The sequence below is a fragment of the Lissotriton vulgaris genome, chromosome 1_1, assembly GCF_964263255.1.
Source record: "Lissotriton vulgaris chromosome 1_1, aLisVul1.2, whole genome shotgun sequence".
In the NCBI taxonomy this organism is placed as follows: domain Eukaryota; kingdom Metazoa; phylum Chordata; class Amphibia; order Caudata; family Salamandridae; genus Lissotriton; species Lissotriton vulgaris.
In genome coordinates, this window is record NC_141685.1 from 1131734790 (window position 1) to 1131806878 (window position 72089).

General features: G+C 47.6%; 1 protein-coding gene across 1 annotated transcript; it reads right to left on the reverse strand.

Annotated features, from left to right (window-relative positions):
* Nucleotides 1-2101: 2101 nt before the first annotated feature.
* On the reverse strand, nucleotides 2102-52460 carry TAMALIN (trafficking regulator and scaffold protein tamalin). The gene is made up of 8 exons (XM_086963784.1): nucleotides 52189-52460; nucleotides 30275-30324; nucleotides 25104-25158; nucleotides 19930-20032; nucleotides 8860-8953; nucleotides 7609-7675; nucleotides 7339-7405; nucleotides 2102-6304 (listed from the first exon to the last, which is right to left on the reverse strand). Exons 1-8 carry the CDS (start codon nucleotides 52333-52335, stop codon nucleotides 5847-5849), a joined length of 1041 nt encoding a protein of 346 aa, XP_086819910.1. The 5' UTR covers nucleotides 52336-52460; the 3' UTR covers nucleotides 2102-5846.
* Between the last annotated feature and the right edge of the window lie 19629 nt (nucleotides 52461-72089).

Consider the following 72089-nt stretch of genomic DNA (forward strand, 5'->3'; position numbering starts at 1 on the left):
ATGCCATGACGACCACAACAGACAGCATACAATTAAAAGTATACATTTAGAACAACGAACAAATTGCAAGCAGACCGCGTTGCTCAATGCAGTTTTTATTTAAATAAACAAGAGTTTTCATTTGAAAAAAGGCAATTTTAACGTCGAAAGAAAGACGAAAACAAACTTGTGTAGTGCGGAGAGAACATAAAAGGGTGGGTGTAGATAAGTGCAGCTCAGAAATCTCCAATCCGGGGCCGGACCCAAGAAGCCGACAAAATGTACAGGACACACAACTTTTCCCACAGGAGGCTCGTGGGCCCAGATTCCGAGCTTACCAGGGTTGGAGGGGGCTGAGGAAGGAGGGTCGAGGGCTACCTCGAGCTGTAAACTTCCCTCCACACGGTACAGAGTCCTCGGACAAGCAGGAGGCTGGCCACATCTCAGATGAAAGAGGTGTATGGGGCTGGGGTCTGCTGCTTTCTCAAGCCACGTACCGCACATGACCCCAGAGAAGCCAAATAATTCGGGGGGGGGGGGGGGGGGGGGGGGGGGGGGGGGGGGGGGGGGGGGGTTCTTCCATGTCCACCCGCACTCCCCGAACTAGGTGCTATCACATAACCGTGTGAGTCTCCTTTGGTGCTTTCCATCTCCCTCAATGCCCCCTGTAACTCCGAGCTTTCCCATGACCCACTCAGCCCCCCACCACTGACTGCATGCTCTCCCGCTCCACTCCCTGCACTCAGCGCCCCCAGGCCCTCAATGTCCCCCCTGAACTCTCCAAAGCCCCCACCCACCTCGCAGTCCGCCTACATGGACTTCCACAGTTCTCCTAATTCAATGTTCTCCCATGGTTCATAGAGTCCCCTCACTCTGCCCCCCCCAACACGGTGGAGTGCCCCACCTTAGGGAGGACACCCCAAACTGTGCTGTCCCATAAAAGTCTGAGCTGCTCACTCAGGGCAAAGGAACCCTAGAACTGCGGACTCTCCCGCGAAAAGGGCCCCGGAGTCCCTAGAGTTTGGTGCTGGCCATCTCCCTCAATGTCTCCCACTACTCTGCCACCAGCCATAGTGAGCACACCTTGTATATAGCCCCCCTCGAGACCATAGGGGTTCCCCCCAACCCAGTCTTCAAAGGCCATCCTCTAACTCCCATGAACTTTCGAGATCCTCCTAATTCAGGCGCTACACCGACCGTCTGGGACCTCCAGTAACTCCCCTACTCACTGCTCTCCAACAATCACCATAACTGTTCTCTCCCACAAATTCTGGGAGCACCATAACGCAGGGTGCCCCTACGACCCTCAAGCAGTCTTCAGTACTCTGTTTACCCATAATCCCCTGGACCCTCCATAACCATGGTGCCTCTTAAGCTGCTCTCATAACAACAAATCTCTCCCACCTTCCCCAACCACCAGGGCACCCAAGAACTTATTGGGGCACCCTCTTAACCCCCATTGCTTTCCTCAGGGCATCCCCGAGCATTTGTGACCCTCATGGTCTCCTGAGATCCCCCTGCCCCAATAACCCTGTGAACTCCATGTGGCATGGGGACGCCCCCTGACCCCCAATGTCTGCTGTTGATGCTCACCCTCACCTACAGTGATGGTTTCCTTACGATCCCTACCACTTCCTTGGGTTCCACGTAACTTTGATTACTGCTTCCTTAAGGATCCCCATGGCCACTTCGTACACCCACTGTACTAACTGTGTTCCTATTACAGCCATGGTTGTACCTTGAACCACCTCCAGAAAGTACCAACCATGATTGTACCTCAAAGTACCTCCCCTGCCAAAATGTCCGACACAGGCGCAGTAGACTGGTCCCTCTCAGAGTGCGTTGGGCAGCATGCCAGCACTGCCAATCGAAGCATCCATCAAATAATCTTTTAAAGGAGAATATTGCTTGCTAAACTGGCCTTGGGCCCACCCATACATTGCTGTATTACAACCCTAATGCTTTCCCTCCTCCGGTTCAACCTGGAAGCAGTAGGGCACATCACTGGCCAGGGCCACTCCGGGTTCCCCAAGCCCCCCCCCCCCCCCCCCCCCCCCCCCGGAGGCACAGGACTTTGGAGACTGGAGGAAAGTGAATCTGGATCACAAAGGGGTGGGGGGGGGGGGGGGTGGAGATCAAGGGAAGAGTTGAAGACATATTAGAATTAACCTGGGAGGTTTACAGAGCAAATAAAATCAACAAGACCAGAGGAACACGCAGAGCACAGAAAGAACATAGAAGAACAGAGCCAAGAGAGTAACCCACGAAAGGAGAGGTTTGAAAAATGAAAACTACAGTCAAATGTGACCAGTGGATATATTGATAAACAAATGCATAGTTATTTTTATCATAAATAAAAAGATCTCTCAATCCTATGCAGACATCTTCATTTAAAATTGTGAAAAAGAACCTGTTCATTACATTGAACTGTGGAAATGGTGCTACTTCTATACTGCATCTTTAGATTCTTTTTGTGTACAGCTACTAGAAAAAGAGCATCAACACGTTTTGGCCTACATGGGCAAATATGAGACTAAACACCTTCACTAGGACAAATTAGAAGAAATCGAAATGCACAGCAATGAGGGTGGCGGACATTCATCTATAAGAGGGGTACAGTAATCAGCCAACATTCACTGCAGCAGGGTACAGACAAATTAAATAGCTTGACTTTGAGAAATTGATGCAAAACAATCTAATAAGGACATTTTAGAATAACTTGCCCTAGAATGGTTCCAACTCGCATTTTGTTTAGAAGCATAGAATTGTTTTTTTTGGTTTTTTTTAAACTATCGTTTTACTCTCTGCTTCAGACCTCTTTAATTTAGTGCAAGCTGAAAGCGAAAAGGAATCCCATTTAAAGGAGCGTCCAATTTTTAGCAATCTATCCCTTGCAATGTAGGATAATAAAGAATAGGACAAACAAATTACGGGCTTCGCCATCAAGTGATAACGACAGCAGAGCCGAAGATGTATGTGTAGGACTGAGACAGCTTTCAAACATTTACGTACAAATATATACTTTCATTTGTTAATCCATCAACTGGTTTGTTTTGTTTATTATTTTAAGAAAAGTTTTATCTTGTCCTTCTGTGGGTGAAGTTCATGAGTTTTTGTTTCCCCCTCTTTCTTTGCTGTTAAAACCTTTGGCACATGTGTTGCAATAGAAGTAACCTGCAAACTCTCATCCTGGCACAGTGGCCAGCTCCCTATATTGAAGTTCTTCCTAGGCTTACATGGATGTGCCCTGTTCCAACTCATGCCCCAGCTCAAGTGCTCTAGTCCAACCTCACTTACTTAAGTGCTGTATCAAACAGACCCTTGCACAGGAGCCAGAGTGCAGCTCCAAGCCCATGAGCAGTCTTGTCAACGTTCCCTTCCAAACTCACTTCCAGACACCAGTGCTGGTGCGAGTGACAAAACCATATTCCAAGCTTGCATGCTGGTACACAAATCCCATTCAAAACCAAAACACGGCCACGGATACCCAAGTTGCATCACAAACCCATAACTTTACTCAGGTGTCCCAGATTCACCCCAAACTCAATTGTGTGTGTGGGTGCCCAAGACCCATTCCAAACACATTCCCTGCCACAATGCCCCAAACTCAGCCGGAATAAATAAGGCCCACAAAGGCAGATGATGGGAAATGCCAAGCTGTAGGGGACTCGAACATGGAGGCACTGCAGAGACCTCTAGGTGGGAGGCTGACCTTTCCAGGTGGTGAATATAGTCCACACGTCTGCTGGAACACAAGCTCTGCAGGCAGGAGTGCCTGGCCCGCTTCTGAAACAGTCCCACGGAATCTACGGAGTCTAGCTTGATCAAACGAGGGGGAAAGTGTCTAGAACGGACCTTCCCAATCCAGCCTGAAAGCCCAAGGCATAGGCCATTTCACCCTGCTTCTCCCTCGGGGTCGGGGGTGCCTGCACGTGACTCAGGCCTCTACCAGACAAACCAGACCACTGTGAACGGGTGTCAGCATTCTAGGATTTGCCTGCACGCTGCCCAGCACTGCTCTCGGTGGCCGGAAAGGGGCGAGCCCAGCTTGGAACCAGTCACACATTCCTACAAGAGAAGAGGAAACGTTGAACTTCGAGCCTGAGCTTGGGGACGGTGGCTCTTTCCGGGCCCGAAGACAAGCAGACATGCCATGCAACGGGACTTTCAGCTGTGCTGGTGGCAGTGGCCGCGGGGTATGCGCACTCGCTGGGCGTGGGGGCACCTGTTGGCCAAGACGCGTGCTGCAGGGGGCATCTGTCATTCTTGGAACGTGCTGGTATTTAGGGGCCCGTGTTGCTGTTGTGCAAAGGATGAGGCGCGCAGTGGAACAGCCCACCCCACGCCCTGATATCCCCCAAGTGCCGTGGTATTCTAGAACTGCCCAGCTGCTCAGGGCTCCCACACCAGGCCCGGTCGGGCACACGTGCCAAGCGACGGCTGCCATGCAGCGTAACCTATTGACTAGGGGGCTCAACTTCTCACCGAGCACCCCGTCATAGCTGCCTCCCGCCAACTGGCTATGCCGTGCCACACCTTCAAGCAGTCCTGGGTTTTAACAACCACTTGGCATGTTGGAAATTGTCGTTTGCCATTTTCCAGGACAGCAGTGGATGTTTAATTTACATTTTATTTTTTAAAAACAGCATTAACTGAAGCCGACACCGGAAGCTCTTCACGTGTCGAGGCCACCACCCTCTGTTGCTCCGGACATCTGCCGGCCCGGTGTACCCCCGCCACCCCCGGGGCTGCCTAACCACAATGAGTTCTTGGCTCCATCTGCAGCACAGACGCCGCTGGAAGGAGTGAAAGGTTTGGGATTCTCGTCAGCTCGCCTGGAAAGCCCTCAACGCCCCCTCAGACCCTCGCCGGCCTTCAAAGGGAGATGTGCTTCCAATTAAATAATGAAAAGCAGGCTCAGAGCGTGACACTGCACGAAGGGAATGAACGGCGGGGGCGTCGGGCGAGCACACTTGCACAACCGAGCACACTTCCTTCCGCTTTCCGCCCTCTGTGACAGCGAGAACTGACCACCACCCACCCGGAGAGGCATACATGACAAAACAGAAGAACACAAGCAAATATCGCGAGAAACACTCTTACGTACAAAAATAATAAATAAAAATAACTTAATCTGGCCAGGCCCGTATACACGGCTGATCTATTACAGAAAAGTTTCTTGTCGCAGGGAGATGGGCCTCCACCAATCCCCTGCCAGAGCCACAAGTCTTCCAGGGTTCGCCGCCAGCCGTGTCCTTCCTCTCTGTTCATGGTGCTCTGCGCCTCAGGGATCCAGCTGAGCTTATGGCACAAGTGGAGCAAACCATACGAAAAGCGTGTGTAGACCCTACCAGTGCTCGTCTGCTTCGGGCTCAGCCCTGTAGGACCTTGAGAACTTTACCAGTCAAGCCTTCCAAGGGTCCTCTTGGACCGCACAAACCCTACAGTGCGAAATCTGAACAAAGGACCCGAAGCCACCCTTCCTCCCCTCCTTGGGTTGGAACTTTTAGCCCAGAAAGGAAGAGAAGGATGGAAACGTTCCACCCCCCCTTTGGTCTCAGTACATAAAGCTCTGTGGGTTGGTCCATTGTTAGGTCAACAAACAAGGATGTATATCTCCTAGTCTGTACCCCTTACATAGGCGCTCCTCGGTTGACTATGTGCTCAATCCAAAAACCAGGAGTCCATAAACAAGACACGTTCCCAAGGCCCATAGGAGGATCTCCAATGTTAGGGATTTGGCTCATTCCAAAGAATATGACAGAAATATGAGCTTCTCCAATCCGTAGGCTTTGTGTGAGCGGCGTATCTCACTTCAGGTTCGGATACAACCCCCAACGAAGGTTCGCAGTGTTCAAAACACCACCCTACAAGTGGCTTTCCTCCTCTTCCAGAGATCTGTTGAGTCCAGGGATAAATTTCAGGAGCCTTTTGCGAAAACTTTTGTGCTTGGATTTTCTGGGTGGAGCCACATAGCTGCTCTGCTCTCGCGGCTTATCCCAGCTGCGTGTGGGCCCCCCATTGGTAGCACACTTCATGCTGGAGCTGCGGATTAGCGTGGGCCGGTTCAGGTGGTTGTTACTGCTGTTAGCCTTGCAGTGGAGAGCAGGGACCTCCTCCAGGGAGTCGACTGAGTCGAAGTAGCAAGTCTGGTACAAGGGGTCCTCCTCGCAGGCACTGCTGAGGCAGCTAGCGCTGCTGCACGTGCTCCCGGCAGAGAGGAAGTGCTTCAAGGACTCAGGGCCACCATAGATGCTCGTCCCATAGATGCAGGCGCGCACAGACTCCAGGGTCTCGTAGACACTCGGATCCTTGGCGACAATCCCTAGGAGAGAACACAAATGTTTATTTAGTATTTTAGTTTGACATACCAAAAGCAACGATCGAGAGGCCAGAGTGGCCATTGAGTACAACAGGCAGTCTACCAGAAAGGTACCTGAGATTTAGTAACAAGTTGTCAGAGAGAAAAGAGTTGAACTTCCACATGCTTGAAAAGGCTTCTCCTATAGCCCCACCATACCAATTCTCGAAATCTTTATACTAAGACCAATTTCATCTTCTCCACTGGTAGCACCAGCTACCCCAGCCTCTGCACAGAATGCCCTGTTCACCCCTTCATCTGCACATAACTCTTCCCTCTTCCCTCTTCTTAACTGAAGGCCCTCACTTCCAGTGCCAACAGTGGTAGCTACAACCTTCACTCCAACCGCTGCACAGCTCCAGTGTTACTATTTCACCGAATACAATAATAGAAAAAAACAAACAATAAATGGATAACTGCCACAAGGACACCTTATTCCAGGTCCAAGCATTCAGTTAGCAGATCAACACCTTCTGGGACGAGGAGTTTGTTTAGTTCACTCAAATTCACTGGGATATCCCATTTAAAATCATTGATTTTTGAGAGTAATGCCAATGTCTGAAAACAAGGTATTCTCGCGACATCTCTGGGACCCTTAACCACTTTAGCAGCTGCTGAGGAAGCCTTCAACTCCACCATCTGCTCAATGAGCGCCACTTTCCAGGAACAGCCCCGGCACATGAATCCCCAATTCCATCCCAGGCACATGAATGCCATTCTCTGCTGTACATGAACGTAAACCATCTCAAGCTCCTGCCCACAGCCGATTATTCCCGATAGATTAAGCCCGCCTACCCAATCACAAATTAGCAAATTTGCCCTCAACCACCCCTTGCCACAGGAAGCCTGCTACCAACAACCCTCGAATAGGAAGTATGGTAGCTGCCCTCAAGATGTAACCGTAGGCAAGAACCCAAGAACTCCCCCATCCATAGTGAAGTCTCGTCCTACTACACATAACTATAGTTCGGTCTCCTGCACAGGAGCCCCCTCCTTACCATGGACTAAGCGCTGCTCCTGGACCATCAAAGATTGGTATTCTCCCCATTTTTCGTAAAGAGTTTGCTAGAAAATAATAAGAATACATCATTAAACACAATACACCAAAATCAGGACAAGTTCTTCAATGGCATGCCTTCCCTTTCACTAGAGCAGCCTCCCCCATAATCCCAGTACAATATGGAACAGAGAGACACTTCGACACAAGACGCTCTGGCCCCGCAAACCAAACGCTAGATGCTACGTGCCCAGATTGGTCTGTCTCCTACCTTCAGATACTGCAGCCGAGCTTCCAGCTCCGTCCGTCGTATTTCTGTGCCGTACAAGGTCTCCAACCTGCAAGATGAATAACACGGCAAGCATTTTAATTCTGTGGGGAATATTCTCACCACACAGCAAGCATCTTTACACATAAGCGTCAAAGATTTGTGTGCATTGGGTCTCTAGTTGCAGAGTTCCAGCATGCACACAAGGTCAATGACAAATGTACACCCCTACCAAGAAATCAACTACAAGAGGCGCTGCAATGGACTTTCAATGCACAACAGATCGATATCTCAGAACATGAAGTCTAAATGACTGCCCTCATTTGCAGTTTTGAACCAGCAGACCAAAGAGGGCAGGTTGTCAAAAAGTTGTCTAGATACAATCAAAAAGATTTAATCTTGTGAAAATGGCCAACTATTGCAGCTTCATGCAGGACTAACACAAGAACAAGTTTAGCCCATAGACATCTCAGTTCACATACCAAGGCATAGGGATCGGCCTTCCCTGGTGAGCACTTAATAAAATACTCCAAACACTGCCAGAGCTTGGGGATGGTGCCAGAGGCAACAAGACATAGCAGAGAGAAGGTAGAGGGCTGCTGGGTGACCGCTTAATAGAATGCAGCTCTAAAGCAGATGGGACAGCTGAGTGAAAATGCAACGGGTCAAGTAAAGGAACACAGATCCTTTTTGAGGGCTGGCCTCTTCAGATTCATCTGGACCGGGTTACAATAGGAAGAAAAGAGCTGGCATCAATCCACCACCCTAAATATACCCTAGTTTACTTTAGCACTGAATGGTCAAGGAATTAATTGAGATCATTGTAAACTAGCAAGAACTGCAGGCCTTGCTGTTCAAGACGTACAAAATATTGCCCACCCCTTTCCCAAACGATATGCCTTGGATAGTGACAGAACCCAACAGCCAGCAATTACTAGTTTACCGGCCATCCTTAGCCAAGGGCGCCTCTTGAGGTCAAGCATGTCCTGTAACCCTGTGACGTACTCCAGGGCCCCCATTCAATAACTGATCAGGCTGAGGAGACATGACTGGAGAGTGACTGTTCACTGAGTAGCTTAAGCCTGTGAGCCTTTACTCTGCTTGCTCCGAGACAGCCATTAAGGAAGTGCATCTGGCCCACTAGCCGTGGCCTGAGGACTACAGTCATTAAACAAGGAGAAAAGACCTGCAAGCCGTAACCTGAAAACTCCAGGACGGTTTTAACATGAAACTCAAGGGCGGTTTTAGCTTTACCTGATGACGTTTCCAGATGCCTTTATGATATCCACAATGTCTCGATGTCGCACGCCTTCCACATTGATACCATTCACACCAGTGATGGTGTCTCCTGAAAAGAGGAATAGTCTGATCAACACAAATGTACTAACACAGGGGTCCAACTACATCAATGTCCCTTCAGCAGAGTAAGGTAACAGGAGGTGCAGTCCATGACTGACAGGATATCCACAGGTGAAAAATAGGTGTAGCAAATCCAAAAAGATGGCCAGACTGGCCAGGATTATCCACCGATGGCAGAGAAGGGCTGGAAAGAAAGGAAAACATGGGCGCCAGTCCTCAGGAGGGTTGGGTGAGAGCTCCCCTTACCGCGTGTGAGGATTGAAGAGCACCTACCACAGAAGGATGGGACAACAATAGAACAAGTGGTTCTGAGAACACAGTGTTAGGCCCCAAGTGAACAGAGACGGTCAGGCAGTATAAGTTGGTAACACATTTAAAGGGGGGGGGGGGAGGTCGGATTTACCCAATACAATAGTGGATAGCCGAGCTGTGGGCATGGGGAGGAGAGGGTACTAGGGAGGACTGGGGAGAGAAGTCAGAGGGCCCAAAGTATAAAGAACACAAGCCTGAGCGGACACTGGACAGGGTTGAGAACTTGAAGGCGGGGGATGGGTGTTGTGGGAGTGGAAGGTTTAAGAGGACAGAAGGGCGCTGGGAAGACTGGGTCACTCCCTCAAGGAGGAGCCAAATGGCTAGTTGAGGTCTATAAGAAAGTAGGTAGGCCCCACGAAGACAGGGAATGAGGACAGGATACCTGTCCCACACTGACCCAAGTCTTGCCCGGCAAAGGACTGTGTGCTTGATAATGTGGACTGAAGGTGAAAAAAGGAAACCAATTTAAAGCAAAAGTGAAAAAAGAAAATTCAATGATAAATCTATTTCTTTAAAAGAAAAAAATAATGCAGATAGAATTTGTTTTAGGTTTAAATGGTCTAATTAAATTAAGTAAGCTAACAAGCCAACATTTTAGGCAAGCTGGTAGATTTAAATAAGCAAGAGAATTATTCTGAGCGTACAGACGACAGTGGTTTGTGGTATGACGCACAAGTTTGCATTTGATGAGCGTGAACAACAAATGGATGCAGATGGGGAGAGGTTTATGGCCATGAGATGGAACAGAGGCAGCCAAGCCTGTTTGGGGTTACAAAATATCTCCACTTTCTACATGAACTTGAGTGAAAACTCGTTAGAGGCCTGTGGGACAGTGAGAAATGCTTATTTACATTGTTTTTTCTTGCAAACAACTGTGGGGCATTTTTCTACTTTTGGGATAAGACTCAATGTAAAATGGTCTTGCTTCACTTGTAACTACAGGCTTTTTAACCTCCACGAAGGAATGAAGGCAGTCGCCGACTGGATGAAGACCAGCCGTCTGAAGCTGAATTCGGACAAGACGGAGGTCCTCATCCTCGGTGGCAGACGGCATTGGGGGCAGCCCCGACACCCACCGACCACGCACGCAAACTGGGAATCATCCTCAACTCCACGCTCTTAATGACCGAGCAAGTCAACGCAGTCTCCTCCTGCTTCAACACCCTCCGAAAGCTCCGCAAGATCTACAGATGGATCCCGACAAATACTAGAAAGACAGTCACCCAGGCCCTCGTCAGCAGCAGACTCTACTACGAAAACACCCTCTACGCGGGAGCCCCGACCAAGCTCAAACGACTACAACGCATCCAAAACGCCTCGGCACGACTGATCCTCGACGTACCACGCCACGGCCACATCACCCCCCACCTGAGAAACCTGCACTGGCTCCTAGTCAACAAGAGGATATCCTTCAAGCTCCTCACCCACGCACACAAGGCACTCCACAAGACCAGCAAAGCCTACCTCAACAGACGGCTCTCCTTCTACATCCCCAACCGCCAGCTACGCTCCGCCGACCTCTCACTCGCCACCGTCCCGCGCATCCCAAGAACAACCACAGGAGGGAGATCCTTCTCCCACCTCGCCGCCAAGACATGAACACCCTCCCACTGAGCCTACGTCAGACCAAAGACCTACTGACCTTCAGGAGGATACTCAAGACCTGGCTGTTCGATCAGTAGCACCCCCCCCTCCCCCCCTCCCCCCCAGCGCCTTGAGACCCTCACGGGTATGTAGTGCACTTTACAAATGATTGATTGATTTCCTGCATCAAGTCTGTCATAATTTAGAATTGCCCTTTTCTCTACGCGTTGGTAAAACTGTGAAATAAAATTAAAAAAAATACTCCCATCTCTACAGGTCACGTTGGTTCAGTGGTTTTAACCATGCCCCCTCCCACATTTCCCTCTTTTACATGCATAAAACAATAAAATACACCAATATTTTTCGAACCTACAGTATTGCATCTCACTTTTTCATTTCCAAAAATGGCATTTTTGAATATATTCTTATTCCTAATATAATTTTTCTGTTCGCACTTTGGCTGTCAACTTTTTTATGTAGACCACAAAATATTAAGGATTAAGAATAAGAGCACATCAACTGAAGGGGCATCAGTCCTTTACTGGTACCTACGAACCCATATTCGGGTAGTGGTACACCTGAACGGTAATGATGTATTTCCCAATAATCTACCTGCATCTTAAACTTCAATGTGTATGTCACAACAGGCACAGTCACCAGCCCCTTCTGCTTTGACAAATAGGGTTAAAAATTCTACGATTTGTTTTTAAGCTGGTGAGAATGGGTATCATGTTGGAAGTCTGGTACTAGTTCGACCTGTTTCTAGATCAGCTCATTGCTTTCTAGGGTTTTGATTGCTGCTTAACACGCAGGCACTCGAACTGGAGGCTCCTTTTCAGTAATGATTGTGGTAAACACTCATTTTTCGATCTCATCTACCGATAGTTTTAGCAGTCTGTGGACAAAAGTCCTTTTAAGTACAGTACAATACTTGGTACAGTTGGCCTTGAGTTAGCACATTGCTTATCATTGGTTAGCTTTCTAGTCAATCTCATTTCCTTGCTTCTTATTCAATGGCTTTCCTTCATTTTCTTGGATTTGCCCCTTCTCAAATGCTGTTTTACACTGTTCCTGATGGATGAGTTGTATCCTTCCATTGCTTACAATTTGGAAACAACTTTTTTTTCTTAGCAGTTAGAGTGTATTTTTTTCTCTTTTCTTGTTGGCTTCTTTTATTTTACATCTCTCCCTCCCCCTTGTACATGTTGCTCTCCTCCACTACTTTCTCTACCCTGCTACCCCTTCCCACTCTTTAGTTTCTTTTCATTACCCACACCAGTTCTTCCATTGCTCTACCATCCCTTCCTGCTTGTCTGCTGCTGATTAACCCACAACTCGTTCCTTTGTTACTCAGTCACACCTCTCTGCTCATCCTTTGTTTTTCTTCGCCTCCTCGTGCTTCACACCATTGCCACCTACATTTTAAATGTCTTCCTATTGAAAAAATATATATTTTCTGCAAGGTTTCAGCAGCTGCACATTGCTACCAGGCTCTGTGGCTATCTTGGAACAGTAAATTAAACTTAACAAAAACAAAAAAGCCAAAAGTTGCTACTGGTGCGATTTGAAGTGTATAAGGGGGGGTTTGGGGGGGCAGCCGAGCACCGCGAGGTCTGCCCCCGGGCAGATTGGAAGGGGGGTGGGGCGCCAGACGGGTGCAGCCATTTTGTGGCTTTGTGCTACTTTGGGACTAGCCTAAATGTGGCCCACTTTTTCAACATCATGAAAGAACTCTCCAACCCCAGCTCCAACGCCAACGACATTCCACCATCACAAGACCTGTGCAACTCACTGGCCACCTTCTTTCACCACAAGATCACAGACATCCACAACAGCTTCAACACCGCCACCCCCACACCCTCCGCCGAGACCATCACCCCTGCAACCACCGCCCGCACCAGCCGCCTGACCACCGGGTCCAACGTCATTAACAAAGACACCATCAAGACCATGAACTCCATCCACTCCGGTTCCCCATCTGACCCATGCCCTCACCACGTTTTCAACAAAGCCAGCACAACCATCGCACCCCATCTCTGGAAAACAATCAACCTCTCCTTCGAGACAGCAACCTTCCCAGAAAGCTGTAAGCACGCCGAGATCAACACCCTACTGAAGAAACCCAAGGCGGACCCAAACGACCTCAAGAACTTCCGGCCCATCTCCCTGCTCCCTGCTCCCTTTCCCGGCGAAAGTCACGGAGAAGATAGTCAACAGACAGCTAATCCGGTACCTCGAAGAAAACAACATCCTGGACCCATACCAGTCCGGCTTCCGCAGCAACCACAGCACCGAGACCACACTCATCGCCGCCACCAATGACATCAGGATCCTGATGGACAAAAGAGAAACAGCCGCCCTCATCCTTCTGGACCTATCAGCAGCCCTCGATACGGTCTGCCACCACACCCTAACAGCACGCCTCCACGACGCCGGAATCGAAGAGAAGGCCCTGGCCGGACTGCATCCTTCCTCTCCGGCAGAACCCAGAGCGTCCGCCTCCCACCCTTCCGCTCCAAGACCACCGAGATCATCTGCGGCGTTCTACAGGGATCATCCCTCAGCCCAACACTGTTCAATATCTACATGGCACCACTCGCCCATGTCGCACGACAACACAGCCTCAACATCATCTCCTACGCCGACAACACCCAGCTGATCATATCCCTCACCGAAGACCCCCACACCGCCAAAGCCAACCTCCACAGATGAATGAAGGCCGTCGCCGAATGGATGAAAGACAGCAGGCTGAAGCTGAATTCAGACAAGACGGAGGTCCTCATCCTCGGCCTCAGCCTGGGACGACTCCTGGTGGCTGGGATCAGCCCCAGAACCCACCGACCACTCATGCAACCTAGGGGTCATCCTCGACTCCGCCCTCTCCATGACCAAGCAGGTCAACGCCGTCTCCGCTTCCACACCCTCCGAATGCTCCGTAGGATTTTCAAATGGATCCCCTCCGACACGAGGAAGACCGCCACTCAGGCCCTCGTCACCAGCAGATTGGACTACAGGAACGCCCTCTACGCAGGAACAACAACCAAGCTCCTGAGACGGCTGTAACGCATCCAGAACGCCTCGGCACGACTGATCCTAGACGTCCCCCGACACAGCCACATCACACCCCAGCCGAGAGGCCTGCACTGGCTCCCCGTCAACAACAGGATCACCTTCAAACTCCTCACCACGCACACAAAGTCCTACACAACGCCGGACGAGCATACCTCAATGACCGACTCTGCTTCTACACCCCCCACCCGCAGCCCCCGCTCTGCCAACCTTGCCCTCGCCACAGTTCCACGCATCCGGAAAACCACCGGCGGCGGCGGCAGATCCTTCTCCTACCTCGCCGCCAAGACATGGAACACTCTCCCTACCAGCCTACGACAGACCCAGGACCTTCTGTCCTTCAGAAGACTTCTCAAGACCAGGCTTTTCGATCAGTAGCAGCCCCCCCTCCTCCCCTCCAGCGCCTTGAGAGCCTCACGGGTAGGTAGTGCGCTTTACAAATGTAATGATTGATTAATTGATTGATGAGGGCCATGAGGAAGGATTGGAGGAGATTAAGAGGCAGTGGTCAGGGTGCACGGTGGTCTGGACAGAGTTTGTCCTGCGTCGGGTGTATAGGGGCGCAGTGAACCCTGGCACAGTGGATAAGGCCAGGAGGAAGGTGAATGTTGAGATGGTAAGATTTTGTCGCCATTTATTTTCTAGAATCAGGCATAAGGACATTCATTATGATGCGCCGGAATTGTTCAGGGGCGACAGGGTGCATCTTTCACGAATTGGTATGGATCTCTACTTGCTGGAGCTGCGGGAAGTGTTGGCCAGGCTGCTGGGAGTGCGCAGGGACTGAGCAGGACATACTGGGGACCTGGTGGGGGTTAGGTTAGATAGGAGGCCTGGAGGGGGGGGGGCTAGGAGTTAGGGCTAGAGGGCAGGGGAGCAGAAAAGGGGAGGCGGTGGCGTATCCGCCTACCCTCCCACCTTTTCCTGGGTGGCGGGTGGTTTTTGAGTTGGCCAAGTTTGGCTGGAGTTTGTTAGTTTATGGTTAAGTTTGGGGACTTTGTGAACAGGAGCAGGGAAAGGTGAATCCGGTTGGGAGTTTACATTAGAGGTTCATTAGTTACAGTTGCAGGAAGGCAGGTAGGATTGTAGGTCATGGGAGGGTAGGAGTTTTAAATGCTATGTTATAAGATTGTGTAATATTTATTGTTATTGAAATTTATGCATTGCATGTTGGGGGTTTTATGATGTGGGGATCGTAGGGGTGGGAGGAGGAAAGACAAGGGGTCAGGTAAATTTATGTTTAGAGAGGTTTTAGTTTTGTAAGGCAAAGTACCAGTGTTAATAAAATTGTGATAAGCACCTGTTTCAATAAAGCGGCCTTTTACACACACAAATGGTTGTCAGTGTGGCTTGCCCCCTCTTCCCTCCCAAATGCGTTTTGCGTCGCGTGTGCATGTAATGGTGGCCATCTTGGAACACTTTTTCAAAAAACCTATTTCAAAATGGCCACTCGTGTGCATGAATCGTGATGCACTTGCACACAGATAAAAACCTTCCAAGAGGTGATGCATTCACATACAATGTGCCATTAGCCATATATTTTTTTGGGGTTGGGGGTTCTATTTTTTGCTATGCTTTACAAGCAAACATTTACAAGACAATAACCGAGTCCTCGCATTTTAAAGCGAGGCCTATTGAATTTATCAGTGCTTGCTCACAATTGACGTAGTTCTTGGTCTGTATGCTAGGCTCGAACTCGATAGGGATTCGTTTTGGCAAAGGTGAGGTGTCAGCTATTCAAACTGACAATTTACACTGGCGCTGCCTTCAACACACTAAACTATCTCACGGGTGTTGGAATATACTTTTTTCCGTCCGAGTCTTTTCGCTGTGTTTGGAACCCTTGATTTGGAAGTTTCTTACAGGTCTCTGCAGCAAGCAGCCACTTCATTTAAGCAGGTGGTTCCCGGTGCTCGGCACCAGCACTTAATTGCCAACACCGGAGCTTGTGACAGTCTGCCACAAGGTGGTGATGTCTGGCTAAGTTGGAGATGACCACAACCGGTAATTCATAATTAAACGAGTATTACCTGCCACCAACGCCATTCTTATAGCTCTGGGGGCCTGAAATAGAAAGAACTGTCACACTTGCAGTACTGTGTTCTACTGTCATTGGCAGCACTGGCAGGGACAAGTTGTGGTGCAAGCTTTCCTGGCCAGAGTCCAGCACTTTTTTTTTTTTTTTTTTACAAATTAAGCACCTTTTGTCACTGTGCTTGAAGTGCAGTACCACAGTAGTATGCAACCTTCGCCGAGCATCCGAAGCCGAGATCTTTGCAGCTGGCAGTTACTCATTGAACTGCGTCTGAACCCCGAAAACTGCTGTTTGTTTACTCTACCTGTGCATCATGCACATGATACACCCAGGGAGTTGCTTGGGCGGATGAACGCCAGCGTGGTCCTCTACAGCAGGCTCTGTGCCCTAAGGGAGCAGAGTGGCCCCATGAGGGTTTATGCACAGGACACACGTGGCTGCCCCCCTTTTACAGCCTCTGTTCTGTCGAGAAGCACATGTTTTCTTTCCCCGCTGAGAGGAGTCCGGGCCACTTCCCAGCAAGTACAATAAACGCGCAGTGTCATTTCCTGACTGGAAGACAGCGGCTCCAAAGAGGGGGCGAGTACACGAGGGGCAGCCACGCCCAAAAGAAGAAGCCATTACACCACCCCCTCCCCTGTGCGTGTTCCCCCTCACATCCGCGCTGGCTCTGGGCCCCTGTATGAGGGGAACTTCGAGTTTGGTGTCACGGTCTGCACTTCTCGCGGGCACCGAAGCAATGCCAGCACTTCTCAGCAGACGAATTGTGTTATAAAGGAGAGAGTGCTGGCACTCGTCAGCAGTGCGGCCTGGGACTTCACAGGGAGGTGCAATACTAGCACTTACAGGCAGGCCCCCTGGAATGATGTGATATTACCGCATTTGCCACACAACCCATTCATTATCTGCTGCATAATCTGCGCACCTTAACCACATAAAAAAAGTGTTTCCATCTTGAAAGGACCAAAAGTTAACTAAAAGCAGGTCCTGCCAATGCAGTGGCAAGCCCTTGGCAACGGTTGGCTGGGCACCATGGTGTTGTTTGTTGCTGTATTTTGGTGTTAAACTGGTACTAATGGACGGTGATGGATTAAACCCAGATCTTTTGACTGGGTGTGAGTGTTTGATTGATTCAGATGCTCCGTCCATCACCACCCCCTTTTGTACCACTAATGGGGTAAACCTTTGCCCAGGAGGTGTTAACATGTGAGGAGAAAATAATGAAGTAATACCATCATAAAATGTGCCGCATTAAGCCGAATAATTGGCATTTTGTTGCCACATAATTTAGTTAACCCTGCTGCATAATTTGGTCCTCCCCTGCTGCATAGTTCCAGTGGCCCTGGTTGTAGGCAAAGCCACTGCAGAGGGCTGTATCACCACTTCTCCACAGAGCAGGCATATTAGGAAAGTCCTGGACTGCTCAGCCAGACAAGCACACATTTAGTCAAATGCAAAGTGCAAACACTTCTCAGAAAGGATGCTGAACGTCCAATGTGGCAGCAGCAGAACGCCAGCTATACATTGAATCAAATCGTACCAGCACCTTTCAGCATGTCAGCTATGACTTATCAAACCGTACCAATAACCCAGAGGGCTGCTATGCATTTAGTGGACTTTGGACTGGGTTGTGTCAGTGCTTATTATGGGTTTAAAGAAAGTGACTGCAGCGGTACAATGTATTCCTTGATTCTATCTTATCCCTCTTTCTTCCACCACCTACACTGCCCGTCTCTATCTCGCAGGTTCTGTTTCACTGGCATTTTTTTGCCCTTTTACTGTCTTTCTCCCTCTTGCCAAGGGTCAAAGTCTAATAACGGAAAAGAAGTCCCAGCTCCCAAAAATGAGTGCTAGCCAGCAGCACAAGTTAATCCCTAGCTAATATACTAGAGCAGTACCAGCACTTCTCCACAGGGCAACTATGTATGTAATGTGATAAGACCAGCACTTCTCAGAAGGGTAGGTATACGTAATGGGTCAGTACCAGCATGTAAGCAATGATAACTACGAAAGAGTCAACATTTCTTAGCATGCAAGCTGAACACACACAGGACAGCAGCAGCACTTCTCAGCAGGGACGGTATGCTGGGGCAGTGCAAGCACTCAAGAAGAACCGAGGCCGCCCAAGTTCTGATGACCAGAGTGACGAAGACACTCCACGAGAGCAGTCGCTGTTCGAGGAAGCTCCTACCCACAGCACGGAAAGGTGGAGTCTGTCCAGCAGAGTCACTGTTCAAGACTAGAGGTGGGCGGAATTTGCGTAGTTGCGCTACGCAAAGTTTTGCGAAACAGTAAAAAATCTCTGCAAACACGCAGAATTGCTTGTTCACAATGCTTTTTTTCCTGTTCGCGATCGCGGTTTGCGTGCTCGGGGAGAAACATCTTGCGAACATGCATTTTGAAAACGCGAACAAGCAAAACATTCTGCGAAGACGCGGAATGCAGAATTTTGGGCAATTTCGCGTTCTCCACGGAACGCGAAATTACCCAAATTCCGCGAGCAGAACGGAATTTACTCCCCAGGCTTAATCTAGACCCAGTATATGCACCGCCTACGGCGGGCAGTGCTGATCAAGCGCACAGCCTCGGAGGTAACGGGGGAATGCTGTGGAAAAACTGATAGATGCAGACGATGCGCCTTAACCATTAGCATAGTAGAGCTTTCGTAATCTGGTACTCCTGTACACGCTTCAGGGATCCATTGACCGGTCCTGTATGGTCGTATAGTTGTGCCTGCACAGTGTATATATTTGTAAAATGTGCAGTTTAGTAATGGTTTTTGCTGGTTAACATGCAAGTAAAAGGAGTTACATCCTGCTAGAGTGAGCTAGACAGATCTGTGGTGCATCAGGTGCTTGGATGTCTACGCTCTTAGCTGTTTTTGTTCAGCTAGGTTGCTCGTACTAAATAGCCCAACCTATGCAGATGGTTTCTAGACAGCATTGCTAGCGAGGTAAATTGCCATGAAGGTGGCCAGATGGTGTGGTATGTTTAGGCAAAGTTTATCTGACTGGTTTTAAGATGTCTGATGATGTGGCGTGAGTGGCGTGACGTGACGTGGCGTGACGGCAGTGCTTTGCCAAATATAGGCCTCACATGTTGTGTTGTGCCCATCAGTCTGTCAGAAGAGAGGGGACAAGGGTTCTCTACAGGGAAAGATTCAACCCCTACGGTACTTGTAGCATACAATAATGGATCAGCCTTTCTTGGGACTTGTAACCAATATGGCTTGCACAACATACTCAAGCTCACTGTTTATAAGTACCACCCCTCTCACAAGACACTGGTGCTGCTCTTTGAGACAGCCCTCAACTTAAAACAAGGTAGCACATTTCCCGGAACCATTCAAAAGCAATTTATTTATACATTCCTCATAAGGGTAGACCTACATCAAAACAAATGAGATATCACGACACAGACCTTATATACTCATACAACGGGGTGTCATCACAAAAATGAAGTGGTAATAGAACACCCTCATGCAGTTCAACAGCAACAAACCCAAGTGCACGTCTTATGCAGCAGCTTGCATTTCCCCTGGGGGGGGGAATTAATCTGCATCATATTTGACGTAACTCATACTAGAAGCCCTATAGAATAAGAAGATCCTTCAAGGACTGTGTAATGACATCTAAATGTGTTCTGATATTCATGTTTTGATCCGTATGTTCCTATAATGCGGATCAGTTATTGCAGATTACAAGTAGCGGAAGGTTCAATCTTTCCCTGTAGTACTGTGTTTGGATGCTCAGAGCCTTTTTCTTTAGGGTTATTTGGGCTCCACCTATTAATAGTGTACATCTACGCATGAGGGTGTCAGAGGCGTTGTCTTGAGTGCGCTGTGTGAAGCACAAAAATACCTCTAAATTACAGAAGGGGACGAAGTGTGGGTCAAAGATGAAAAGCTAGACTTTAACAACTTCCATTGTCTGTAAGCTTATAAGCATGCAAGGGCGCAAACTCACCCATTTTGAGTCCTGCGAGCTGAGCTGGGCTGGGCTCATGAACACGGCACACAAAGGTGAACATTTCCACAGTATTCTTGTCCTGATGGTGCAGGCCATACGTCTGAAACATAAGCCAAGAGACATCATACACTGTGAGGTCCATAGCCACTTCATACCACACACCACACGAACCAATGAGGGGAACAGTTACACACATGTGGAAACTGAGAGACTAATACATACCCACATTTGAAATATATGAATGATTGAATATTAGCCTTATAAAGCGCAAACTTTGCCCGAAGGCGTCAAGGCACTGAGGACAGGGACATCAAACGGAAGTATATGTAGAGCTCATACTGAGGGACTGGTAAAGAGCAAGGTCTTAAAACCGTGCAGAAAAGAGTGAGACACTTAACCAGAAATTGAGGAGGGAAGGGACACAAGTTAGGCCAGGGGTTGGAGGACACACTCTGAAACAGCCCAGAGCATGGAATACAATCCCCGAGTCCCCTCCATGTGCAGCTTTAGATTTATTCCGGTTACAAGTTAACACCATCAGTGCTGCAGCAATTCCCCCTCTGTGCTACTTCTGATTTATTCCCATTGTTCATGACTAGCCCAGCTCGTCATGAGCACACGACCAGTGAACAGCATGACGGGCTGAGCACGTCATGAGCATCGAAGGGGTTAAGACCTTTACAGCAAAGCAGCTTTTGGTAAAATATAGACTCTAAAATAGAGACTACCAAAATCTTGACTCCACAAAAATATCTCCAAACCAAAATGCTGTTCTGCACCTGCCACGCAATATACTAGTACTGAAGTTAGACTTGAAAATTGGTCCAGCACTTAAATCCGAGGGAAGGTAGTTTGGATGGATTTGGGATGTAAACAGGTTTTTTTTTTGTTTAAGGGGAACTATTTATGAGCGGTCTAAGCTATGGTAGTCTGTATTTTGAACTCTCGTTTTCTATTGTTGTATGGGAATAATGTATGCATTTTTCTCTGGAAATATTTTATCAGGCCTTTAGCAGCTTTTATGTAATGTAAATGTAATGTAAATAAATTTATTAAGCGCGGTTGCTGCCCGCGGGCGTCCAAGCGCTGAGTTAAGCAGAGATGAGACGGAGCAGAAGAGTTAGCACTCGGAGGATTTGGCAAACAGTAGCGTTTTCAGCTTTTTTCGGAACAAGAGCAGATCTGGGTTGGACCGAAGTGGAAGGGGGAGAGCATTCCAAAGCTTAGCAGTGTTCAAGGAGAATAGCCTACCCCCGGTCCTGGCTCTCTTTACTCTAGGAACAACTGCCAGGAAAGCCTCCGTGGACCGGAGGTTCCTGTTTGGGTGGTAGGGGATGACAAGATTGTCAAAGATTGCTGGGCCTGTCTTCCAAAAGGCCCGATGCGCAATGCATAGCGCCTTAAATGCCACTCTCTGCCTCACTGGCAGCCAGTGCAGACTTTTTAGTCCAGGTCTGGCTGACTGGGTTCGCGGAATCTGTAGCAGGGTACGTGTTGCGCAGTTTTGTACCACCTGCAGCTTCCGGAGGGTCATCTCGGGGGCCCCTACGTATAGAGCATTGTTTGAGTCCAGGCGGGACTGGATGAGGCCTTGTACTGCCACCTTTTTAGCTTCCAGAGGTAAAAGCGGGAGGACCTTCCTCAAGATTCTAAGCAGGCCGAAGCATGTGGCGGACAACTTGGTAGCCTGGGTGGAGAAAGAGAGCTTTTTGTCGAGCCACACTCCTAGGCTCTTTACATTTTCCTTAGGGGTGGGAGGAGCGCCCAGACCGCGGGGCCACAAGGAAGTAAAAGGTACTGGCGAAGCTGGACCTAGAAGCATGAGCTCTGTTTTTTCTCCGTTCAATTTGAGGGAGGAGTTGGTCATCCACTCCTTGACGTCCTCTAAGCATTTCAGCAGACCTCCCGGGGGTTGCCTGTTCTCATGGGCCAATGAAACCACTAGCTGAGTGTCGTCGGCGTACGACACAATTTTAATGCCGTACGGTTCGACGACCCCAGCCAGCGGTCTCATATATATATTAAATAGCGCAGGGCTCAAAGAGGAGCCCTGCGGTACTCCGCAGCTGAGTGGTTTGCTGGATGACACTGTGTCACCGTCGAAGATCTGAAAAGATCTTTGACAGGAAAGAATCAAACCACCTTAGTGCGTCACCTGATACTCCGATGTCATAGAGACGGTTCAGCAAGGTAGCATAGCTGACCGTATCGAAGGCAGCACTTAGATCAAGGAGGATCACTGCCACTGATCCTCCCTGATCCAGTACCCTTCGAGATTCTTCGGTGACCGCTAGTAAGGCGGTTTCAGTGCCATGCTTCGGTCTGAAGCCTGCCTGGGACGTGTGTAATAGAGAGTAATTCTCTAGGAACTGGACCAGCTGGGCATTTATATATTTCTCCAGCACCTTGCTTGCCCATGGGAGGAGTGAGATGGGGTGGTAACTGGAGTGATCGTCAGGGTCCAGATTGGGTTTTTTCAACAGCGCCCGCACCATGGCTTGCTTCCAAGCTATGGGGACTGTGCATGCGGATATGGACGCGTTTAGAAGCTCCAAGATTACAGGCATGGTGGATTGACATGCCTGCATCAGGACTTCCGGTGGAGCTGGGTCACGTGGTGAGCTCGACTTAACTTGGCGTGCCACTTTGCCAAGGGTGTCAAGGTCCAGACGAGGGAAGTGCTCAAGAGTTGGCTGGTCTGGGGAAAGAGGGGGTCGGGGGGGGAGGGGGGGAGGTCAGTCGCATCGGGGGTTGTGGCTACTGTTGGGAAAGTGGAGTAGATTTTCAAGACTTTATTGTAAAAGAATTCTGCAAGCTCATTGCATTGATCCTGAGTTTTGTTCGGGGGGGAGCAGTGTTGACACTAGTGCATTGCTTTATTATGTGGAAAATCTCCTTAGGCTTGGATTTGGCTTCCAAGATTTTATCAGAGTAAAAGGCTGCCTGGGCTGCCTTGACCCCTTCTCTGTAGGCTTTAATCGCCTCTTTGTAGGATACCTTTTTTTCCGGGAGAAAGTCTAATCGCCAGGCTCTCTCTCGTTGCCTGCAAAGGCGTTTTAGCTCTCTCAGAGCGTCGGAGAACCAGGGAGCTGATTTCTGCATTCTCTTTGAAGAGGATCTGCAAAGAGGGAGGATCGTATCTAACGAGTTCGTGATCCAGCTTACATAGTTTTCGTTTGACACATTGGGGTCTGGGCCGGGAGGTGGACGAGTGAAGTCCAGGTTGTGCGTCCATGATTCCAAGGGGAGTTTTGTCCAGTTCCTCCTGGTTGTGACTTGGGGGGATGGCTGGGGAGTTTTGTGAGTAATCCAGGTGAATGGAACCAAAAAATGGTCTGACCATGGGAGGGGGGTGGGTTGGTCAACAGTCAGGTCGGTGCAGTTGCTAAAAATTGGGTCGAGTAAATTACCCTTTTCATGGGTCGGGGCTGTGACCAGCTGGGACAGTTGAAGAGCTCCTAGGTCATCTAATAATTCCTTAGCGATGTGGTCTAAGGGGGAGTTAAAATGGAAATTGAGGTCCCCTAAGACCGTATGGTTGGCGGAAGACAAAATTCTTTTTGCTATAATCTCTGGGAGAGATCTATGGAAGAGTTTAGCTGGCTCAGGGGGGCGATAAATCAAAGTGCCGGAGAATGAACTGTTAGCATTAAACTCTATGCAAAATTCTACACTCTCGCACTCAGGGATAGTTTCCGCTGTAGTACGGCAACGATACTGGTCCTTTAGTATAATTGCCAGACCTCCGCCTCTCCCTTCCGGCCTGTCCAATCTAAAGATATTGTAACCAGCGGGTAAGGCTGAGACTATATCTGGCTCAGATTGAGCAGTGAGCCAGGTCTCCGTCAGGAAAATCGCATCTGGCTTGTGCTCCTCGAGCAGCATAGCAATTTGTGTGCTATGCTTCGGCAGTGATCGGCAGTTTAACGCATACATACAGTATTTCTGTGACAAGGCCTTATTTGAAGTTTATTTTCTATTTCTGCTGGGGAATACTTTATACATGGATCAAGTTCTTCTGGCAGTCTGCATTTTGGAGTCCATTTTAAAATATGGAGTGGGAACTCACAAACCACCCCTGACAACTAAAGTACACCTCATGGCCCACAATCTCTTGTATCCACGTCAGAGACGCCCACCACCCCAAACCATAGGCACCAGTTTAAAGGGGCTTGTGGGGATCAGGCCTTACCAACAATTTATAATAAGAGCCCAAGAACTGGGCCAGGACCATTCATCTTATCTACTGGCCAGAAATGATGTGGCCCATGTATTGCCGGGCACCTGTTTTCTTTTGAGACACGGTATGTAAGAGTTATCAGCATTTCCACTAGCACAGAGGTGGGATGCCAGAGGCAAGGCTGCAGCTCCAAGCAGTCTCATTTTCTCAGACTGTCTGCACCCAAACATTATAAGATTCAAGGCAGAACAAAACTGCCCATATTTAAATGCACCAGCAAACATAACCCCTGGTTTTAAAACGTAATTTCGACTCAGTCAACTCCGCAATAAGTGGAAAATATGCATGTAACTTACAATAGGTAAAATAATACAACCGTTCTCAAAGATTTCCATTTGGGAGAGTATCTACTTATTTTTTTCTATAGCGCTCAAAAAATCAGGTGGCCCGTTCAAGGCACCAACAGAAACGAAACATGATCATAAACCTCGGATATCCCTGCATGTGATCTGCACATAAAAATATGCCCTATACATCGTATATTTACTTGCATTTATAATACAATATTCTACATTTGTACCTCATCTCGGACTGTAAAGGGAGTGCTCAATGAGGTTGTGACAGTTCTTCCAATGATGAAATGACCTTGATGCACATTTCAAACACGAATTTTTTCACACATGTTTTTTTTCTGAAACTTGGTCCCGGCCTTCAGGGCTCAAAAGATTGGGTGTCCAGCACCGGTTGGCGCTACACACAATTGTTAAATACATCGCGTATTGATTGTACAGGACTCGGGGCGAGTTCTTTCACTCCCTGACTTTTCCACTGAGCGTCGTGCATTGGAGTCAGGCAGGTTGTGTGGCACGCTCGACATTTACTAGAGCGCTAATGAAATGAACCGGGCCCCACCTATAATATGGTGAACCCGCTTCCAGCCCGGCCCAGTTCCTGAACCTCCCTAAGAGGAACGGGCAAGGACAACACTCACCTGAATCTCAAACCCAAAGGTCTCGTCGTCCTTCCGCTCCAGGGTGATAACTCTCCTGAAAAGCAAACAAAGGCTTGTTAGCAAACCAGACAAGGGCCCCCGGCCGCGACGTAAATGGATTAATCCTGGTTCAGCGATAACATGATCGCTCGAGCGCAAACACATCCAAATCCTCCTCGAAACTGGGGTGGCGAGGGGGGGGGGGGGGGGGGGGGTCTCACCTGCAGGGGTATGATCCGCCGGGCGTTAACCAACAGGCGTTATTACCCGGGCTTCAGCCGGTCGAGGTTTTGGCCAACAAACGCTTGCAGGCCGAGCTACTAGTGCCGGCGCTTGTTTCTGAAGCCAGGACCGGGCGGGGTAGGGGGTAAGTTACAGATATGGGTTCTCGAAGTTTATTTCTGGTAACATACTCTAATTTTTGTAGTGTATATTTTTCAACATTTGTTTTACTTTTTGTTTTCTTTTTTTAAACTTGTAATCTACTTTTTTTGTAGACCAGCTCGCCCACATTTTCAACCGATAGATACAGTTATTGACGATACAAGGAACAAAGACTGGAGCAGACAAGCCCTGGCAAGAGTTGTGGCCCACTTGCAAGCAAGAGTGAGAGTTAAAGGTTTCTCTTGTTCGTGTGTCACGAAGGGCGTTATTTCTCCTGTTCCCGGGTCACAAGGGGCAGTTACTGGACTCTCGCTCCCAAGAGGGTTGTCATGTCTCCTCCTTGTGCGTAAAGATGGACATTTGTTCTCCTGTGCCTATGTGCACAAGTGAAGCCCACGACCCGTGTGGCCTTGCTTCTAGAAGTGTGGACTAGAGCGTTCCAGTTATGCATTTGTCCGGGCTCTTTGCCGTAATGGCCTATATGTCCCATTCGGAAGCATCCTTCCCGACACTGTATTGTGGGGTATTACCTTGCGCAGGGTCTCGAAAAAGCACAATTTTGCCTTCATTACCAAATGGAGTAGTTGTCCCAGTACATTAATAGTGAACTACAACATTCCTGCTGGCTCATTTGTTAGTCAAGGTTACCATGGCAAAATATGTGGGCCTGGCGTGATTTGTTAGTTCTCCTCCTCATGTAGTTTATTAGATAAACACAGTTTCCAATGTAGTAATGTTTTATATGCGCAATATATATCCGTAGATGCGCCAATGCCAAGACTGGGTAGAAATGGTTGCCCTTTAGACCGAGATTCAGTAGGAGTGGGTGAGTAGGTGCCCCGGATACCAAGGCAGGAGGCAAGTGCATTGGGACACATGCTAAGAATACGTGCCCTACGGACGGAGGGCGGGTGCACAGGCACCTAGCCGCTCACTCACAGCCATGGTCAAGGCAGCTTTAGAGAAGTGTGGCTCAATGGTTAGAGCGGCAGACCCTGATGCAGAGGTCTGGCCCGGGACCAGGGTTCAATTCCCTGCATCGGCGGGTCTTGGGCTCAAAATTCCACGGACCTGATAATTCTCGCCTCGGTGCCTATTCCAATCATGGAGTCCCACTCTGCAACTCTGGGCAATAGCTTGCTTAATCTCCACAACGGCCCCCACAACGCTAAGGATGCCTGGCCTCCACCTTGGGGGTGCCCAGGATTGGACGCCTCACAGGGAAAGCCAGGATGGGTTCCACAGCGGTATTCGTACAAGCGCCTTGAGACCCTTGTGGGCGAGTAGTGCGCTATACAAGTATCAATTTATAAGGTGGTCCTGGGGCCCGAGGAAGACTAAGCAAACATGCCTTTGTGGCAGAGGCTGGGTAGGCTGGATTGGCATGGGGACCAAATGCAAGGGTAAGGGCCATGAGAATAGGGACAGGGGAGTGACACTACCCTGCCTCGATCTTTGTGGCATGTCGAGTCTGGGATGTAGGTAGGGAAGGAGGGCAATCCTTGGGACCCAGGCAGGGAACGAAAGACTGCCATGATGACAGAACGTGTTGGTGCCCTAGGGACAGAGGCAGACAGGGTAAAGTAGGACAGTTGCCCTGGGGGCCGAGGGTAGGCCCTTGAACTCTGGGGCTAACGGGATAGAGGTGCTCACCTTAGAAACCAAGAGTAGGCATGCGAGTCCTGGGCATTGAAGAGGGGGTAGGAGCGGCTGCTTTACGGTCAGAGGCAGCGTATGGATGTGGTCTTGGGGACAGCAGCAATTTAGGAGGTTCTTCCTCGGAAGACACACAGACTATGAAGTCTCACCCTGGGAACAGGGTCACTGTATGTGGGGTTCTTGCAGAGGGAGGGAAGGCCCACACTCTCTTGGGTCAGAGGCGGAGCAGGAGGGATTTACCTGTGGACAAATTGCCCTGCAAAAGGAGGCAGTTTATAGGTAACCCTGAAAGAGATGCGGGGGGGGGGCAGAGACAGTGTGCAGGAAACTCTACAGACAGAAAATACACTGTCCACAATTAACAGATGCGCTGCAACAGCATCATTGGTAACATCGGATGATCTGCAGCACTGGTAAGGTATTAACCCACCTGAATAGAACAGCACAGCTGCAAACCCTGTAACCAAGATCCATAGATTTGTACTTCCATCCCTTGGAGAAATGCGTCAACGGTACATACGAGCCTAATCATCCATATTGCTTCAAGCTCTACATGTGTTGATGTACATACCCCTGAAGTTTGGTCCTGAAGAAGCCACCGAAACGTGCTTGGATCGTTTAGATCCATTGGATGCTAACCAACAGGGTTACAATAAGATAAAAGACACAAGCAGTTAAAAATGTTGGATTATGCATAAAGTCCAGGGTCGCATGTTTTTAATGTGATGCTAGGTAGGATTCTGAAGGTATGAATGCTCGATTGTGTGATGCGAGGGACTATATTTTCTTGGATGAATCACATAACATGACCATCTATTGTGCTAAATACTGAAAGCTACACAATTAGGTAATTGTCGTATTCATGCATTCTAATTAACTCTGGAGTCAAATATATGTTTTTGCTAACCAAATTTCGAATGAGGTTCGGGAAAATGTAAAGTAGAAGAAATGCAGGTGGTGGGGGCCTTTCTGGTTTACATTTACAGGCACGTGCCTGGGAGCGGCGACAGGGTAAGAGGGGTCGGCCAGGGGTCAGCCCCTGCTCCGCCGTTATGGCTTCACGCCCTCCGTTAGCAGGGATTGAAAAGATTACGCCGTTTCCGACGGTTGCGGAGGAGGGCGGGGCTTGAGCGGGAAGCGGCTCCGGCTCCACGAGGCAGATGTTCGGCAGGAGCGGGTGGCGCCAGGTCGCCCACTCATCTATCAATTATTTACCAGGGGAGCCGCTCGCCATGGGTGTGGTGCCATCCCGGCACCTGCTGCTCACCCACCTGCTCACCATCCAGCCCCTCCCCTGCCTGCCATCCTGGTCTTTTAGTACAGCGCTCTGACACCTTAGTTGGCGCTATATAAAATGGCATTCAAGAAATAAATAAATGCTAGTCTGTCCCTACACACGCGGCTCTCATCACTCAGGTGGAAAGTGAACACTACGTACCGTGAGCCCGCGGATGATGCCCCTACGGTGCCCATTCCCGGGGCCCCAAGACTGCCACCGTTCCGGGGGTGGGGGGGAGGGGGGGGATGGGGGGGGGGGGGGGAGGGGGCATCTCCCCTATTGTAAGGTGAACTCCCAGCCCCCAATCCCAGGAAGCTGCATGCTTTCATTGGCACAGGTGCCAAACGCTCCTTCACCCATCTGAAGGTGCCAAGGAGGTCTTAGCGCAACTTCCGTTATGCCAGGGCGATCTTGTATAATTTTGCATAGCAGTCTACCCATGATACACATTTTTGTGCAACTTTTATCCGCAGGAGACTGGTTCGAGTAGAACATTTCTCAAATCTCACCGCGACATTTTCTCCTAGAAGCAGTCTTGTGCAGTATCTTGCGTGGCTTTTTTTTTGTGAGAAGCATATTTTCCCTGAGAAGCAATGTATGATATTGGTGAAAAGTACTTTGTACAAAACGCTAAATCTTACACACAAAAAAACGCATATGTCGTGATTATTTTGGGGGAATTTTCCTCAAAATGTTTTTTTTAAGACAGCTCCAACTTTGAAGCTGTTAAATGGCAGATAATAGTGACTCCTGTCCTTTTATGATCACAAAAACTATTGCGGTCCAGATCACTCCAAATCACAAGGAAACCCAGTTTCCAGTCTTTCACTTTAAGTTTCAACAAATCCTTATTTCTGGAAGGTCACAGCCCATGGGGTCAGCAAGACTAAAACAATAGCTTAAGGGAAAGAGACCGAAAAGGAGAATCCCTTAAGAGGAAGCCCTACAAAATGTAAAAAATGCGCGCAGCCAATCAAGGTGAAAAAGTTATAATTGAAAATGATGTACACAAATAGGAATCCTTCACAGAACTCACGTCGGGTGGCAACTGGGCTGCAGCACTTAGTTATAGATCCTGATAAAATGGGACAATAAACTTTCAAAATACAATATCTGCTTTCCAAACCCAATAGAAGTGCATTGTGAAGTCGTTTATGATTAAAATATGTATACACAACATTGTAGCAATTTAAAGGCGTGGCTTCAAACCCCCCAATTCCCAAGTTATATTAATTCCCAAGTTATATTAAAATACAATAGAATCCAACCATAATCTCAGCCGAACTCGTCGGACAAGCGTCATCACCCAACTCAATATTATTTACTATCAGTTGTAAATTAAATTTAAATTACACCTGCAAAGTTTTTGCATAGGTTTACAGTCAACAAAATGTTGCGGCTTTTGCGAGGTGCATGCTTCCAACATGTTTAACATATCAATCTTCCGCTAGAAAGGAGGTTTGAAAACGTAACTGGGATTTCATTTTTTTGTTGTTGCACAACATAATTGTGCATATTTTTCCTTTTAATGTGCACTTTGAAAACTTTGTGAATCTTGAGATGTTTTGAAGAAAACCTCACAAAAGTCTGCAGAGGATGATTCACAACTTTGCATATCCACATGTCATCATCTCTCAGGAGGGTGCGAGGCTGAGCCTTCAAACTCCAACCTGCCAGTTACAGAAATATATCTGCAGTAAGTGTATTAACCCACCATGCGTCACACTGGGATTGAGCACCACGCCTCTCTCCCCCCCTCCCCCCACTCGCTCCCCATGGGCCCAGCGAGCAGGTTCATTAACCAACTGAGCTTTAACTCCATTCAATAACGAGTGGTTGGGGTGTTTACCTGTGGCCCTCAGGAGACTCACTGAGCGACTTGCATCTGGAAGAAGAACCCTGGGGGAGAGGGAAACAAAACAAAAAACATTAGACGCCGATGATGAGCAAAACAGACGATCCAAAGTCGCCACAGCCCTGTACATAGACTGAGCTCCCACCCCAACACTTTCCTGCTACATGCGAGTAGGAAAGGCTCCACGTCACCATGATACTATTCTAACAGGAGTGCAGTCTGGGACCTGTAGTCTTAATTACTTTCCATTGAACCAACTGGACTTGCAAAGGTGGTAAGAATGAGCAGCAAAACAAAGGCAGAGGAGTGGAGAGGTGGGTCCCTGTGAGATGTTCATGGCTGTAAGGTGCAGCCTGGTTAGAGTTACCCATCCAACCTTTTACTTTACTCAATAGAGAGAGGTTAATGAGCCCCCACCCCAGCGTACCCACAAAAAGAAGACTTTTTATCACCCAATTGCATGCGGTGAGCTGGTTCAAAGAACACGTTACACATAAAATTTCACATACACCCAACAAAGCACGGACGCAACACATAGTTGACTGTTCCACTACACCAACTATTGACAGTAATCATGACACAGATTACAGCCAAGTATGTTAGAACATTTTACATACACCCACCTCCATGGATATGCTTTATGATCTAACACATGACCTCAAAATATGGTAGTTCGTTTTTGAAAGAAAACACAAAACATAGTTTAATAGGTAAATCCTCCCTCATGAAAGTTCAACACAACTGAGTCGTGCACAGTCTCCGAGACAATGTAGGATCTGTAAACAAGAGCCATACAGCAACATCTTGCCACACAAACGTTATGAACCAGCTCCATGAAGAAAATAAATGGCCTCTCGCCAGCTAACATGACCACTTGTGGCCTCCCTGCAATCGAACACAGTGATCAATCTTTACATAACAGGCACACCAAGCACTAAAGATGCATCAGCACTCAGTATCCAACTGAGACGCAGGTCTGCAAACACCCCGTGATCCGAGCCCACACGAATGACAGACGAGCACCAAACAAAGACTGATGACACAACTGATAACCCAGATACGATTGGTAGATGCTTTGGAAGTCTTGTTCACTCATTCGTGTGGCATTCTGCATAAGTGACATCCTCCTCATATCTCCCCCCACGCCCTTCGTAGCTGGGGTCCAGATCTAATCTAGCTCAAGACATTTCTTCCTATTTTGCCCCACAGAGACTCTGAGAATCACCCCCTCACCTAGAGGGGTACCCACTCCTGTCTTGGCTGAAGTAGGACACCTGTCCAGCAAGCCAATGACAGAATAAACACTGGATCCGTCAGGTCTGTAAGCTGAAGAGCCCACACCTAGACAGGTCAGGGCCTGGCCGCTTTTCCCTGCCGGCACCAAGAGGAAAGTTCTGTCTGGCCGGATCCATCTTGTCTGCCAGCCTGAGAGATAGCTTGTGTGTGGACCAGAAGCACCTCCAACACAATAACACATGGGATGGAATGTCAGTGACCTGGGCCGGCATTAGGGCAGTGCGACCAAACTGGGTGCGGACCTGTGAAGGGGGGCGCTGTGTTTAGCAATAACTTAGGATTGTAGAAATGAGGAACACTTTTGCCGGGTGTTTGTGAGAGAATCAGGAGGCGGTCATGGGTGCTCCAAACATGATTGTTGCACTAGGCGCCACCAGCGTTAAAGCCTTCCCCATCAGTGACCACACATGGAATCATCAGGATGAGAATATTAAGGAGCAGCAGGAACCACAGCAGCAATGGGAGCATGAAGCAGTATCTGGAACCGTCAGGCTCAGGATCTCAAGAAGTAGCAGGAACGCCAGGACAGTATCTAGAAGGCTTAACCGTACAAATCTGGGCAGGTAAGGGGACAATGTTAAATATAATCATTTTAAAAGACTGCTTGGCTCTCGATCATGCCTCACGTGTGCTGTGGCTCAAGTACATCGAAGAGAGCTTAACAAGCAAGGGGAGAGGAGATCACTTTAATAACCCGGAACGAACAACCAAGAGAGACTTGAACCATATAAAGGCAGCCTTTTATGTGCAGCGGGCCTTGGCAGGGGAAGAACAGGAGCTCATGAAGCCTAGTGTACGTCGCTTTGTCATGATAAAAACATCCCAGATGGCAGAGCTGTACCTACTGGGATTCATAAACTCATACGATAGATTTCTGCTGAAGAGGTTTCAGTTTGACCCTTTTCACCTCATCCTTGCCCACCCCAGGGGTCAGAGTAAGGGCCAAATTTTGCATCCCTGTGGCTGTAATGGTCAATCTCCACAGGACACAATTAATTTTATGATGTTTTGCAAATTTTATGACACTCCTAGAATGTCCTTCCTAATTCAGATTCTGAAAATGGCTAATTTTAGGCAAGTGGGCCCAGCTTTTATTTTTTTTTACAAATGCCGACAGGTAGCACTGTTTTTTATGTACTCAACTTTTTAAAATCTGCTATCAGGCTCAGGTCTAGTTGTGATTAACCAGATTACTTCCGTTATGCCTTTCATGGTATCATGTATTATAGAAGATCTTGCTCTTCTGTATGTCATATTCTCAGAGCTGTGTTTTACTGTATTGATCTTTATTAAATTGTTGTATCGGTATAGTATGCGTGATATTGGAGCCATTGAATCTTTGCATTTCCAATGTCACAAGTTATTTTTAAAAGCGGGCTGATCCCTGTGAGGATTGTTTTTTTTTTTTAATCAGACATTATAATAATATATTTTAACATGTGCTTTCATGGTTTTAATATCTGAAACCGAATAAAGATTATTTGAATTGATTAACTGTACAGTCACACGCACCAAGGTGTGTTCTGCACATATTCCCAATATCAAGAGGTGCTTGGCACATTGGGCTCAGTAATATATGTTATCCACGTCTATAGGACTCGTATAGTACTCAACACAAAGTGTACAAGAGCGTGCAAACGGTTCTGCTTCTACTGCAAGAGGAACACAAATTGCTTGACTGTATATTGTGCTTTGAATTCACAAATGTTCTAAGTATGTGGTGGCAAAACCGAGCACAACATGAGTGCAGCTAAAGGAAGAAAGTTACTTTGTGCTTTTTTTTATATATATATATACATAATGCGTAACTCCACTAACCAAATTATATGAAATCATGGAGAAATTCACAGAAAAGGGAGCAGAAAACGGAGGAATTACCATAAAAGTGAGCATTTTAATGATTTCTGGAAAGCAGTGGGCTAATTACTGAGAAAAGTTTTTTTCTGGAGCCCCAGGGCAGATGGCGGGTGACTGGGCTAAGATTGTTTAAATCAAAGGAGCTTATCACTGGTGTCCAGGGGAGGAACTTAATTACTAGATACAAAACTGAGAGCCAAGTGGACCCCCTTTACCACTCGACCCTTGGAGTAACAAAGTCGAGCACTAAAAATAGGTGGTGTGTGGTTAGTTTCAGAACTCAAACTAACAAGTCAATAATGCAATGTCTATCCATCGCTTAATCTTTTGAAAAGAAAAAAGTACTTTACTTCAATCTCACACAATAGCGTAACACTGTACATAAATAGTTCAGAAGGAATAAGGTGTGTAATAGATTTACAGAAGGAGGCAGCCTGGGCTTCGCCTTTGGACCACCTTGCATGCTACTTGCTGCCACTATCTAACCATGAGTCCCTCGGTCACCCCACTGTAGTTTGTTAAAAGTCCTGGGATATGGGGTACATATGACAGGGATCAGTTTCGGTTAAAGTCCGCCTTCGCTGTTGTAGTGATGCCGGATCAGCTCCACCGCATTCTGGCTTCACTGTGGAGCACAGTACGTCTCACTGTTAAGTGGTTCATGAGGCTGACAGCGGTCATTTAGACCATGCACCTCACGGGGGTGCGCTACTAAGCCCCTAGTAAGCAGGAACGCCTCCGGCTAGCCATTGTAGGTCTTGTATACATGGTGTCTGCATGAGCCCCATAAAAACAGCTCTGGAGTCCGGGTTCTCACACCTCGGTGAATCTTGCCGTTTGGGAAATCTTCCTCGATCATATACTCAAAGACCACCGGCACCACCCACACAGCGAGGTGTCCAGCTCCGAGAAATTCTTTGCTCTGTGCATTCGCTTCCCATTAATGCAGCTCTCCTCTGGCACTTTGGCTTGACTCTTTCTTGGAATGCAATCAGAATCCTCCCAGCACATTACACATCATACACTTTCCATCGATTGAGATGAAGACAATTCTCTTAACTGGTATGTGACCTTGGTCAGGCAGGAATGTAATTCAAATTGTGTCATCCAGGTCCGGCATCTCAGGATGACCTGGGTGCCATCAGCATGAGTATAATGTTAGGCCTTCCGCACAGATAAAGTTGCATCTGTACCGGTGAGGCACATGTTCACCACCTGGTGTATCTTGCCACTGATTGACAGATGTTTAGGGTTAACCAACTCAACAAAACCCATTTTGTTGGTCTAAAAAAAAGGATGAGTGAATCCGCGGACATTCTAACCTTGGACCACAGGGCAAATAGATTACTGAAGTAAATGCATTAGGCCAGGGAACCAGCTGAGGTGGCAGAGAGGCCCCAGTTAAAGGTTAAGCAGTAATTCATTCAATCACTGACAAATATAATACATCTGACAAAGAAAACCACAACATTAACCGCTAAATTAGGCAGAGACATGCTAACCCCTTCGGGCTGTATGGTCTGATTTAGCCCGATGGACTAAACGAAGAACCAAGAAGGCGCACTATCCCTCACTTCAGAGAGCAGCAGTTCTCTTAGAGGCACAGTAGGTTTATGGCCCTACTGCGACCCTTTCCGGACAGCAGCAGGTGCAGAGGCAAGCTTGCAAAGACTGGATACCCAAGGAGAGGCATGCAGTGGGGTGTGATCTTTTACGCAAGGGCAGAAAAGATGCAGCAGTACCGTAACTTCTGGGACCTTCTTTGGGATTTACAAGACAGCCGTGCAGTCTCAGCAGAAACTGACACTACAACCGGAATAGGGGACGAGTTGCCCTGGGTTTATCTGACGTTCTTGGTTGTTAGTTGGTTGGTCCGACAAATGGTAGAAAGATCTACATGAAGCAAACGACTTTTTATTTGGCTAAAATGTGAGTAAAAGGAGGAGGACTGCAGGACGCTGGAAGCCCCCTTCTATTGGTTTGGGCGGAAAAAAACGGAAGAGGTGCAAAAGGAAACCTGGCCTTTCAGTGCCCGTGAGGGATTATAGAAGGGCTATAGTACTTGACCACACAACAGGACTTGTTCATGGGCTTTTTTTCCCACTTCTACATGGGACTTTATTAAACATGAATGCGTCGCTCCCAACAGGGAGGCCATTGTTTGCTTCCAAGCGTGCGCGTGCAGTCGGAGGCGCGGGGCACACGGGGGTCGGGGCGCCGGCCGGGCTGGCCTTGCCTCCTCGAGGTGGGCGGCTCACGTTCTGCCCGGACACCAGAGCACGCGGGAAAGAATGCAAAACATCTGTGAGAAACGCGCGTATGACGTCAGCATGGACGCGTCTATTGTGGCTCTAGGCCGGGCTTCGCCCACCAGGCTGGCATAAGCAGATACTGCTGGCTTTCACTGAATTTCTAAGGAACAAGAGAGGAATGGCCCCCTCAAAAGGCCAGCCTGCAGCCCTAGAAGGTTCTGGTCTTGCTATTATACTTACACATTACACCCTGGGCTACTTATCCTATTCAACCAGCCAGGGTTCGAAGAAAAATACACACAGTCCAAAGTTCGGCCCTGAGATGCATGGGCAGCGGTGTCACTGCTCCCTCCGAGCAGAGGGCTACTGTCAGCAGGTGTGAATCAAGCCTACCTTAAGGCCTACTCCACAGAAAGCATCAATTCCTACATCACTCGCCTCTTCGAAACAGACTAGCATCAAACCCCAAAGTCTCCAATGAAGTGGTGTGGTAAAATGTTGGAACCCACGCCACTGAGACAACTGGCTGAGTGCATCAACCACACACTGGGGGCCCAGACACCCTGAGCCCTCTCAAAACCTTTAGCTGTGAAATGGACCAGGCAGCTGGAAACGGGGTGGGGGGGGGGGGGGGGGAAATAGTTGCTCCTTTGTAGGAAGAATGACGGTGTGGAGGTTGGGCATCGGCCTCTGTGGAATAATCCACCACAGACATTGCAGAGATAGAATTTGCTTTACAAACATATGTCACAGCACAGAAACACCATACAATGACGGAAATCAAGCTCAGCAGGCAGATATCTCAAACCAAGGTCAGGCATAAACAGCCTGGGGCAAACCATTGAAATCCTGGGCAATTCAACAGGTCCTATTATACAAGGCTTAGAATCTGCTTGAAAGGGACAAGGTGGGTAAATAGGTGTAAGTGGGATGTAGAAGTGTGGAAAGGTGCTGTATGCACCTTGAAAACGATAAGAAGGTGGCTTCCACTGCAGACCGTAAACAGATTATTGGAGCAGCCATCAAATTCCATTTGTGTTGAACGAATTTTTAGGGAAATTGTACTGACCAATACTTTCTTTACAGCCATAGTTTTAGCTTTTCCTGTGTGCTCAACTTCCCAACAACCATGAAGATGCTAAAATATTTTAGAAACGCAACTCCGGAATTGAATAAAAACCGGATTTGATAATTGCGCCCTGAAATACACTATTTGTCTCTTTTTCAAAATGTTCTTGGATGAAAAACTCCACAGATCCACTACAGGGAAAGTGGGCCTGCCTGCCTAGCTGCATTTTGGGTACAAAAGGGGGTGGTGATGGACGGAGCATCTGAACCAATCAAACACTCAGTCAACAGATCTGGGTTTAATTCATCACCGTTCTTTAGCCCACTCTGCCACCCCAGTTCAGACATGGCCATATGCAAATCAGTCTGACCCGGTGCCTCATGGGAACAGTCCAGGCCGAACTGCCAAGCCATGCCTTCCCTGGACCGGAAACAAGCTTCCTAGGACCGGTTTCTGGCATTACAGCAGTCTTCAGCCAGGCTTGCTTGAATCCAGTGGCAAAGTGAGCAAGGGACTCACGTCTGAGCATACCCTGCCAACTTATGGCGAACAAAGCGGTACAAAAGGGGTTGGTGATGGACGGAGCATCTGAACCAATCAAACACTCACACCCAGTCAACAGATCTGGGTTTAATCCATCACCGTTCTTTAGCCCACTCTGCCACCCCAGTTCAGACATGGCCATATGTAAATCAGTCTGACCCTGTGCCTCATGGGAACAGTCCAGCCCGAACTGCCAATGCCAGAAACCGGTCCTAGGAAGCTTGTTTCGGGTCCAGGGAAGGCATGGCTTGGCAGTTCGGGCTGGACTGTTCCCATGAGGCACAGGGTCAGACTGATTTACATATGGCCATGTCTGAACTGGGGTGGCAGAGTGGGCTAAAGAACGGTGATGGATTAAACCCAGATCTGTTGACTTGGTGTGAGTGTTTGATTGGTTCAGATGCTCCGTCCATCACCACCCCCTTTTGTATAGCTGCATTTTGGAGCAGCAGCTAACAACTCACCACTAACAAGGTTCACCACCACTTCTGCTTATTTCTTAGGTTTCCATAGTACTTCAAAAAGGACAACAGAAGATAAGCCGGTGATATACATTAGATAAAAATTTAAGAAGCAAGTACACAATGTGTTTTAAAGATCTAATAATATATTTTATATTACACACTTATATAGTGGAGAAGTGAACAGAAGAGGGAAGCCGACACCGCTACCACACTATTTGCAACACTAACAATAAATACTATGAGGACAATACTTGCAAATTTGCCTCCAGTGTTACTGCAGATAAACTTGATGGTGTGTTGCGACAGTTCATGTTTTTTTTTTTCCTTTTGCTTTGCTCTGAAGAGACAACATTCAACCACATGCAAACCAGGCTAGCCGCCCATAAAAAAGAAAAGCCCTTTGCCAACTCAAACTGCGAGGCCACATCCTCTTGGCTCAGAATAAAGAGTAACCCCAAACATGTGCCTGTCTCTTTGGGCTTCTTCAGAGAGGTGTTGCTCCATTCCTTGTGCACACTGAGAACGGAGCACACCTCAAGTAACTTATCACTCAGGGTTACAATTCAAACAACTACGTTGTGGTAGGCATACTTGCAACTTTGTTTTGTGAGATAGTGGAAACATAACCCCTAGAGCTGCAGTCTCAAACTTCTCTATAAGCCAGTTATTAACAAAAAAAGACCACGTCAGTGACGCTAGCCACATGTGCCAAAGTGAGTGCGGGCTGTCAAGACGAAGTTGGAGAAATAGAAGATGGAGTACAGACAATAGAAAGCCAAGACAAGGAGGCCAAGAGATGACCATAGAGTACCTGGTGACGCCTGAAAAGAGAAATGAAACTTTGGATGCCGGTGAAGAAGCTTGCATATCAGGGGCAGGGCTTACTGGGGTTCCACAGAAGGCTGGTGTCATCCAGTGCTGCATGTGATGCTGGGGCATGAAACGCGACCCAGCAAGGCTTAGTTCAAAAAGAGCAGTTTCCACTCGAGAAATCCAAAAAAAATTCTTGTGGGACTGTCCTGGTGGTGGGAAAACAGCATTTGAAAAACTGGCTACACAGGGGGATTGAGAGTAAAGTCATTGAGCTTGGTGAAAATTGTATCTTGCTCTTTCCAGATTTAGCTGTTGAATCTTAAGAAAGAGGTCGTCCATGGAAGTGAGTAAGGACATGAATGCCGCGGACGGATGGACAATCTAGATGGGCTTCCCCATAAAGCTCAATGTAGTCCTCCAGGAAGAGGTGTGCTTTCTCTGCCAAAGACTTCTTAAAAAGGTATAGCTTGGTTGCAAGAAGAGCTTTGTGGCTTGCCGTAGCAATTTTATGTTGGCTCATGAGGCGAAATTAAGGGGAATTGTAATTTCCATGGGTGCTCCATAAAAGAGGTTCTCCTCCGGAGAGGAGGGTGGTGTGGATTATGGGTACTGTGCTACTGTCTATCAGTTTTGGCTTTTGAGTACTTTTTCTGCTTTCCCTTTGCTTTCCTTTTCCTTATATTGGCTATCAAGGAAGCCACAGCGACTCACACTGAATTTGCTTTCATTGAAACCTACATGCACTGCTCCATTTCGGTTTAATCCAGTGACACATAGCTGTTACTTGCATTTATTGGACAATGAATATCTGTGTAAGTTGATATTACTGAGCATACGTTTTAGATATGGTTCTGCAGCTATTTATTGAACCAGGGGTTAGATGCTGTGTGTGTGTTTTTTTTTAATAAAAAGTTTGAAGCAATGGAATATTTCAGGGTTATGCAGGTGTTAGCAGTGAATCTGTACAGCCACAAAATGGAAGCAATGTACAGTCCTTCCACTTAGATGCAATCTCATGGAACCGGTAAACAACGTTTATAACTAAACTTTTTGTCCGCATACAATCACAACGTGGTCGTTACAATGACCGCGTTGTGATTCCGCATACCATTACTTCGCAAGTCGGAACGACTTGCGGAGGGAGGGGGTTAATATCCAACACCTTCCCTACTGTCCGCACTGACTGGAGTTTGAATAGTAAATTATAATATTCCAACATCCAGCGCCCCCCCCTACGCAAGTCGATAAGGAGGCATATTCCATGGAACGACTAAACATGCAAGTGTTAACCAAACGTGATTGCTACAGTGCGGATTATCTAGTGTGTCTTGGAGCCGTTGACAGTCTGATATACTCTACGCCTCATTCTCAGAAAGATGAAAGGCTAAATTGCCCGCCAGGATACAAACCGGCGACACAGACGTCAAACTCGGATCCCTGCAGTGGATGCTTTAATCCAGGAACAATGGGACCAGGCTACGTGTATATTTCTGATTCTGGTTACACAATAAACGCGACCAAGAGGGGCAAGCATCGAATGTTTGCTCTTTAGGGCCCGCGCTGGGTGGAGCGGTTTTGGTCCAGGATGGGTCAGGCCTTCTTGCAGGGCCAGGTTTGTTCCTGTCCTTTCTATGTACAACTCCTTGTAGAGACCAGCAAAAGGACGTCTATGCACTGACTGGGCAGCGTACCTGTCCCTTCACGTGCAGACGTGGGTTAGGGCAGTTTTCCGTGGTGGGCACAGACTTCCTTCTGCAGGGGTGGGCTAGAGGAGTTCCCTGCGGCGGGCACCATACCTGCCCCACCTGTGACTGAGGATGGCGAGTGGGGCCCCTGCTGTAAATATAGTAGTAGCGTCGCCTTCCTCTTCATGGGGTGGGTCCGAGGGTTCCCTGCAGTTGGACCGTACCTGCTCCCACCCTGCACTGAGATAAGGGGGAGGGGCGGGTCCACCATCCCTTGAAGGTGTTGGTTCGTTCCCGAGTGCGGAGCCTGTACCCTTACCCCCCCCCCCCCCCCCTGCTGTGATTTGAGACCAGGACCCCCTCCCTGTTCTGGGGTGGGTGCGGGGAGTTCCTGTTGTGGGCACGGTACCCATGGGTGGGCCAGGCTGCCGACAGTTGGCTCTAATCCCCTCACAACAATAATTACCGTTGGCTCCTCGGGGCTCGCGCACCTGCACAGTTCCAACATGGCTGCCAAGGCGTCCCATCGGAAGGGGTGGGTGGGGGTGGAGGGGCCCTTAGGGTTAGGGTGCCTGCTTAGCAAGGAGAGCTGGCTGCTGAAAGAGGGTGCATTGTGAGCCACAGCGCCCCCAAGATGAACAGTCGCTCGAGCTCTAAAGGTGCAGCACAGCACACCCCACACCCGGCGGCCTCGAAGGAGGCCCCTTGCAAGGGGCCATCGGTGGGTCAAGGCTGGGAGGGGGGTGCTGTGGAAGGGACCCTGGCAGGGGGGGTGGCTCCTCGGGCTCTGAAGGGCCCTGGCGGTACTGGATAGCACAGGACGGACTAGTCGAGGTGGCTGGAGTGGGGGCGGCGGGTGGAGGGAATGAACGGGTAGGGTCGCATGAGGGTCTCAGCAGTTTCATAGAAATAGGAACCCTGTAGTAAAATGATGCGGCGCGGTGTCAACGTCTGACATCTCCTGCTGAAAACAAGATTTGCCTAAAAGAGGCGGCAGATGGTTTGTGCAAGTACACATGGAGTCCGTCCCTCCCCCAGTGGAGGGCTGGGGCATCTGTGCAGTAAGAGTGCGTGGCAGGGGGGCAGCCGCGAAGGAGGAAAACAAGGCGCAGCAAATTTAAGCCCGAAAACGTTACTCCTGAAACGTTCATTCCCCTTCAGACCTATGGAAGATTTCCCCAAAGTTTGGACAACGTTTAGAAATAAAAGTTGCGCCCTTTCTATTCTTGATGACAGATCGGAATATCGTCCGGGCCCCAGATGGACGAAGCTGTGCCTCACACGGAGCACAGCTGAAGGCCGAATGCCTCTCTGCGCACCACAGAAGACACGGCGAGAAAGGGGGGCGATGGGATTCGTTACCGCACAGACTGTCAATTGGAACAACTGCGCATTTTAGGAATATTCGGCCTCGATGGGACATTCAGCCGAATCAGAGACTGGGAAACAGTCGAGAGAGATGGGCCCAAGTGCAGCCGATCTGCTTGAGCGAGATCCGACCCATGCCAAGCGCTATATAAATGCAATTACAATACAATATTTTGTGACAGTGAGCCCGCAGACTGCAAGCAGGGGCGGCGAAGCATCGGTGCAGCAGGAGGCCTGGGCTCGCTAATGAATAATAACATCTGTAATCCTTAAATATAAATTAAACATTATTTTACTACAGCTCTAGTTGCCACAGCCTTGCGACGCATCGACTTCATTGTGCTGGGAAATAAGTGTTTTATAGAAAAAATATCTCCTGATGAACTGCACGTGCTGAATAATAACAAGTTGACCTATGCCCCACTGCACACGGTTTTGTTTACTCATTTTAACAGGCCTTCACCTCCTTCATATACCTTTGTAATTTATATAGTCTCAAGCCCTAACAACTTTGTAAATAATAAGGGCTTTGGTATGTTTTCCAATCGACGCTTGGTTGATTCCTGCCTTGTATCCTCACCCCTTTTGTATAGAGAGCTTTGAACCCCTTTTGGGTGACGTTGACCCTTCACAAAGCAACAAATGAATAAATAAGCCCGCATTGGGCGAATGGGCGGCCCGAAAAGAACCTTCCAGACCGTTCCGAGGTTTCCATCTTGGACCAGTGTCTAGGCGCTGTGTAGAGTCACTAGCGTGATTGCGTAACGCACTACGACGCCCCTCTCTCCCTTGCAGGATGTGACAGGGGCCACTTAGTCTCCTGCATTATAGACCTTTTCATATGCCTTTGGGTGAATAGGGGTACAAAAGGGGGTGGTGATGGACGGAGCATCTGAACCAATCAAACACTCACACCCAGTCAAAAGATCTGGGTTTAATCCATCACCGTTCTTTAGCCCACTCTGCCACCCCAGTTCAGATATGGCTATATGCAAATCAGTCTGACCCTGTGCCTCATGGGAACAGTCCAGCCCGAACTGCCAAGCCATGCCTTCCCTGGACCGGAAACAAGCTTCCGAGGACCGGTTTCTGGCATCCCAGCCGTCTTTAGCCCGGCTTGCTTGAATCCAGTGGCAAAGTGAGCAAGGGACTCACGTCTGAGCATACCCTGGGTGAATAGGGGGCATCTTTGAAAGGTATAGGGACTCCTGGATAATTGGGGCCTCCCCTGTGCTGCAGAGGCCTGCGTTATGCCCCGACTGGCGCAAAGGCGTTTACCATGAGGCGCGGGGTTTGAAGAGTGTAGCCAGCAGGAAGCATACCCATCGGCCGAAAGCAGCTCCTGGGGGGCCTCCTAGCATGTTAGTCACATATTGGAGCACTGGTGGGTGTAGGAACAGGATTCTGCCTTTGCCTTCTGTTGTGCGAAGGCGTGTGTTGCGTCTTGACCAGTTTTGTGCTCAGGCTCATACTCTAGTCTAATATGTGGTGCACAAGTGCTTTGTTCCGCTGAGTGCAGCCTCCTGTTTGATATGTGTTGTGATACGTCGCGAGGCGTCTGTACAGGCGTGTGCTGACTTGAGCAAGGTGATGCCTACCTAAGGAGGCAGAATTGCACCAGAGGCAGATTACAAACTTAACAGGACAAAGGCCTGTACTGTCTGAAGTGTAGACAGGAGGTTTGGAGAATTCCCATATTCCTCTTCATTTTCAGATATTTGTAAACTCATCAAATGTTCATTTCAATCAAAAGTGTCCACCATAGGATGGCAAGACTGGAAAATACCATATTCTTAAAATGCCACATATTAAGTATAGATTTGCATATGGCTGGGTCTAAACTGGGATGGCACGGTGAGCAAAAGAACAATGGATTTAACCCAGATCTCTTTTGCTTTCTCGCCCTAAGTGCACAGAGTATGCCCTGATGTGGGTCCCGAGCTCCAGGATCCAGATGATTCAAGCTGTCCTGGCTGATGAGAGGTGACACTGACACCGGTGCCAGCATGCTGGTTTCTGGTCCAGGGAGGACCCGGCTTGGCAGTTTTGCATGGACTGTTGCCACAGGCAGCAGGGTCAAAACTTATTTTTATATGGCTGGGTCCAAACTGAGGTGGCATGGTGAACAAAAAAAACAATGTATTTAACCCCGATCTCTTAACTAGGGCGTGTGGTAAATTTGTTCCGCATTCCATCCATCATTTGTGTGTCTTCTACAGATTAAATAATGGCACACCTTTACATCAAAGGTATGCCTGTAAACTCCTCTCATAATCAATGTACCATGAATCGATAAACAGCAAGGTCACATCCTCCACCGTACAAGATTCTGGATGAGCAACACCTGCTTGAATCGTGGCAGCATATTTTAGGATCATATGGACGTTCAAGGCAAGCGTTACTCTTATCCTCTTGATCCCCAAGAGCCGGACATCTAGAGACACACAGGGGCACTCACTGATACCCAGAATGGTCAACATTCTTCTGAGCCTCTTGCTCGGATTCTCCACTCTTGTGGCTTGCACCATCCTGGATATGCGGAGTTTCTTCTCCTACTTAATGGAGGTGTGGGTGACACTGTGTCATAACTTCTAGTGTGTGTTGCCGCTAAAAAAAAAAAAAAAAAAAAAAAAAAAAAAAAAAAAAAAAAAAAAAAAAAGAAGAACGGCACAAGCTGGCTCAGGTGAACATGAAAAAGATAAATATCACGATATTTGTGAAAGAAAGGGCCGCTAGGAAACCATATTCTTGACCCCCACAACCTGTTTCATGCCCTTCCCACTCTAAAGGTGGTTACACATACTGGTCTCTCTCCAGTTTCTCAACAAGTGAGCAAACACAAAACCCCAAGGAAACTTTGGTATTACACAAGAGGGTGCAGATGCATTATTTGGCCCTTCTATAAGAAGGCTTGTGCCTTCGCAAAACATACAGTGGTGCGATCCCCAGGAGGCTATATCTATTTTCTATGGCGGTGAGGCTCTATGCAAATTTAGGAACACCTTTGACTTTGTGACGTCCTTGTATAACAGATGTGGGGTCAAAAGCAATCAATCTGATGGGTGGCACACAGATAATGCCCCACATAAGAGGTGGCATGCAGTCAGTGCACCCCGTGGAGAACCTCATGTTTTCCCAAGATACTTGCAACAGTGTGCATGCGCTTGAACCATGCAGCGTTAGAAGACACAAACACCACAAAGTCCAAGTAACCAGCTGATGAGAAGAGCTAGACTAGCCTGGTACATCTCTTAAGTAGTTCAAACCGTTCGTCACTAATTGCGCCACTAGAAACAGGCACAAGCTAAACACAGGAAAAAAAATCTTGTGCCATCTCCGAGGGACCAGCACTAGCCTAGTTTTTAATATTTCAAGCTGAAAAAAAAATATGACTGCTTTGAACATATTGTTATGGGTCGAAGTTCAGTTTCTAGTGCTTAGCTGCTTCTATAGACGAAAGCGGCACAGTGACAGATTACAACAATCATTGGCATAGCCAACAGGTCTAGCCTTTGGGACCTTATAAGTGTTTAGCCACGCAACACTTGATGTTGCACCAATGATATTGTGCTGGATAACTAAACACTTATAAGGTCCCAAAGGCGAGACCTATTGGCTATTCCAATGCTTGTCTGAATTTTCACTGCATAAATTAGATACATAACACTGGTTGGTTGTATTGAAAAATCGCAATAAAATGTGACATAAAAAAAGTCAGCTCAAGTGCAGAGGGTGTTCTGGCGGTGGGGTGGGGGTGGGGGGGGGTGAAGGGAGTGCTCCGCTGTTAACCACTATGAGGCGCCTGTGTGGCAGCCTCTGGGGAGGTTACAGCTGAGTGGAATACAGTGGTATATGCTGTACCAAACACTTGAGCTTTCCACGGATCATTGTTTGGGTTTGGTACTGTCAGGGTGTCTTTTTATTGTATTACATACACAAGCCTGGAGGAGAGTGACACCACCACCAAGAGTTAAAAATGAATCCACATTTTTATGATGCATGGAGACCTGGCAGATTAGGGACCCATGCATTTCCTTCAACACCTCTTGGATGACTAAGCACTGTTGTGGTCTGGGGAGCAGTCATTGAGTTATCGATGCAGCTCTCTAGAATCTTTATAAGTTGGAATCAGGAAAAACAACGGATTTTTCAGAAAGCTCTGAAATTGTATTTGTAGTTCTTCAGATACCTCCTTGCTCTCGCGTACTCCTGGACACAACGCCAAGAGGCAGCTACGTCTACAGCAGGCACTATATCCGATCACCCCTCTCTGTTGGCTTGTGTTGTCAGCCCTTCCTGCGGGTGTGCCATTTCTGTCCAGCAGGCAGTTCAAGGGCGTCTGCTGTAGCCCTACACCATCCACACAAACACTACAGTTCGTGAGCCATGGAGTCCCTCCAAAATGGTTCACATTAATGTGCGTCAGGTCTTGAAACTAACGAGACGAACGACATCATTCACTGGTCAGCCTTGCACATGTCCGAGGCAAGCACTGCTGCGGGTGAGCAAGACTGATGAGAAATGCATGTAGCTCTAAAAACCTCAAAGTAAAGGAGGGAAGTGCACCTACATAAATGAATGTATATCTTGAAATTTTCAGAGTAGAGTTTAGTGGCACTTGTAATATGTTTAATTTGCTCAAACGAAGGAGATTTTTGTTGTGTAAATGTTGGTTTTACGAATGTGTGCACCAGAAAGTAAAAAGATAAAGTTTTGGAGTTACATTGTTTTACTTGCCAAGTCACTGCCTTGCAAAGATGATGCATCTGCTGGACATCTAGCAAGTACTGTACTGTTTGGACGGATAGATTTTGATGTGTGCCAGGCTCAGGTGAAAGTGTTGGATTTTATTTCGATGTACCAAGAGTTGGAAATTCTCAAATCTGAACAAGAGGTAGAAGCCCAGGAGTGGTGGGTGCGTGCTAAAAGGAATTAAAAAAAAAAAAAAAAAGCCAGGCGAAGCACTCGTGCTCGCCCGGAAGTGGTGGGTGTGTCTGTGCGTGCGCAGTCTGCTCTTTTTGGAAGCTCATACTTGTGCTTGTGGCGCGCCCCTGCTCGTCCCGCAAGGTGGATGCCGCCTCAAGTACTCGTATGTGCTTCCAAAAAGAGCAGAGCGACTGCTAAAGGTCCTCCTATGCATCGCATGCGCTCTGCGTAGGCGAGACCTAAAACGCGCGAGACTGTGGCCGCATTCAGTTCTTAATGTTGCAGCGAATAAATGGGCCATATTGAAGCACACATGCTCATAGAGGTTCCTGCTATTCCTAAATGAGGATTACTTGATGGTAGTCAACGTTGGATGCTGCCACATTCTGCAAACAGGACTACCCAATAAACAGACAATGCTGTAGAAGATTCTGACTCCTTTTAAGAGTTAGCATGGGGAGTAGAACAGGTGACCATGCCACACTTGCCTTGAGGTCTCCACACAAGCTACCAAAAGAAAATGCAATCAACTTCAAGTCGCTGCGCAGCAGGCAGGAAACATACTGTGGCAAAGTAAAGTCCCTCCTTAGGTCCAGAATCCCTAAACAGTAGCCCCAGGCCTGAACATCAAATCCACACTCTCCTGTGTGTCACAGAACCTAAATTCAAATGACCAAACAGACAAATCCTGAAGGTACAACCTACATGGAACTTCCGAAAGGAACCAGGGCTCACGAACAATCCAAGATTAAAAGACACAGCTACCTCATGGGGATGATAACCGAAATTTTAAGCAACACTAAGTTCATATTAATGAGAAATACCCAAGTAATTGTACCATTACAGGTCCCTGGTCTTCCTAGGACACCACACTATCTACCCACGTTGAGCTGGCCCGAGAGGCAGGTAGAGGTCATGGGAAGCATTCCACCTTATATGGATGACCTAGATTGTGACCACCTTGCTGCACGTCAGCAGCAGGGCACCCGATTTCCTGTATATAAATCCTGTTATTGAGGGGTATTCAATTCATGCAAGTAGAGACCAAAACTCTCAGAAGCCACAAGGTCCAAATGAAAGCCCACGCCTCGAAAGATGGTGTCTTGCCAACATGGAGCAAGATGGCAACCCCAAACATCTCTTGCAAAGGAGTGTCCTGATGCCCTGCGGTTGCATGTGCACTTCAATGGATGATCCACTACCTCATTCCAAGCCTTTGTCAACAAAGCATGCGGCGCATACATCACATGCGTTGGAGAAACACTGCACAACCGACTGATCAGGGGTGGGCAACTCGGGGTCTTTCGAGCCGCACTCATGCTAGGCTTCACAGATGATGCAAGAGGAGGAACGAGCCAAGCAGTGCCAATAAAAATGGTATTTCATATAAATAACAACGTTCACCACTTTCCAGACAATGTGGTTAAGACATTCAGCAAAAGAGGAAAAGAAATGTGGCAGATACATGGGTGATAACAGTTCACTGGATTAACGCACCTGCTGCGCATGTCCATGAGGTTCAGATATTGGGTATCAGAGAAGGCTGCCTCAACAGGTCTCTTACACAGCCAATAAGATGAGACACAGATGCGCGATAGCTCCTGCTATTAACAGCACCTCAAAGCAGCAAGACTGCCACCACATGACATTCATATAGTGCGTGATCCTGGCCTGTGGCAAGCATATCCTCACCAGGTGTATTTTACAAAAGCACAGTGCAAGCACCAACTTGTGGATGCAGCATTGAAGGACAGACCAGCCGCTTCAAACCACCTCTGAGGGATGCCTGCTTGCATTTACAGAGGGGCAGATATTCAAAAGCAGGCAGGTGCAGTGTACAGCTGCACCTGTCTGCCGGGAGGAGAAGGGGAGTTAATGCGCTTTAAGCTTGCAGAGCCTGCCATTACGCTTCCTCTATTTCAGTTTGTTGTGAAGCTGGATGATTTGGTAGTTTGTTTCAAGTCAGGCCGAACCCCAAAATACGCACCAGTAGATCGGTTTGACTTCACAATATTCAGTCCTGGTGCCCACCTATAGGGCGCCAGTTACACTTCATGCTACACAGCTTGCTCATTTGATCACTAACTTTTTGATGGAGGTTATTGTTGCTTTGCTTTTGAAGAAGAGGCCTTTTCTAGCACGCGGCTGGTGCCATTGTCTTACTACAAACATGCTTTTCTATTGTCAACAGCCTGTGGTGAGAGGAGAAGGCAGCATTTCTCAGTGCAGGAGGGAACGGTCTGCTTGAGGCAGGCGGCTGAAACAAAAACAAACATTGGCAAAGCCAGCAGCTCTCACGTTAGCTGCCAGCCTTCTGCCTTTGTTAATGCTGGTCTTCCTTAGCCATGATTTTGTAAAACGTTATTGCTTTGGGATGTGCCAGGCAAGGCAAACATTTTGTATGTGAATGTCTGGTGGAAGGGCAGAATGCCATCAGTTACAGTGAAGTGAGCCAATGGCTGAAGCGTTCAGACTCATTGCTCCATTCAATATGTTGCAATGGGCAGAAGAAACGTGTGAATGGCACAATCACAGACTAATAGATAAAGAGGGCAAGCTGAACAATAAAAGGATACGGTGTTTGCTAACTCCAGACCTAAAAATACACTCAGAAATATCCTTAACATAATAGGCCTCCTGGATCCAGCTTATCCCCATGGGCACCCACCCCTAAAGGCTGAACATTAGCTGACAGCACACATCCAAGAGATGACCGACTGACAGCACACAGCCACAAAACAAAACCCAGGTACCACTCCGCGAAACACGACCAAATATGTCCCACAAGGGATTGTCTTGCCAAAAAATACTCCACCCAACCCACCCAAGCAGGGCCGACAAGCAACTGGCCGACAGCTAACCCCTGCGGATATGGGCCAAACAGGTCTGACAGGACAATAGATGATTACACATATATGTATAACAAACCCAAACAAATCAGACATGTGACTGGTTGAAAGCACAACCTCTGCAGAAAAAGCCCAACATGTTCAACAAATCAGTAGCTAGTGGCACACCTCTGTGAAACAACCTAAACTTCTAAAAGAGGTTTGGCTTACAGAACACCAGGCAAAATACACCAAAACATGTAAACATTTGACTAGTGTTAGTTAGGCTGCGCACCCGCGCGGAACAGGCTGAGGCATTCCTGCAAGACAAATGGCTGACAGCAAACCCTGCAGAACACACTCACGCATCTTCAACGGGTGGCTGGCTGGCAGAACACCTGTGTGGAACAGCTCTAAAAAGCTGAAGAGTGGTTGGCTGCTAGCACACACTGCGGAACAGGCCAATACATGCCTGACAGGAGATTGGCTGATATCATACATCTGACAGACGATTGGCTGACACCCCACATCCATTAAACTCAAACAGATCTGACAGGTGGATGGCTGGCCTTGATCCCTTGCAAAACACGTCCACATGCACGATCGACAGGTGGCTGGCTAGCAGCACACCGTGGAACAAGCCCAAACACCCAACCAGAGTCTAGCTGTCAGCACACACATCCACAAACGTTTAAGACTTTGGATTGGCTGACTTCACCTTTTCACACAACACTCATAAAGTGGTCCTACAAGTGACTTGCAGATTGTCGCCTTGGTGATATACATTCACATATCTGTCACCAGGGTACTGTTGAGAATAGCAAACAACTGTACAACTGAAAACATCACCAGAACTGAGCTCACACCCTTCCCCTTAGCGTTCTTCCTCGAAAGGCGAATCCAACACACAGCAGACATGTGTGGGTCTCTGTTGCAGCAAGGCAGAACAAATGTGCTAAGTTATATTCACCCCTAGACCGTGCGAGCACCCCCCCTCTACATTAAAGCTCTAATTCAGATGTATTGTATTGCAATTGCATTTATATAGCGCTTACTACCCCTGACGAGGCACCAAAGCGCTTTTTTGGCGGGTAGCACACTACTCCGGGATCCATAGAAGATTAGTGTTGAATTAGTATAGTGAAACATGCAAGAACATTTTAAGTGGTGGATAGGTTAGTCAGTTATTTGGAATGAAAGCAGAAGGATAGAGGAGGAAAAAAGGTTTGTATTTATATAGCGCTTGTTACCCCTGATGGGGTGTTGAAACATGCTATTTAGGAAGCCTATAAAGGATAAGTGGTGAATAATATGATGAAATATTAAAGTAATTTCAGTGGTGGATATTAGTCAGTTATTTGGTGTGAAAAGGATAGCGGAGGGATAAAAGGGGAAGAAAGGTTTGCATTCATATAGCACGTGTTGCCCCTGATGGATGTTGAAGCGCTTTTTTGGCGACTAGCACGCCACTCCGGAACTCAAAGAATTAGTGTTGAAAATTAGTATAGTAAAATATGAAGAAATTGCAGTAGTGGATATGTTATTCAGTTATTTGGGCAGAGAAGAGTAGGTGACAGGATAGTGAAGGGAAAAAGCTTTGTATTTAAATAGCACTTGCTACCCCTGATGGGGTTTTGAAGCGCATGTAAACATATGTAACATGAACCAGCACTGAAAACACACCCCTGGCATGCTGTACAAGCAGGATAAAGTTTAACGTTACCTGTACTGTACTTGGAGCGTATTGGATGAAAATCCTGGGGTTGACAAACTTTTGTCCCCCCCCCTTCGATCATTAACCCCCCCTCCCCCCAGTGGCTTTTGACTAAACAACTGGAGAGGTGATGGCGAGCGAAGAACACCAAACAGTGTTTGTGCCCCACAGTTAATTGACCCCTGCTATATCACAGAAACTTGCATCTATAGAGTGCTGTGAAATAACCAAGCAACTATGTGTAGCGCTATACAGCGGTACACAATGAACATGACTTACTCCGCACAGAACACATTTGGAAAGTAAATGTGCAGAGGCGTGTCAGGTATAAATTCCTTCACCCAGAGGTACTCGGAGACTTCCCCAATTACACTTTAGTAATCTGCGGGAGCTTTGCCTTAAAAGTAGTTATGGGGCAAGCTTTAGTACCACACAGATCACCCTAAAAACAACACTACCACCCCTACAGTGCAAACGGAGTACCTGACCACGAGGAAAGCGCTTTAGGACTCGCAAGGGGTATGAGAAGCGCTAAATAGTCAATACTACAACATATTATCAAACATTGAAAGTGACAAGGCAAGGGGCAGCCTGAAGCTCTAAGGAAACCAGTGGTTTGAGTTAGCCTAGCCCTTTACTTAGGCAAGGGCGCATTTAAACATAAGAGAGGGTAAGGGCGCAGACAAGCGGAGTGGCAGCAAAAGGGTATCAAGGGAGTCCTGTACACCAGACATCAGGGGATTGAGTTAGGCAGCATCCCTTCCAATAAAGCATGGGGCAAATGCAATCAGAAGGGGGCACCCTAAACATAAGAGAGGGGGCAGAATACACCCGACTGGAACAAGGGGCAGAGTGGTTCTCACCACCAGACATGTCAGAGGTGGCACGGGATGGCTTGGAGGCTTGCACTTTAAGTTAGGCGCCCCGCGATGCCAACTCCCTGAAAACAGTTCTTTTACTGAATCGCTCAATACTAAAGTCATTTTTGAAACGTGAAAAAGCTCTCAGCGTGGGGATGTAGGGCAGAGCGACACTTCTCCTTCTACCCCCTCGTCACACTTGTTTGGTCTTCCCCTCTCACACCGCCTCTTACCTTGCCTCCCCTGGGCAGGGTGCCCCCGGAGACGGCCAGAGCGCGGTACATGTCGCCCGCTTTCCAGCTCCCCGGCGGGCGGCCGAGCTCCGAGTCCGGGGGCTGCGAGGATGCGAGCCCCGGAGGCTGCTGGCGGCGGAGGGTCATGGAGGGCCGGAGTCCCGGGGCGGGGTGCGTGAGAGCGGGAGGAGGGCCGGTCCTGAGGGGAGTTCCAGTGAAAGGTCCCGGGCGGGAGCGCAGGCTCAGGCAGCTCCACAAGTCCGCACGCCTCGCTCTCGCTCTCGGCGTCTCCTCTGCCGCTGCCGGGAGGTCCCGCGGATACTCAAGAGGGAGGAGCCGGCCGCAGCGAGCTCCGCCCCAGGAAAGACGCGGCCCGCTGGGAGATGATGTATATGCGATATGCAAAGCCTCTGGTAGGTACACCGACACAATATACAAACAAACCCCAGGTGGGGTGCGCAGAGTATACACTCAACTCGTCTGGGAGACAAACACTCGGAGTGTAATGCATGCAATATATTCACACATCCTCTGGGAAACATACTCAGCAAGAACACACATTCTTGACCATTTTATATGCCCACAATTTGGGAGAACAACATTCTCTGCACGTTGTGTATGAGAAACATTTACACACACTCTGAGAGATGCAAGCGCAATACACACAAAGCCGCTGTGTGAGTATACACATCACAAAAGACAGCTTCTGGGATATAATAATTACACACAATGTACACAAAAACCTGAACATAATAGACACCCACAAACTAGAATACACAGCCAATATATGCCCATAAACTCCCAGAAACATTTACACACACTCAGAGAAACACACACACACAATGCACACACAGTCCCTCTGTGACTATACACAATTCAAACACAGCCTCTAAAAAAACACCCTCACACTCTTAGTTATGCACACTCCATGTACACAGCCTGTTAGAAATATGCACACTATGGGCCTGATCCACCAATGTAAGTTTGCATGTGTAGATCTACATATGTTTTGATCTACTCCTACACCTAGGTGTACCTCTACACTTTTATGCAAGTCACCAGTTCTGAGTGACGATTTATACCTGGGTGTACACTTAATAGTCTCTACCCCCTAAAATGAGGGGATGGAGACACCTACGACTGAAATTACAAATTATTATTAGTAGTAGTAGTAACTTTGTGCCTCATTGTAGAGATCTCCAGCACCAAGACAAGATCTCCTTACAACAAATATTGGGACAATTAATTTAATATTTAGAAAATGAATAATACCACTCTAGGACATTCTAAAGTACCTCCTTAAATTAACATTCTATTGAGATGTAAATTCATTTAAATATATTAATATTTTAAATATTATTTTTGAACAATGCTTTAAAATTAAAAACACCTGCCCTCACTTTTTAATTTCATTTGTAATAAACTTGGCTAGAAATTATGTTTATAACTAAGTATAATCATTTTTAGATTTTTGAAGCTACGTTAAAATGGAAGTTATTTGAAATGCATATGTATTATGAAATGTAAAATATTACATTTAGCCTAAATTATTTTTAAATTCTCTATTGGCATTTTTTAACTTGAAGCGTATATTATATATATATATATATATATATATATATATATATATATATATATATATATATATATATATATATATATACGCTTGTTGGATTTACGTTTAAATAACAACTATTTCCTGTATGATAAAGAAGTTTATCAGCAATTGAGAGGGGTGGCCATGGGGGCATGTTTTTCCCCCACCTACGCATGTCTCCATGTGGGGTGGTGGGAGGAACATGTCCTCATGGGAACACTTGCTACTAGGTTTCCCAACAGGATAGCCTATTTTTGGCGTTTCATAGATGATATTTGTATGATATGGAGGGGATCAGAAGAATCAGCAGCTGAATTTGTGAGAGTCATCAATAATAACCAACTTAACCTCAAATTTACGTCACAGATCAGTAGAAGCATGATTCAATTCTTGGACGTTGAGATCTATGTCCAAGATGAGAAACTACATACTAGACTCCATAGAAAGCCTACGGCGGGCAATTCTATCTTGCTCGCCGGTAGTGCACACCCAGGACACCTTGTGAAAAGTATTCCTTATGGGGAATTTCTACGTATTCGTAGGATATGTAGTTCCGAGGTCGACCTGATAAAATGTCAGAATGAGGCATTTCTCAGATTTGTTGCTAGAGGCTATCACACAACTGCCCTCAGAGATGCTTTAAATAGAGCGAATGATTTGAACCGGGATGAATATCTGAATTCCACCAAAGCCATCAGTATCAGACAGGAGCCCAAGTCTGAAGCCCCTGAGAGAATTAGTATGATTACAACAAACAACTGTGAGGAAAGGAAAGTAAGGGGCATTCTAAGAAAACATTGGCCCCTTTTAAAAACAGACATAAGTGTGGCGCCCTTACTACCAGAGGAACCAACAGTAACCTTCAGAAGGGCACCCTCGATGCGGGATGCCTTCGTTAGATCTAGTCCAGAGGTTATCATTAAGAAAAATTGGTTATCCGAAAAATCAGGATTTTATAAATGCATCTCTTGCAGAGCTTGCAAATTTGGTGTTTCAACCAAGGAGTATTGTTCTGCTTTTGATCCATCACCTATCTCTATTAAGGGGCACTACACTTGCCGGACAGATTTCGTAGTTTATGTGCTCCAATGTACTTGCGGGCTCAAGTATGTTGGAAGCACTAAACTACAGGCCTTCAACCGCATCCTCCAACATCTCAGGGCCATTGTTAACTCTGATGAGAATTATCCGTTGCACGCCATTTTGGTCTGGTCCATCAGAAGAATGTGAATGATTTGAGTTATTTCATTATTGACGGAGTTCCCAAAAATATCAGGGGTGGGAATAGAGAAAAATCTCTCAGACAGCTGGAGAGCAAGTATATCTTGCTACTAGACACTAGAATCCCGAATGGGTTAAACACGGGAGAGGACCTTCATTGTTTTTTATAAATCTTGCCAAACAAACCTGGTTGTACATTGAAGAGTGGTAATTTTCTAGTTGTGTTAAAGAGATAATTCCCTTCATACTTGACAGCTTAGTATTTCCACTCACAGGTTTATGGAGTAGTCCCTATGAACAGGTTGTAAGAGCATTCTCCCGTCATTCATACATATTATGTATTGATTGTATTGTACAGCTGCTTTTTTCACTAGTCTCCCCCGCTCTGAGATTTATCTTAGACCCAAACACAGTTTTTATCATAGATGGATTAATGATGTGTTGTGACCTTGCCATTCTGGGTATGTTTATACAGTTTGCATTATATTGTTCCGCAATGTGGGGTCAATAAGGACACTATGTCCTAAGTCAGGGTTTCCCACAAGACGTTTCTAATATAATAATGGGATACCATTCCTTGAGTCTGCAAATTTCTACTTTATGTAATGGGGTACAGGTAGTGTTGTTTGAATTGTTGGTTTGATGACATGTAAACCTCCTAATAGGCGTAACATGGTTTTTGAGCGCTCCTGCCCTCCCCCCCGACCCTTTTTTTCGTTTATATTATTAGCCTTTGGCATATGAGTTGCTTATGAGGCAGGGATCTGTCTCTGAGTCATGGCTGAATTTGCACTTTGCACTTTACACTTTGCACGTGTGTTTGCACTAAAGGGTTTGATATCGTTAGCACTAGCACTTTAATAACACTGAAGGGCCAAATACATTAATTGTACATATCTTCCTCATACAGATTTGCATTGTTATCTTGTAGACCCTGGATTAAAATATCGGCATAGAATTGTATATTACGCTGTATATAAAAGGTTTTATGAATTTATAAACCTTCAGCTTGTAAATATGGTATTTTTATACATCAATGTTATTTATCATGCTCTTGCAATTGACATTCACGCTGTATTATATTTTACACTTGTAAAAACGGGTCTGTTTTCTAATCTGTATGAATTGCAAACTACATGTTTTTACAGTTTCTATGATTATACACGCCCCTTCTATGTGTTAATTGTGCGCCCTATATATGCACTGTTATTGGTTCTGTCTGGCATGTGATCAAGGTCACCGTGTCGTGACCGAAACGCGTCATGCTGGCATTCGTGAGAAAATAAACCACCTTTGAATTTCTAATCCTGCGCTGTGGAGTGGTCTGTACCTGTGGTTTCCGTTGGTTGTTTGTGGAAAGCTTTTCCTTTGACAGAGAACGGAGCAGGACTGTGAAGCGTATATATATATATATATATATATATATATACACACACACACACATATATATATATATATATATATATATATATATATATATATATATATATATATATATATATATATAGATATATATATATAGATATATATATATATATATAGATATATATATATATATACCATCAAAACAGTCCACAAAGAAGTAAGCACTTTGCACAGCTGGTGCATGCTTCAGGAGTGGACTACCCCTGAGTCCATATTCTCCAACAAACGATAATAACGCTGCACTCGCCAAGGAATTTCCAGGTATTTATTGACAGCCAACTCACTCCACCTACGCGTTTCAACCACGCTGGCCTTGATCATGGTAAACTGTAAACTGCTGAAGGACTAAACCCAGAGATGTTTCTAGAGATAAAGCACTACCTGCACCAACTTTGGTGATAAACTACAGCAACTTTGAAGTTGTCAGATTTGAAATGTTGTTTCCGTAATGCTCAGAATTGAAATGCTCCCTTTGCTATGCTTAAACTTTATTCCGTGTTAAGTTAGCATTCATGGCGCCATCTTTATTGGGGCCATCTTGTTCTGTTACTGAGATTGAGCTTTTGTTTCATAATGCTTGCCTCAGCAGCCGCCCCTACACCTCCAGCTCGAACTTCTCAAGGTTGAAGCTTTGCTGCACTAATGAATGTACTATCTATTGTTGCGTACCTGTGCTGTTAGTTAGACTCGTTCCCACATCTTATAATGGTAGACACCGGCCAAATGGCCTTGGGGTCGAGATAGCATGTACCCAGCTCTGTGCCATCTCTCATCCTTGTTTGCCTACTTTGTTCAACACGGCCTGAGTTGGTAAATTCCAGTTTGGGCGGGACTTTATAGGTGTTGGAAATGTATATTTTGTGTTACTGTGTAGATGGGGGTCAGTCCCTCAGCAGTTATCCTATGAGGATGGTTAGACTGGACTCCGCTGCAGCGTACTTCTAATAAATCTGTTTGGTTTGTATTCTCTACTGTCTTCTAGACTCTTCATTTATTAGGACGGCCAAGAGGTGGTTGTTAGTGACCCTGGTGACCCTATTCGGGTCACTTCCTTCATTTGGCACCCGAACAGGACTGTATCGGGTGTCCTATCCTTGCCAGTAATAGGATGTGGAGGACGGGGTCGTGTCAGGTCAGACGGGCGGACCGGGGATCCCCACATGACCGAGCTTAGTTCTCGCAGCTGCCCCACCTGTCTGATCGGGCGGTGCCTTATCTAGTGGTCATCCAGGCTGGGGTCCTGAAAGGCGAAACCCTTGGAACAGGCCGTTTGGTCCGAAGAGTCGGCAGTGGAGAATAACTTTATTCGACCTGTGTGCACCAGGTGAGTTTGTCTTGATTTCTGGTAAATATGGCGCAGTCTTGAATAATTTTTGATATGATCTGGAGACCATTTCTTGGTTTGTTTGTAAAAGTGATAGGTCTGCGGACCGCTTGGAGATACAGGGTGTCTGTGGACCCTCTGCCAGGCGACTTGGTAATTTGGCAATCTATTGAAAATGCCTGGGGTTTGATTAGTGTCTGAGACTTGTGGTGCGGAGTCTGATTTGAAGAATTGGTGTGGTCTTCGGACCGGTTCTTGTTTTTGAACGTTCAGTACAGTCCGAGGATGGACCTGTGAGGAGGAGTTGGTCAGTCACTTGTCAGGTACAAGTAGCACATTTGTTTCTCTTTATTCTTGAAGGTGCCCTGTTTTAGCAGGTTTTGTTGTTTGGGGTGCCGTTGTTGCTCTGCTGATGCTCGATTGGAAGAGAGGCAGCCTGCGCCTCTGGAAGGCACCCCAAACTTCGACATGTATGTGAAGCATGGCCTTGGCCCTATTATGTTTAGTATGTTATGGCACAAATATACGAGGGACAACGCCGAGTTACAGTGGCCTTTGACAGGTACTTTTGATGAACAGAAATTGGACTTTCTGCAGGATAAATTGTTTGCAAAAAGGGGCAGGCAGTCTATGTTTGATAATCTTCAGATATGGCAAAAGGAAGCTAAGCAAAGACGGATAAGGGCAGAGAAGGAGGCCCGATGAGGGACGACGCAGACAGTAATGCAAAAGGCTATAGTGTATGAGAGGGAGAGGATAGAGAAGGGCATAGAATGTGCTAACCGTAAGTTTAGATTGCAAAGTGATGAGTCTTATGTCACACATGAAGACTGCGATCCTTTTGTGGAGGATCTGTTGGATGTGCGGCCACCCCCTCCATATGCCCCGCAAAGGGTATACACAGCAGTCCCACCAACACCCCATGCTGCCGCCTCTGGCTCCCGTGCCCCTTGACTCGGCCGTTTCAGATGGAGCGCCCACATTTCCTCTTTAGCTCCATCGGCCAAGACTGCAGCTATAATAGGCCGATCTGCTGTGCCCGTTACCCCTGGCTCTTCCCTAGCTCTCTCACTTACACCCACCACACAGACATTAGTGTCCCCAGTTCCTGTAACGTCTACAAGTGTGTCCTTCCCCCACTCCCTTTCCTCGCCCTTGCTGTACGTGGGGACACCAGTGCGGGGATTGGATGATGGGGATCGGGAGGCTGCTAAAGAGCGGACGGTGCGAGTGTTGATTGGTCTGATGTGTGTGATGCAGAAAAGAAGATGGTGGCTGACCAGGCCTCTCAGTGGGCCCGGAATCTGATTTACAGTGTGGAGAATGTGTGGAGAGTGCTGAAAGATTACAAGCCATTTGTGCTGAAGTACGCCCTTAAGCATATGTCGGCTACTCTGATTGGGCTATGGGAGCAGTGTTCTAATGGTGTTGCCCCCAAATTATTTATGATATTCGGGATAGTGTGTATGTGGCTGGCATGGCTCCTAATGAAGTTTATAGTAATGTTTTGACGTTGATTGGATACTGTGACGGGGTCGGGGATTCTGACTCTTCCGGCTTACCTGTTTCACCTCTCTTTGAACAGCATTCTGGGACATGGCGGCGCAGTGAAGAGCCATACGACTCGGAACCAGAGGACGATGTTGAATCCTGCTACTTTAACTGGGCGGAGTTGGACAATGAACACGACGTTGGTTACGCCCACTCAGGACCGGTAAAAGCCGCCCAGGACGACTCACAGGTGTGTGTTACACCCGGAGGTGAAGGAGGATTACACGCCGGACTGCACGTCGGACGAGGACGAGAAGAAGACGATAACCGAGGACTGCCCTTCGGACGAGGACGAGAAGAAGACGGTAACCGAGGACTGCACGTCGGACGGGGACGAGAAGCAGACGAAAGGAGTCCAGGAGAAAAGACCCCGGAGCAACAAAGGTATACAGAACCGGACGAGAACAGCCAAGGAGGAGACCTGAGGAACAGGGAAAACGAAAGACGGAAAGAAGAAGACGACAAGCCAGGAGGCCAACAGGAAGGCGCTTCGCCCAGCCACACTTCATCGAGGGAAGTGTGGCTACCAGAGGTACGATCGCGGCTTTCAGGCTGGGCGGGTTTTAAGTGGGTTAAACCACGAAAGTAAAACTCTCACTCACCCTATGCACTACCCACCCCTCACTACCCAACACTAGTCGGAGAAGTGTGCACGTGTGAGTCCTCACTCCCTACCCTGTGCGATGGTCCAAATCCAGTAAGTCTAAAACGCTGTTCTTTTTCCTTCCTGCCCGGCGGAGTCATTCCGACATCGTGGAGGTGAACGCCTGGACCACCAGTCCCAGAAGCCCTCGGGACACTCGACGAACGGCTGTGGAGAAACGCTACCAGAGACTCACCAACGAGGCTGAATCAACGTTACCGTATTACAGGAAAGCAATACGTCGAAAACGTATATTGAAAGCAATAAAACCAGCGTTACCCAAAGTACCTGTGTCTGTAAGTCTGTTAGACGGTGCAGTAGCTGCCGCCACGAACCCCACTAGCGAACAGGTTAACCCCGAGGTGCCACAAGTGGTGGAGAATGCGGGCACGCCGATAGCCATCTGTGAACCAAAGATGGAAGAACTTCTACAACGCCTAGTGAAGGGCCAAGAACAGTTGGGTTGGGCTGTAGAACAACAACTAGCTACCGCACAAGCCGACAGAGACGCTCTCAGAGATAGTGTGGTAAAAACCCTCGGGGAGTTACAGCCGATACGGATAGTAAGGGAAGTAAGACAAACAAACCCTACGCCTTCGGGAATTTCTCTTCAAAAATATGTAGCCGGAGAAGACCTGGACGCCTTCCTAATCAATTTTGAAAGGGTTGCACTAGCTTGTGGTTGGCCGTTGGAGAAATGGCCGTTCTTTTTGGCGCCATTGTTAACTGGAGAAGCACATGCGGCATACCAAGTAGCCAATGGAAACGGACAGACACCGTATGCACAAATCAAAACCATCATCCTAGACCACCTGGGGCTGGACGCAGAAGCGTATCGAGTCCGCTTCCGGAAAGAGAGAGGAAACCCAGGCGAAAATCCAAAGACCCTGTTTTTCCGTTTAAAGGCCGCTGCTGACAAATGGTTAACTCCAGCTCAAAGCTCGAAAGACGCCATAATGGACAAAATATATTTAGAACAATATCTCGAGGCTCTGCCGTTTGGAACTCAACGTTGGTTACGGCAACATTCAAATCTGACCACTGCGCAAGCCATGGAGATGGCTTCCACATATGCGCGAGCTCAGCCGAAACTACATCCCACGGAAGCAGAAAAAAATATAAAAGCTCCGGTGCGAATTGACAGGAAACCAAGACCACCTCCCGGGGTTCCTATTCCCCGACCACCGAATCCAGAGGTCTCTCCAGTAAGAGGCCCTCAATGCTTCGAATGTGGCACATGGGGTCACATTTCCAGATTTTGTCCCAAGAAAAGAATGCAAGAGGAACCCATGGAGGTCGGTTACCTGCCCCGACCCGTCATGTTTTCAGCAGAACTCGGAGGCGCATATCACGTGAGTGTTCAAGTCAATGGCAAAACCGTTAAAGCTCTGTTAGACTCAGGGTGTAAGCAGTCTGTAATACAGGGCAGGTTTGTGTGTGAATCGCAGTTAGTACCCGACTCTCTGGTTAATATTAAGTGTGTGCACGGGGACGTTAAAAGTTACCGAGTCGCTTGTGTTCCTTTAGAATTAGAGGGAGGACGACAGGTAATAGTAAAAGTCGGGATAATGAACAATCTGCCAGAAGAACTCTTACTGGGAACTGATAATCCTCACTTTTTAGATCTATTCTCGAAAAGACTAAGCAATGAAAATGTAAATTTCAAACCAGTGCTGATAGCTCCTGATCCATGGGAGGGGGATCGAAGTTTCCAGTTTGCCCAAGCCAACGATAGCACTTTGCACAACGCCTGGGAACAAGCCCATGCGGATCAAGATAACCCGAACCCCAGGTACCCCCGGTTCATAATCCAGGACGAGCTGTTGTACAGACAGGCAAAAGAGAATGAACCGAAACAGTTACTAGTCCCAGTGTGTTTTAGAGAACAGATCATGTTTTATGCTCACACCCATCTCCTAGCGGGACATACAGGCAGCGAAAAAACGACCCAAAATATCTTGAAGAACTTTTACTGGCCCGGAGTCTATCAAGACATAAAGAAACACTGCCAAATCTGCGACGTTTGTCAACGAAAAAACTTACAGAAACCTGCGGCTGTCCCGTTACAACCGTTACCAATAATCGGGACACCCTTCGAGAGAGTTGCAATGGACCTTATTGGACCTCTTCCACGAACAAGTAGGGGTAATCAGTATGCTCTTGTCATTGTAGACTATGCCACCAGATACCTAGAGGCGTTCCCATTGAAGAACCCAACCTCTAAGAACATTGCAGAAAAAATCCTTGAATTGTTTTCACGTGTTGGATTTCCGAAGGAAATTTTAACGGATCAGGGGACCCCATTTATGTCTCGAGTCATGAAAGAAGTCTGTCAGCTGTTAGACCTACACCAGAGCAAGACGTCCATATACCACCCCCAGACAGACGGGCTGGTGGAACGTTATAATGGGACCCTGAAAAACATATTAAAGAAAATGCTCACAGCCAATCAAAAAGACTGGGACCGTCTCCTTCCCCTGGCCTTGTATGATATCAGAGGCCAAACCCAAAGCAGTCTTGGATGTTCCTCCTTTGAAATGTTGTATGGTCGACAGCCAAGGAGTCTTTTAGACATGACGAAGGAATATTGGGAGGCCGAACCCACTGGAGAAACGAAAACCCTACTCGAATATAGTCAGACTCTCAAAAACCAGATTGGCAAGATCCGGGAACTCGCCTTTGCAGAGCTAGAGAAAAGTCAATCCAAACAAAAGAGTCATTACGACAAGGGGAAGAAATGGAGAAAACTCGAACTAAACGACTGGGCCCTTGTTCTATTACCCTCCACCACAAAACGGTTTCAAACGGAATGGCAAGGGCCATATCAAGTAGTAGAAACTGTCGGGAAGACTACATATCGACTAAGACTGTCGAACAGAAGAACCCAGGTTTTTCATATCAATGTCCTGAAGAAGTGGCTCGGAACTCCTCCACTCATAGCCTTTACAGAGAACGAAACCCGAAAAGAAAACACAGTATCCCAGTTGGTTATAAACGAAGAATTACACCGGGAACAACGAGAACGCTTACAAGGAATTCTCCAGAACTGTGCAAATATATTTTCAGACTTACCAGGTTCCACAACTATGGCCGAAAACAGGACTGAAACACCTAAAGGGACCATAGTAAAACAACGGCCCTACCGGATACCGGCCGCCAAAAGAGATGCGATCAGCAAGGAAGTGAAGGAGATGCTTCGCTTAGGAGTCATACGTCCATCACGGAGTGATTGGTCCTCGCCGATCGTAATGGTTCCCAAACCCGATGGGAGTAGCAGATTCTGCATGGATTTCCGCGCCCTCAACGCTGTGTCCACGTTTGATGCATACCCCATACCCAGGATAGATGAACTGATCGAGAAGTTAGGAGAAGCCAGGTACTTCACCACCCTAGATCTCACCAAAGGGTACTGGCAAGTGCCATTACGCGAGGAAGACCGCAAGAAAACCGCGTTTTCAACTCCAGACGGTTTGTTTGAATTTACGGTACTACCGTTTGGATTGCATGGGGCCCCGGCGACCTTCCAGCGATTAATGAATGAAGTTCTGCAAGAACATCAGGCATACAGTTCTGCTTACCTGGACGATATCATCATTTTTAGTCCGGACTGGGAGACTCACCTTCGACATTTAGAGATCATCCTACGACAACTCTCAAAAGCAGGATTACACATCAACTCCAAAAAGTCCCGGATTGGATTTCAGAAAGTGAAATATCTCGGATATGTACTGGGCCGTGGACTCATTGAACCTCAAGATGAAAAAGTAAAAGCCATAGCGGACACCCTATTTCCCTCCAATGTTCGTGAGATGAGGGCCTTTCTCGGTTTAGTGGGATATTACAGGAGATTTATCCCTTCCTTTTCCGACATTGCAGCTCCTCTTACCAACACTCTAACGAAGCACAGTTCAAAGACAGACTTTTTGTATCCCACACCGGAGATGCGGACCGCCTTTGCAAGCCTCAAAAAGGCGATTACGTCACGTCCAGTATTGACGTCACCAGACTTTACCAAACCATTCATTCTCCACACGGACGCCTCTGACTTCGGAGTTGGAGCTGTGTTGTCACAACTAACGGAAGAGGGACTTGAACATCCCATCTTGTATATTAGCAGAAAACTTTTTCCCAGGGAGGTGAAGTACCCGACAATCGAGAAAGAATGTTTGGCGATCAAATGGGCTGTGGATAAACTGAGATACTACCTGGAGGGTCGCACCTTCCGATTGTACACTGATCATGCCCCACTCCAATGGATGAGTCGCAATGCCTCCAATAATCCCAGAGTCATGAGGTGGTTCTTGTCATTACAGCCCTTTTCTTTCCAAGTATTACATCGTAAGGGGAAGGACAATGCCAATGCTGATTTTCTCTCCAGATATCCTCTCCCCGAACGGGAGAATCCTAGGGGGGAGGTGTGTGACGGGGTCGGGGATTCTGACTCTTCCGGCTTACCTGTTTCACCTCTCTTTGAACAGCATTCTGGGACATGGCGGCGCAGTGAAGAGCCATACGACTCGGAACCAGAGGACGATGTTGAATCCTGCTACTTTAACTGGGCGGAGTTGGACAATGAACACGACGTTGGTTACTCCCACTCAGGACCGGTAAAAGCCGCCCAGGACGACTCACAGGTGTGTGTTACACCCGGAGGTGAAGGAGGATTACACGCCGGACTGCACGTCGGACGAGGACGAGAAGAAGACGATAACCGAGGACTGCCCTTCGGACGAGAAGAAGACGGTAACCGAGGACTGCACGTCGGACGGGGACGAGAAGCAGACGAAAGGAGTCCAGGAGAAAAGTCCCCGGAGCAACAAAGGTATACAGAACCGGACGAGAACAGCCAAGGAGGAGACCTGAGGAACAGGGAAAACGGAAGACGGAAAGAAGAAGACGACAAGCCAGGAGGCCAACAGGAAGGCGCTTCGTCCAGCCACACTTCATCGAGGGAAGTGTGGCTACCAGAGGTACGATCACGGCTTTCAGGCTGGGCGGGTTTTAAGTGGGTTAAACCACGAAAGTAAAACTCTCACTCACCCTATGCACTACCCACCCCTCACTACCCAACACTAGTCGGAGAAGTGTGCACGTGTGAGTCCTCACTCCCTACCCTGTGCGATGGTCCAAATCCAGTAAGTCTAAAACGCTGTTCTTTTTCCTTCCTGCCCGGCGGAGTCATTCCGACATCGTGGAGGTGAACGCCTGGACCACCAGTCCCAGAAGCCCTCGGGACACTCGACGAACGGCTGTGGAGAAACGCTACCAGAGACTCACCAACGAGGCTGAATCAACGTTACCGTATTACAGGAAAGCAATACGTCGAAAACGTATATTGAAAGCAATAAAACCAGCGTTACCCAAAGTACCTGTGTCTGTAAGTCTGTTAGACGGTGCAGTAGCTGCCGCCACGAACCCCACTAGCGAACAGGTTAACCCCGAGGTGCCACAATACTGAGGCAGGTTGATCCAAAAGAGCCCGATTGCAGTGTCTCAGTTCCCAATCAGGGAAGTACATCACACCTACCACCCCGAAATACCAGACCTTCGAAACGGGCAGGGACCAAGTCATCAGGCAGTAAGTGGAAGGCCGTTTCTAGGAACAGTGGATTTATACTCCTTGGAGAAGAATCAGACTGCGTATTATAAAGAGTTGACAGTGGATGCATCCACGACGGTGATGACGCTGGCCGACATTAAGATGTTTTTCAGATTGCTGGTGCCTGTTGATATTTGGCGGCAGTTGCACACACACAACCATGGACTGGAGTTGGGTGGCACTTGGGATGAGATTAGGGCATGGGATAAGGAGAGGAAGCCTGTCGAGAAGCCTAAAGCTGAGATACTAGCTTTGCCAGGCAGAATTATCACGTATATGCACTCCTTGATCCCACCTAGAAGAGTAGATTGGATAAGTTAACAGCATGTCATCAGAAGAATGATGAAAGTGTATCTGACTTCTTCACTAGGTTTGAAGGGGTGTTTCTGGATTTCAGTGGACAGGACTTGTCGATGGAGGGAGGTATCTGACTGTTTGTTAACAGGTTTGTTATGGACTTGCTTCTTGAGATAGCGACTCAATTGCAGGCTTCGGAGAGCAGTTGGACTACCTCCTCACCATCGGTAATATTAAGTATGGCTAAGTATTATGACCACAGAGAGAATGAAGAGAAGGTAGGAAAGAAAAATAAGGAGCTAAAGACAAAGGTGCTGATGCAGCAGGTGTCCCAGGGCAGCGGTAGAGGACGGGGCATTAGCCCAGCCCGGCAGCTGCCCGCACTAGCAGGAATACTACGCCCATGGGGCCGAACCAGTGAGCCTATTTGAAGGAGGAGGGGCACTGGCGTAGTGTCCAACGCTGTTGCAAAGGGTTGAGGCTCCGAGAGGACGGGGATCATGAGGATGAAGAAGGGGAACAGGGAGGTGAGGAACAGCCAGGTCGGTTTGAGCAGAACTATTTTGATGTTCCGAGGGGGCGGCAGTATTACCATGATTATTATGATTTGGACAAAGTGACTGGACTTACCCACGGCTAGCATAGCCAAGGGCAGGGTGGGGGATTAGTCCAGATCCCTGTGGACCAGCTGGGACCCTATGTCACTTCTGACCTGTAGGGCTCAGCGAAGATATTCTTGGTGGACACAGGTGCAGTGAATAGCTCTGTTTCTCGTTCACTGCTGCCCGGGGCAGCCCTGTCTGGACAAAATAATGTTTCAGTAGGCTTCTCAGGTATACCAGTTGTGAGCCCCATCTCTGAGCCACTGGCCTTGACTATTGGTCCTTTTACGGTAGATTTGCCCATCTTATTGACATCTAATTGTGGAGAGAATTTAATGGGTTTGGACTTGTTGAAGACGTTATACCTGATTATTTTGTGCTCCCCTGATGGTGTCTATATGACAATAGGACCCAATGTAGTGAATTCTAAACAATGTTTGTCGAAGGATAAGCCTTTCCCACGGAGTTTAAGGAGGTGCAGACAACGTTATGGGCTACGGATGACAATGAGCGTAGGGCTGTTGCAGATCCCTCCTGTTTCCGTCAGAGTTAAGGACAATGCTGTTCTGCCTCGTCTTCCCCAGTATAAGATACTGAAGGTGGGAGAATGGGCACTGCTGCAGATTATACAGGATTTGATTGCGTCTGGAGTTGTTGAGGAGAAGAATGCTAATGTGTGCAATAGCCTGATTCTTCCAATCTTAAAAAGGGCTCCCTCTGGTTCCCCAGATGATCATCCCGATGTCTGCCGCTTTGTGGTTGATCTACGTGAGGTGAATAAAATAGTGATTCCCCAGTTCCCTGTTGTTTCCAACATCACTGCTCTCCTGACCATGATTCCTCCCTCTGCCACATACTTTTCTGTCATCGATTTGAAGAATTAGTTCTTTAGCATTCCCCTACACCCAGACAGTAGGTATCTGTTTGGGTTCTCCTTTTCCGGCAGAAGTTTTAGATTCTGTCGGGCTCTCAGGGCTATACTGAAAGTCCCAGTATCTATAGCCAAGCTTTAAAAGGTCAATTGGACTCCCTTGTCCTCAGGTACTATCCTATTGCAATATGTGGACGACCTTTTGATAGCTTCGGATACTGAAAAGGGTCGCAAGGATGCAACAGTTAAATTATTATATTTGGCCCATCATGGACATGAAGTGTCCCTCTCAAAGTTTCAATATTGTCGGCAGGAGGTCACCTACTTAGGTCACCTACTGTCGAAGGAGGGAAGGAGACTAACACTAGAGCGCATTGCTATAACTAAGATTCCCATCCCTAGGACACAGAGGGTTGTGCAAACGTTTATAGGCATCACTTTGTATTGTCACCTCTGGATCACTAATTTTGCTTTACTAACGAAGCCCCTGCTATGCCCAACCACTAAAGATGCGCAGGAAGCCTTGCCCTGGGCGCATGATAGTCAGCATGCTTTTGAGCAACTAAAAATAGTGCTCTGCACCTGTGCTCGGCACCCCTGACTACCAGAAGCTGTTTGTGTTGTATGTACACAAAACTGCTGACTACCCGCTTTCTGTCTTAACACAGGCCTTTCTAAGTAATCAAAGGCTGTGTGCCTACTTCTCTGCTCTGCATGACAACATCAGCACAGCCCTCCTGAGCTGTCTGAGAGCGGTCGCGGCAGTGGCCATTTCTATCCGACAATCGGAAGGGCTCGTCCTTGATACTGATCTCACAGTCATGGTTCTGCGTGCTATGGACACACTTTTGAACAGAACGAAGATGCAGCACCTTACCAGTGCACGTCTGACTAGCTACACTGTTTGCACCACATGTCACCATCATAAGATGTGCCACTCGTAACCCAGCCATATTACTACCCCTCCCTTCGGAGAGTGAGGAGACGGACGTGCATGATTGCATCTACCGTACGGAGGAAGAGACGAAGAGACAGGTAGACTTGACTGATGTTCCCCTATATTAACCCCAAGGGGAGCTATATGTCAATGGCTCCTGTTTTAAATTACCAAATGGCACAACAACTGCAGCCTATGCTATCTCCACCCTATGCACTGCAGTCGAGACATCACGAGTTCCCTACCAATCAGCGCAAGCTGCAGAGTTAGTGGCCCTTCTTAGTGCCTGTGAGTTGAGTGAGGGACTGGCTGTGAAGACATATACTGACATCCAGTATGCGTTTGGTGTGGCTCATAATTTTGGGCGGCTCTGGGTGAAGAGGGGGTTCCTGACATCCCATGGAATGAAGATACAGAACGGCCCACTAATACACAGACTTTCTTTTGTCAGCCCTGGCACTCACTAAGAGACTAGCAATAGTGAAGTGCAGTGCTCATAAGGCAATAACTGATGATGTTGGGAGAGGGAACGCATTTGCAGATCAGACAGCAAAGGACACAGCACGGACGGAGATGAAGAGGATGTTTGTGGCAGGTCCATTTAGATGGGTGCCTAAAAATGGGATGTTTGAGGATACTCTGGAAAATGCAAAAGAAATCCAGAGTGGGGCAACAATCGAGGAATTAGCAATATGGCAGGAGAGCATGGCTGATGTGGATGAGGATGGGAGTTGGACAGACAAATCCTAGAGCAGAGATGGATGCTACCGGATGCATGTGTCGTCCCTGGAGTTACAATGGCACACGGGCCAGCGCACATTAGTGCGAAGAGGATTTGCAAGCTGCTATATCCTGTCTGGCGGAATGACAATATACCCAAAATTGTAGCTCATCTGGTAAAGTACTGCATGGTCTCCTTGATGCACAATCCTGGGAAGGGTAGTCCCACTCCTGTTGGCAGTTTTGCACCACCTTCCTTCCCTTTCGAGGTTCTCCAGGTGGATTACATCAAAATAGAACAAATCAACAACTTGAAATATGTGTTGGTGGTTGTCTATGCATTCAGTAAATGGATTGAGGCTTACCCCACTAAGGGGAACACAGCCATGGCAACGGGGTAGGTGCTCTTTAAAGAGTTCTTCCCGCGTTTTGGTTTGCTCCATTTTAATTGGAGTGACTATGGCAGCCACTTCAACGCCAAGGTCATCCAGTTGGTGTGTGATGGGTTGTACATTAGGCAAAAGTTCCATTCAGCAAACCACCCCCAATCAGCAGGCTTGGTTGAGAAGTACAATGGTACTCTCAGGTTGAAAATGGCCAAGGTCAAAGAGAGCACAAGATTGCAGTGTCCTGATGCTTTACCCCTAGTGCTAATGTCTACAAGAATCACAGCTCACTCTAGGACAGGATTGTCGACGTATGAGGTCGTATTTGGACGCCCGACAAATGTCTGGGGCGTCCTGCAACCAGGTAGGTTCTCCGACATAGAATACCCCTTGCTCATAGATTACCTTTACAAATTGACTACAAATTTGTGTTCTATTCACCAACAGACCACTGAGACATTGCAGCAACATCCAGAGGGTCCCGGTCGCGAGATATGACCCAGAGATTGGATTTTAGTCCGCAATTTCCAATAGAGAAGCGGCTTGGAGCCCTGCTGGAAGGGACCCCTCCAGGTCCTTTTGGCCACCAGGACAGCAGTGAAAGTCGACGGTCGGAAAAACTGGATGCACAGCACCCATTGCAAGAGGGTGCCCCTTCTGCTGCCATATGACCAATGGGTCATGGACAGGATTGGGGACTGTGAGACGGAGCAGGTTCCACGGTTCATTCCCTTCTCGGATGCCCAGCTCAGGTGGGTACCGACGGAGGAGGAGAGTCATGCAATGCTGACTGTGGCGGTGCCAACTGAAATTAAGGCCATCCAGGAACCTCAGCCTGTTGGCCCACCTGTGATTGAGTCGTGTCCAGTTAAGCCCCAATCCACCTATTTGCCTAAGTCCGACCCTTTGCCCCTTGGTCCCCTTGAGCCTGACCCCTTGTTCTCTGACCCCGCTGTGTCTGGAGTGTTGAGGTACAATTTGCGCCCCGTAAGAGGAACAGTGCACCCAGTGGATATTCAGATTAGTTGGGATGGACTGCATTGCTGAAGAATAGGGTGCATGTACCCTGCCCGTGGTACCAACAATAGTTCAATGGACAGGGGGATCGGTGCGTTATTCGGACAGTCACCGAACAGGGCAAGTGAACAGTGTTTCTGAGGAGAAGGTGCTTAGCCCTGCAATGTGGGATCTGGATCCGAGCTGGATGAACAGCTCCACCGCCGGTGCTCAAAAGAGCCTACATCTAATGAACAATATAGTGTCTTAATTTCTTGCTTTCATTCCAGATTGGCTCCAAGTGTAAGTCTTTTATGCTGTCTTACAAAATGTATCCCTTTGGTGGCCCCATTTAGGAGGAAGAGCAGCCTTTCGCAGCTCCGTTATCCTGAGAAAAATGGGCCTGTTTGGTCCTCCTGGCCTGTGAAAAGCAAGGTTGTGTTCGTAGCAAATATTCTGGTTTCTTTAATATTGGTGCTTGGGGTAACGTATTTTCTCGAGGAGAAATATCCTGTGCATACTTTAATTGGCACTATGCCTGTTCCCCCCGAACATATCTTTGTTACTCTGGCACCCCACAAGGAGGAGCACAGGAAGTCCTATAAAGATAATGTTTTTACTCAGACCTTACATCAGATGCACACTGCTTATAATATAACAAAGTGTTGGGTATGTGGATTGTTGCCCTCAATAACTCATAGAAGTGAGAATTTGTTATCCATGCCTTTGTCATATGTCAGTAGTTTTGAAGGGTGTTTTGCATTTCTTAGCATGGTCCGTCTCCTTCATCACAGGTGACCAAGGAGTGAAGAAACTCTGAAACGCATTGGGGAATGTTTCCAATCAATCCAATCCAAAAATCTTTATTTCGGCCATTAAGACCATAAAAGATACATAGAAAGACATACAACATTCAACATTTTACATCAACATTTGGTACATATAATACAAAGGATTCAAGTATTGGAAGTAAAAGTTAAGTGAGATAAAAATGGATAAAAAGATACATCACAATTATATTGGTTCATTTAAAATAGTATTGATGTAAAAACTTTGCCATAGAGGGCTGAAATTTAATTTTAAGACAGTGGGCGGAACTATCATCCTATGTTGATAGGGCCTTAATCAACTTGGACCTAATACGCCACATGGCGAACAGATATTTTGAGACTGCAAAAACAATGTGAGGGGAGGAATCAGATTTCAAAATTCTATATGAAATGGAACAGTTTCTTATTGCCATGTTTCTGCATAAAGGCACCAGCCAATACTTCCTTGGGGACCTATAGGTGGAGCAGAAAAATAAGACATGGATTTCCTCCTCATCACAGGAATTGCAGCCAGGGCATAATTTATCCCCTCCATTGGACCATTTACTCGTAAAGGATTTGAGGGGGAGGGTTCCAAATCGCCACTGTAAAAAGAGCTTCCTTGCTGCGACCGGATAAATAAAATCCAGGAAAGTTTCAAATTTATAAGTATTTTTGGATTGGGTAAAACAATGGGTTAAAATGCCAGTGCTAGGTGCAGTCATTTGGGTTGCAAGATTTTGTTGCTTGTAAGCTTTCGCTAGGCTTTTCCGAGGGACCTTGATACAACCAGTTTCGGGGGCCAACCACAGTTCACTGAGGCCTAGCCGGAACAATTCTTTTTTAACAAAAGTTAGCCAGGGGATCTTGTCGTTGACATTTAAGTTCATTACATGCACAAGATCACTCCTGTAGTGGTTAAG

Bases quoted from the DNA above. Each gene is read 5' to 3' on its own strand.
- TAMALIN (XM_086963784.1), bottom strand. From the start codon at position 52,335: ATGACCCTCCGCCGCCAGCAGCCTCCGGGGCTCGCATCCTCGCAGCCC. The intron at 25,159-30,274 runs GTAAACACCCCA...TTTGCTTTTCAG, and splicing joins GAGTCTCCTGAGGGCCACAG to GAGAGTTATCACCCTGGAGC. The intron at 7,676-8,859 runs GTAAAGCTAAAA...TTCATCTTGCAG, and splicing joins GCATCTGGAAACGTCATCAG to GTTGGAGACCTTGTACGGCA.